Source organism: Hoplias malabaricus, chromosome 3 (genome assembly GCF_029633855.1).
Source record: "Hoplias malabaricus isolate fHopMal1 chromosome 3, fHopMal1.hap1, whole genome shotgun sequence".
Taxonomy (NCBI): domain Eukaryota; kingdom Metazoa; phylum Chordata; class Actinopteri; order Characiformes; family Erythrinidae; genus Hoplias; species Hoplias malabaricus.
Window position 1 is genome coordinate 14,216,529 of NC_089802.1, and position 71,806 is coordinate 14,288,334.

At 39.3% G+C, this 71,806-nt stretch overlaps 5 protein-coding genes and 1 long non-coding RNA gene across 14 annotated transcripts in view; 3 read left to right on the forward strand and 3 right to left on the reverse strand.

Annotated features, from left to right (window-relative positions):
• slc35f3a (solute carrier family 35 member F3a) overlaps positions 1-825 on the forward strand; it is a 15,303-nt gene extending 14,478 nt beyond the window's left edge. Inside the window, exons 7-8 of the mRNA XM_066663142.1 lie at positions 68-157; positions 578-825. Of these exons, the coding sequence (XP_066519239.1) occupies positions 68-157; positions 578-825 (338 nt within the window). The remainder of the gene's footprint in view (positions 1-67; positions 158-577) is intronic.
• Positions 826-4,057: 3,232 nt separating this feature from the next.
• entpd1 (ectonucleoside triphosphate diphosphohydrolase 1) lies at positions 4,058-36,604 on the reverse strand. Of its 7 annotated transcripts, none has more exons than XM_066665470.1 (10): positions 36,477-36,604; positions 10,875-11,002; positions 10,337-10,454; positions 9,979-10,129; positions 8,125-8,284; positions 7,045-7,254; positions 6,703-6,954; positions 5,960-6,067; positions 5,736-5,873; positions 4,058-5,246 (listed from the first exon to the last, which is right to left on the reverse strand). In XM_066665470.1, exons 1-10 carry the CDS (start codon positions 36,490-36,492, stop codon positions 5,037-5,039), a joined length of 1,491 nt encoding a protein of 496 aa, XP_066521567.1. In that variant the 5' UTR covers positions 36,493-36,604; the 3' UTR covers positions 4,058-5,036. The 7 variants fall into 7 exon arrangements, with proteins under 7 accessions (XP_066521567.1, XP_066521573.1, XP_066521568.1 ...); XM_066665476.1 differs by lacking the exon at positions 36,477-36,604 and adding an exon at positions 24,213-24,251; XM_066665471.1 differs by lacking the exon at positions 36,477-36,604 and adding an exon at positions 21,962-21,980.
• LOC136692244 (uncharacterized) lies at positions 23,840-24,733 on the forward strand. The gene is made up of 3 exons (XR_010801931.1): positions 23,840-23,973; positions 24,069-24,336; positions 24,447-24,733. It is a non-coding gene; the product is annotated as an uncharacterized lncRNA (long non-coding RNA).
• A 7,199-nt stretch (positions 36,605-43,803) lies between the features above and the next one.
• On the forward strand, positions 43,804-55,083 carry aldh18a1 (aldehyde dehydrogenase 18 family, member A1). 3 transcript variants are annotated; one of them, XM_066666075.1, is made up of 18 exons: positions 43,804-43,916; positions 44,960-45,062; positions 46,615-46,841; positions 47,034-47,183; positions 47,540-47,644; positions 48,151-48,309; positions 49,196-49,286; positions 49,454-49,578; positions 49,722-49,866; positions 50,025-50,098; positions 50,222-50,321; positions 50,400-50,620; positions 51,496-51,633; positions 51,724-51,919; positions 52,344-52,465; positions 52,610-52,796; positions 53,170-53,265; positions 53,561-55,083. In XM_066666075.1, exons 2-18 carry the CDS (start codon positions 44,972-44,974, stop codon positions 53,755-53,757), a joined length of 2,424 nt encoding a protein of 807 aa, XP_066522172.1. In that variant the 5' UTR covers positions 43,804-43,916; positions 44,960-44,971; the 3' UTR covers positions 53,758-55,083. The 3 variants fall into 3 exon arrangements, with proteins under 3 accessions (XP_066522172.1, XP_066522173.1, XP_066522174.1); XM_066666076.1 differs by having other exon boundaries at positions 48,151-48,303; XM_066666077.1 differs by having other exon boundaries at positions 46,690-46,841.
• A 2,366-nt stretch (positions 55,084-57,449) lies between these two features.
• Positions 57,450-60,507, reverse strand: crygmx (crystallin, gamma MX). Its single transcript, XM_066663143.1, has 3 exons — positions 60,499-60,507; positions 58,926-59,168; positions 57,450-57,853 (listed from the first exon to the last, which is right to left on the reverse strand). The coding sequence occupies exons 1-3, from the start codon at positions 60,505-60,507 to the stop codon at positions 57,578-57,580; spliced, it is 528 nt and encodes a 175-aa protein (XP_066519240.1). The 3' UTR covers positions 57,450-57,577.
• Positions 60,508-61,041: 534 nt separating this feature from the next.
• crygmxl2 (crystallin, gamma MX, like 2) lies at positions 61,042-62,557 on the reverse strand. The gene is made up of 3 exons (XM_066664547.1): positions 62,549-62,557; positions 61,722-61,964; positions 61,042-61,320 (listed from the first exon to the last, which is right to left on the reverse strand). The coding sequence occupies exons 1-3, from the start codon at positions 62,555-62,557 to the stop codon at positions 61,042-61,044; spliced, it is 531 nt and encodes a 176-aa protein (XP_066520644.1).
• Between the last annotated feature and the right edge of the window lie 9,249 nt (positions 62,558-71,806).

A 71,806-nucleotide genomic window follows, 5' to 3' on the forward strand; every position in this document is an offset into this window, starting at 1 on the left:
TGCATTTGACTGTGTAAATCATTAATGCGAATAACATTAGTCTACATTTTTTTTTGTTTTTTCCTAGTATTCAATTTCCTCTTAAACTTTGGTGTGTTAATCACACTCCCGACCTTAATTTCTCTGGGTGTTGTTCTGAGCGTGCCTGTGAATGCAGGTGAGTTGTCCACAAACTTTTTTACTTACAATTTATTAACAAAATGCTATTGGACAATAGTTTATTTTGCTGTGAGGCCGTTCTCAGTTCATTAGACTCACCAACATGATGACAGCAAGTTAGTGAATGTTATGCTGTTACATGCTCATTGTATGATACAAAGCAGTGTATCTGGGTTTTAAACCTGGTTTACACTCACATTTTAATTTATTTTTAAATTCTTGGTTTGATTTGCAGATTTCCTTTTCTCAGTAACCACTATTTGATAATCCCACATCCCTTAATAATATTGAGTGTCTTTTTACACGGGAAGACCTCTGTAAACCTTCCCTTATATTTGACACATCAGAGGTGTTTCTTGTCCAGTGGGTAATAGATTGTATGTTCTCTGAGCGGTTTCTTTTTTCCTCTTCTTTGCAGTAATAGACCGCTACATGTGTGAGGTCCAGTTCAACAGTGTTCGTGTGATTGCAGTGTCCATCATCTGCCTGGGCTTTCTGCTGTTGCTGCTGCCAGAGGACTGGGACCAGTGTCTGCTGCAGCTTCACACAATGCTGAATGACAGAGATAAACCGCAAGAGGGCACAAGAGACACACATGCAGAAACACTGCACATCCGAGCTACTGAGGCCAGAAACTGCAACTCCAAACAAGCTCCCTCACACTAAGATGTTGTTTGTTTCATAGCACAGGATAATCACTCCAGCCCAGTCCATTTTACCTGCTTCTGAAGGGAGGTGGGTGTTTGTTAAGTAATCACATTGCAGCAGCAGCATCCACATGGAAACCAAGGCACACCCTTTCACTGTGGTTAAATCTCTTTGTCCTACTGAGTGAAAAACATTGTTTGAGCCTTCATCCCTGGAAAAAGAGGACTGTGCAGTTGAAGTCAATATTTAGTTATGTCAGACATATATAAAGCATAAGATTAATGCTGAAATATTTTGTGCTGACTTGTTTTAGAGGCAGTTTATAAAGAACTGTTAAAGCAAACAAATGAATCAAAACCTAAAGACCACAATCAATTAAATTATATCGATTATGCCTTATGCAAGAAAACATGAAACTTAAAGTGAACAGAATTGATTTTCTCAGATTTTGTCAGTAGCACATGTCTAGTCCTGGGTTATACAAAAATATGTGTCCAAAAATTTGTAGATGCCCCTTATAAATAGGACTTCTCTAAGGTGATCCAATTGTAGACACTCGTGTTCAGTTGTCCATGTACAACATCGAGAAACAAAAATACCAATGACCAATAGAAGCAGATGCACATCAGCTGAAGGTCATTATGCCCAATAGGATGTGTGGGCTAAACACGTATAAAGTCTAAGTAGCAGTGAACCTGCTTTTTCTGGTTTAATTAAGTGCCATTCAGTGCTCTTTGTATGAGTTGAAGTAGTATTAATAATTCAGTACTGCCCATTCAACATCAGTGCATGATTTCACTAAAGTTCAGAGTCAGTGACCAGGCTAAACCTTGTCTAGTAGAGGTGGGCGATACCGGGAGTTTTGGTATCAATCCGATACCAAGTAAATACAGGGCCAGTATCGCCGATATTGATACAGATACTGATACTGCTAGTCTTCACCACGTGCAGGTGCTGAAGCAAAAGACAGGAGTGGGGGGGAGGTTCGCGTGCGCCTTCTCTGCGGTGACTCACCCATATGGCGTTATTTTTGAGCTACACATATATTTTGAGCTAGCAAGAAGGTTTCTGTGTGCCCGCGGATATTTTTGAGCGAGCAAGAGGGTTTCTGCACGGGTGATGTCTCTGACCTGCGTGCTCACTCCACACTTACAGCCATTACAAAGTGCCTCAGATTCAGACAATCAGAAACTTCAAATGACAAAGGTAATTTCTGATTGGATGGCTTGACCACCAAGTGGGAAGGACATACAGACCAGTAAATAGGCAGATACCGGCGAGTGGGAGGTTATGGTTAGGGGAAAATCTGACAGTGCCCTCTGAACAGCAACAGACCAGTGCACCACAGCCAGTGGTTTTATTTTATATTCTTTGAATTTGCAACACTGTAGAGTTTTTATCTGTTGTCTTTGGCCTTGTATTTACCTTGATTAACTGAGTCAGCAACGTAGCTGATGTGTTAAAAGCAATGTACATAGTGTAAATTAGTGCTAGCAACGACAGTAAATGGTACTGCAACTAGAAACTACTTTATTAGTAATAGAAAGTACTGTAAATGCTATCTAGATAGGTAGTTGTCAACATACAGGGCTAGCTGATTCTGTAATTCTTAAATCTATATAACTTCCTAAAGGAAGCTTAATACTGCAACAAAGTCAGCTTGCGGATAGCTATTCAGAATTCTGTTGGCTATAACTCTGTAATGTAGTAACATACACCTGCATATATAAGTGTGTATATGATTTAACTATGCTTCACAATTTAGGTATAGCAAAAGAGTATAGCAAGAGTATAAAAGAGCAATGCATGTAGCCTTAATAACATACAGGGGAATGAAAAACAGGGTCTGTGAAATTTTTCTGTAATTATTTTTTGGTCTTTTTCTGACAAACTCAATAGAGCTTTCCAGAGTTAAAACCTATTTGTTCAGTGTGGTTTTTTTTTGTGTGTATGTGTGTGTAAAACTCAGGAGGGTTGCTCAGGTGCGCTGATTTAAACCTGCCTTCCTCTCTCTACATGAACAGTCTTTGAACTGCAGTATTAAGCTTCCTTTAGAAAGTTATTTACTGGTTTCCGGCCTATATGTCCTTCCCACTTGGCGGTCAAGCCATCCAATCAGAAATTACCTTTGTCATTTGACGTTTCTGATTGGCTGAAACTGAGGCTCATTGTAATGGCTGTAAGTGTGGAGCGTGCGCAGCATAGGACAGGAGAGCAAGGAGTGTAGGTTGTAGCGTGCGTTCAAGAAACCTTCTTGCTCGCTGGAAATATCCGCGCGCATGCAGAATGGTGGCACAAAAATAACGACATACACCCACAGACTTTAGCGGGAGAGAAAAAAGGCTTCAGTATCGATCTTTTTCCACGAGTATTGATCAATACCTATACCAGCGTTGGTATCGATATTATCGATATTTGGATCGATCCGCCCACTTCTATTGTCTAGTGTCAAAATAATGTCCTGCAAGAATCAGAACTGGACCCTGACACAACGGGAGAATGTCTGGTCCAGTGTGCCCCAAGTTCTTTTAATCAGCTGGGTATGTGTGCCATTTATGTGGAGTCATGATGGTACCGGGGTGCCAGTGGAGGAACTGATACTATGGGCAATTGTCTGGGTACTGAAATTCATGCTGATGTCAGGCTGACACATGCCATCTGCTGAACAGCATAATAAGCCAGTTTTAATGTTTTGCTTCATCAGTTTATGTGTCAGTGAAGCAGCAGATTGTGTAATGTAGCATTTTTCATATCTGAAAGTGGGAGTCTAAGGTGAAAGTTATTTCCACACCTGCCGCCATTCTATTCTACAATGGAAGATTATGCCTTATGCAGGTGAATGTAACTTTATGGACTGAGTGCATAGATGGATTTGCTAAATAACATCCATTTTCAATACATTGCCACAGCCTTTGCAGACCTGCTCTTGTAATTGGCTGCACAACCACTATAGACTTTTAAAATACTTTTTTGCAATCCTGTAAAAGCATTATGCCCATGGGTTCATTAACTAAAATGACAGATATATTTCAATAGCAGTGGCAATGTACTCTTACTATATTCCTGTGGAATTGTGGCTAATGGTAAACCTTTGTAAGGAATGACATTTGTTTTATACTTTAACATGCTGAATACCTAACAATAAATTATTTAAAAGCACTTTGTTTTACAGACAATATTTGATGCATGTATTGTACATACTGTATATATAATGCATTTTCTTCATTATAATAGGCGTCCACAACCATGTAGAAAAAAAATCAATGGTCATTTATTGTTTACATTCAAACATAATACAAAAAAGACAAACACAAAAACATCAAATGTACATGTTTCTACAGTACCATAGTGTCACTGCCCAAAAACATGCATCTCTAAAATGGGAATTTGAGTGCGGAAGGCAGATAAAAATATATTAATATTAGGAAAGTTATGGTGGAATTATTTTATACAAATGTTTGTAGTATCTTGTTGATCCATTCATCATGTAATATTGCTATATTCAAATGAAAATGATATTTTCTAGACAGTGACACTACAGTTCTGTAGGCAGTTTAAATCAGTGGGCCACAAAAACAATTTCAGCAGACAACCAGTTTAAACATACATTATCCTGGGAAATTTTTTTTTGTTAAAATAAATTTTTGGGATAGAAATGTAACAGTGCACATACTTGTATTTCATTATTAACAAATGAATGCCCTCATGGAATTCTTTACTTAGACAAAACTACTATGAACAAACGGATTTGCATATGGCAGTAACACAGGGCTATAATATCTGGCTTTGTCCTTTCAGACAGTTGTATTGCTGAGAAATATTTTGTTATGCACAAGGTTCTTCAAGAGGACTAAAGGCACACAATCAGTGCATTTCCCTTTTAGCAGAAATCTACAATCTTCTATCAACTTACTCCTGAGATGTTTTGGAGGCAGCCTTAATTTCTGTCCCAACAAATAATCAGAATTATAGCTAATTTTACCATCAGTCTAATTTAATGTGTCTAGGTGCTCCATTGTCCCTCCACTTAAGCATGTTCCTCCATTAAAATAAATTCAATATCTCTTGAGTCTATGATTCCTTCAGATGAGGTATAATCTGTTTTCTGAAATGTAAGACTCTCTCAATAAAATGCTGAGTTTGTAATCCAGAAATGGTCATCTATCCTGTAGGCATCGTTCTTCAGAAACAAATGTGTGAGGATGGCCAGTGGACTAGCTTGCCCATATCTAAATGATTTCTTTCTGCGCTGAGCCAGTTGGTCTGCAGAAGTATCTGCAGGCAATAACACCAAGGACAGGAATCAGCAAACCGAGCAAGACCATGAGTGTGACGTAGCCTCCGTAAGGTAGGGGTGGAGTGTCTGGATCTTCTGCGGGAATCATGTTTGTCAGGTTCAGCATGTATCCCAGTGTCCAGCCAGCATCACTGTTTCCAATCTGCACAAACACATTAAGCCATTTATACAGTAAGCAAGGGCAAAATCTGTAGAGATTGAATAACACACACTTAGATTAATGGGCATGTGGTCATGAATATTCCAATTATTATAATTAGTATGTAAATTAATCAGTGAAGGTTTTAAGTTGTACTTACAGTTACACTACATAAAATAAAATGATTAAATAAGTCTTTTCTACAATTGAACACTGCACATTAGACCACTGAGTATGTTTGTTCTCAGTGATTATGTTTTGCAGAACTTTATAAATAACCATTTTTGTTGCATAGCAAATGATTGGCATGGAGAAAAATGCTGTTATCATCAGATACGACAACACAGACAGGCCTCTCCTGTCGGAAATAACTGTTACAATAAAATATTCAAATTCTGTTTAAGTAATCAAATATGTGAGTCACTGTATATTCAAACATTTACATGACATCTCAGTAATCATAAAACACATGTTTGCTGAAGGTGTGCATACCTTCTTAATAAATTCAATGTTCTTCCAGTTGACAGAAGTGAAGTCGTATCCATCTTCCAGCAAGGTCAGAATGTAGGTACCTGAGAAACAGTACTCGGAAAGATACTTCTCTTTCACGTCAAGATGATTTTGCTTTAGCTGCAAGTTGGATATGAGAGGACACATTAGCAAATGAGTATTAAATGTAGACTTGGATTATTCCAAGTGAATAGAAAAACTCTTACAGTATTCCATGGTGTGGCACAGTATTTTGCCAGCTCTTCCTTAGCTTCGTCCAAGGAGTAACTGGTTAGGTTCAAAAAGTCCATCACAAAGAAAAAAGCAGAAAAAGCCTAAAGACATAAAATGTATGTCAGTCACATTCAGTGATCAGTGCATTTCTCCATGAATTCCACAGATCTCACACACAACTGCAAGGTCACCAAGTCTCTAAAAGTTTGAAGACGCCCTTCATAAAATGAATTCAACTATTTTAGGGAAGCTTCACTTTAACATTTAAAATTGATTCTCTGCTTTTAACCCATGTTAACCCCTCCCCCTGCACATATATACATCATATATTACACCCCCCAGAATATGAACCCACTGCAAGAACAGGCATTCCACTGTAGATGCACAGCTTACAAAATATCTATAGAAAAGCCTGAAATTGAATGCAACACTCAGGAACTGTACATGAGCAAATGAGCCTCAAGTCACTATGCTCAATGCCAAGCACTGGCTAGAGGCAAACATCCTGAGCATATTGGGCTGTGGAGCAGTAGAACCTCCACTAAATATGGGCTTGTGAGCAGTGGAGCTCCGTCTGTTAGCTTTAGTTGGAATGTCTTTTATCATCAATTAATCTAGTGTAAACACAGTATAACAGAAGCTCTTAACCGTAATTTCTTTAGAAATAATGAGTGATTCAGAGTTCATAAAACATTTGGCCATATAATACCTTGTTTTTAATACTTTATTGCCTTACCCCAAATTTCCCTTCCACTGGGGGCTGGAAGACACCATTGAAGGAGCATGTGGAGTAACGACAGGAACTTTCATTAAAGACTTTTCTGACCACCTCATGGCATGCTGTCCAATTCCCTGTGCCGATATGCGTGAAGTATTTCTCAGGCAAATTCGAGCCTTTCACACAAGGGCTGTTAAACACACTCTGAAAGGTTTTGTTGACAATGTAGCCTGAATGGAAACAAGGGTCCTCCAGAGTAATGGTTTCTGCCTTAGAATTGAAAAGATAAAAAAGATGGAAATGTAAGATGCAACTACCATGGACAGCCTGAAAGAATGTCATTTTTATCAAATATCTCACCCCAGACACTGGTGGTATTTGTTTCTCTAAGGCAATCTTGAGGACCTGGTCCTTTCCATAGCAGAGGAAACTGTGAGTGTATACATTGTAATCCCTTCCATACAGCCTGAATCCAATAGCATTTTCTGGAGATTCAACACGCTTTTCAGAGACAAAGGTGATCTGAGTGGAGGCTCCACCAAGGTCCAGAGCTCCTAGCGTACCTGAGGCCTGCAACATACATAAAAACACACTTACTTTATTTCAAACACCCACACACTCCCAAAATAACTTACATTTTATCTTTTCATGAAGGTTAATATAAAGTTAATATAAATATGAATTTGACAATTACTATTGGTCCAAAAATCATGGAATTTTAATGGTGACACATGAGTATTTTTCCAACAGTTATATATCTATTACAAAAAAATGTTTTTCTCACTGGGGGGGGGGGGAATTCACAATATTCTCATGACCCCAAACATTAGCCAAGACATAACAAGCGTACTTTACATCTTGTTTGGATTAAACTCACAACTACAGTGGGTGACCAGGCCTGATTTTTCCCCCCACCCATTTTCAGAGGGTGACGCCACCAATCAGTGAGCTCCCACAGTGCTGCCTACCTATGGCTCTCTTAAATACACATGAAAGTTCTCATTTTGTCTTGTTGAGACAGAACAGAAATTTGACACACCACAGGTCATAATTTTGAAATAGCACCCTCATTTTAAAATACTGTACACATTATGAAATACCACAGTGTACAGTATTACAATTATACTGCCCAACAGTAATGTGTTTATGAAAATGTCCTTAAGTATTCAATATTCAAGTCAGTTTTTCTTTGAATTTATTCAATTATATTCTCATTATGCATCGATAAACATTAAATGCACGTTTCAATACAAGTATGTGACACAGTATGATGTTGTGCTGTTAATGAATACACTATGAATGCTTCTTTGTTTATATATAGTGACTGTAACACTTTACAAAGCTCACTCTTAAACAGTACAATCAGTCAAATGTAATGTTTTCCAGTGTTTCATTAAGTTAGTCTTGGTGAACAGGAATGGATGAAGATTTTCTTAATACCTTTCTAAAGTTATCACTCAGGTAGTTGACAGTGATCCATCCAAATGCTCCCTCTTCCTGTCCAGTAATAATTCGAGCTCCCTGATAGGAAAATGTGTAGGTCTGCAGGTATTTCTCCACAGACTCTAACACTTTGTCTGAAGCAGCATCATTCTCTTTCCTTCACAAAAAATGCATACTATAATTAGTGCAGTAGATCGTTAAAAAAGTGACCAATGTTGTTGCTTTGACTCTCAAGCGTAATAAAAGTAAAATGACACAATCCTCACAAACCCCAGAAAAGTTTAGAAACACTGTAAAATGTAAATAAACAGAAGTCTATATGCAAACAATTTAAACCTTGTATTTAATTTTTTTTTAATTTACAAAGACCGGAGAGCAAAGAGTAACACTACAGTCTTTTCATCTACAATGTGTTAAATGTGAGTCTTATTACATAAATGATAATAGGACAGAGCCATAATACACCATGGTACTTTTACTTTCGATACTTAAGTACATTTGAAGGTAAATACTTTGTACTTTTACTCAAGCGGAGATCTACACGAGGACTTTTTACCAGAGTAATTTTTTACCTTGAGTATCTGTACTTTTACTCAAGCACATGGTTTGCGTACCTTGTCTACTACTGGCAAACAGTAAAAAAAATTCAAGTATCATGCTTCTCAACCTAAAATAGTTAATACCTTGGGGATTTCATCGTCTACAGTACATAATCAATGTACAAGGTTCAGAGAATCTGAGGTAATCTCTATATGCAAGGACAAAGCCCAAAAGTATTGGCTGAATGTGATCTTCAGTCCCTCAGGTGGGAAAAGTGTCCTGTGATCTGACGAATCAAAATTTAACATTATTTTTGGACTAAAGAATATGGATCATCTAGCCTTGAGAAGTGAGATTGAGGCCGGAGGTTACAGGTTCAATTCCTGGGACTGGCAAGAAAAAATTAATTCATGGCTGAATTGCTCTTGAGCAAGGCACGTCACCCCCATACTGGTTGGTTGGTATGCCCCTGCTCCAGTTGTATGTGTTCACTGCCCCTGGTGTGTGTTAAGAATTGGTCTGAGACATGATGCAACACAGTGGTAAGAATACACCATCCCTGTATTTTGGAATGCGTTTCTGACATCAATTTTAAATGAGCAAATATTTAAAAATAAATGAATAAATAAAAATTCAGTTTCAACATCTGAAATGTTGTCTTTGTATTATTTTCAATTAAATATAAGGTTTCAATGATTTGCAGATCATCGGATTTTGTTAGTTCATCTATTTTTTTGCTCATATTTAAATTATTTAATTTTTTTCTTCTCCATTAAAATGATTTGTGGAGCCCAAATCTTAAATCATGCGGACACCAAAGGCAAGTGAAATGTTATATATTGTATCATAAATCAATACTGTAACTATTCTGACAGGACTTACGTCTACACCACAAGCATTTAGCCTGCATTAAGTCAGAATATAAATCAACTACTGACCAAACAGAAAACAGCTTGAGACTTTATCTAAAATGGGTGCTAATCCTAGATACATTGTTTGTCAGTGTGGCATGAGATATAAGTGATAGGGGATGTATCAAAAATGGCACACCACATTATGTTCTGAAGCTTTCAGTCTGTTTATACAGCTTCATTTTTGTTTTTTACACATTGTCACACGCTTGCACTTTGGACATGGAGCATGGTCTACACCTACAGTTCTGTTCATGATACTCTGTTGAAAAATTCTGTATTCTTATGACATTTTGAATAAAACAGAATACTTTATTAGCACCACTATTTATTAAATGAATACTTGCTTATTTATTTTACCTTACGTTATGATTTAAAATGACTGTTAAGCATCAATTACTTGAGTAGCCTCATGCCTGCTGTGGCTCCTAGGTATACAGGTGTCTCTCTGTGTCTGAAGTCAGGTATTGCCCTTTTAGCCTCATCCATGCATTTTTTCAGGGATTCACCAGCTTTCTGTGGTTCATCTGAGTAACCGGAGATGCCCTTTCCTGTTTTAAAAAAAAAAAAAAAAAAAAGTGCAAAGGAGGATTTTTTACTACAAAAAGTATAGGCATGTGCACTGGGTAAGAGTCAGCAGAAAGTTTATAATAAAATTGTAGCTTAACACTGACAGACTGGCATGCATAAATGTAATCACTGTAAAATTGTGGTTAGGTTTTCCTAATGGTACGTTTAAAGCATATGTGCTTATGTACCTTCCACATTGCATGACTCTGTCTGCTCAACCATGCCAGTGTTGTTCTCTTTCTCTGCAGGCCAACGGTAGATATAAACCGATGTATGTGAGGATCCTGCATCCAGAACTATCCCGTACTGCAGAGAAAAAAAATTACATACAACATAATGAAAAGAAGCATCTTGAGTTTGTACAGAGCTCACAAAAAACAGCATGACACATCACAACTATAAACTTGCTTGAACTGTCTAAACCTGTCATAGCAATTCCACCTAATTGACTTACTGTCTGGTATATAACTACTCTGCATAAAAGAGGGGTGTAAACATTTACTCTGGTGCGCACATGGAATTTTAATTGCTACATATATAGTAACAAAGTGTCAGCATGATTAAAAACCTACATCAGCAACTCACATCACCCAACAAGCAGAATGGGGGGCATTTTCTCAACAAATAGCAGACCTTATTAGACTTCATGTACATTCAAAATATTCTTTAATATAATAGGCTTCTGTACATAACCATTGTTTTGACATAACTTTTTAAAGACTTTACCTTGTACTTCTGATTTAGAATCTTGTTCTGTGCTACTGCAATGACGACCATAGAGATGATAACAATGGCAAACAGCCCAGTGATGCAGATAATCCTGGGCCTGTGCCATTGATTCTTGGCTTTCATCTCTAAAGTAAACATAGGGCAAGAAAGAGACTGAATTGTTAATGTTGAAATATTTTCTAAACTTAAAAACAGACTTAAGACAGTTTTAGATTTTGCATTCTGTAATGTTTCAAGGATACTCTGTTTTTTGTTACCACTCGGCTGGATTACTGAAACTCACTGTACATGGGAGTCAGTGGGTCCCCTCCTGCCCGGTTACAGACTGTACAAAATGCAGCATGGTTCTTAACGGGCACTTGGTCTTTTGTGAAAGTGTTAAAGTGCTATACAAAAACTTAGATTGGATACTCTATAGTTGTTGTTGTTATTTTTAAAGATAATAAAATGCTCCAGTGTGACTAACAGATTATCACAGCATCTAAATAGACAGACACCCTAATAAACATTAAACTACTTGTCATGTTGCAGAAATTCTCACCTTATACAAATCAGCAGATGAAATACACTATAAACTTCATGGAAATTCAAATATGGTTTGAGCAATCACAGTTTACACTCTCAGGTACTGCTGCTTTCCACTGTTTATACAAGGCAATGATCTGCTTTTGATCTAGTGTTTGATTTTGTTCCTTCAGTCAGAGTATACAATCTATCTATCTACTTGGATGGTAAACACTTAACACATACAAATGCTTTGAATATCAGTTAAAATTTAATGTTTTTTAAAAAATACAAAATACCACATACAAAACATACACATACCAAAATTTCATTTTTTTTAACTCCATCATACACACAAAACCAGCTTGTCAATATCTTCAAACTATGGCAACGCATGTATAAAAAATTAAGAAAACCATTCATTCATTGTCTGTAACTGCTTATCCAGTTCAGGGTCTCGGTGGGTCCGGAGCCTACCCGGAATCATTGGGCACAATGTGGGAACACACCCTGTAGGGAGCACAACTCCTTCACAGGGTGACACACATTCACTCACACCTATGGACACTTTTGGGTCACCACCGACTAACATGGGTTTTTTGTTTTTGGACAATGGGAGGAAACCAGAGCTCCGGAGGTAAACCCACACAGACACAAACTCCTCACAGATAGCGGGACTTGAATCCACAACCTCCGGGTCTCTGGAGCTTTGTGATTACGGCACTACCTGCTGCACCACCGTGCCGCCCTTGGTTAACTAAATAATATAGAATAAATGTTGCAAACTGCAAACCTGAAATGGGTTAAGCACAAAATATGTAATGATTACTAGGCACAAAACAAAAACTTTCTCCTTTTCTCTACACATATGAATGTATCACATCCTCTTGCTCTGGATGACTTTCTCTTTTCATTCATGGGTCCATAAACAGCCTAAATTCCATGATTCAAAATTTTCATGTTACACTTTTTCTCTGTGTATTTTTGTAAAAATAAATTGAACTTTAAAATTACTAAAAGTAATTTTAAAGTACGGATATATCTTTATGAGAGAGTAATTTATATATGAATGCTTCACAGTTTCGTCTCTTAGCACGGCCCTCTTGCAATAGCTAATTAGCAGCTGAGTTAAATTCTTGGAAATTTCTGACTAGTTGAAATGCATCTTTCCTCATACTGCTCTTCCACACATTCCGTGCAGCTCTTTTAATGTTCCTGCATTTTACTTTGCCGTTTGCTGTTGAAACTTCTCAGCAAGTGAAATAATTCCTCAGCTGGGTTCAGATCTGGGATTGAATTTAATAATAATAATAATAATAATGTTAGATTTATATAGTGCCTTTCTAATACCCAAGGTCGCTTTACACAAAGAGGAGGGGGAGAGGAAAAAAAATAAAATAAAAAAAATAAAGGAATACACTTATGCCTGCAGAGTGCAGAAGTACTGAGAGAAGAGATAGGGTCTTTAGCTGGATTTTAAAGGCAGAAAATGAAGAGCAGAGACAAAGACTTTGTGGTAATGAATTCCAGAGCTTGGGTGCCATCACGCTGAATGATCTACCACCAGCGGTAACCAATTTAAATTTTGGTACTGATAAAAGACTGCTCTCAGAGGACCTCAGTGATCTTGTAGTACAGTAGGAGTGTAAAAGTTCAGAAAGGTAGGCTGGCGCCAGACCATGCAGAGCTTTGCATGTGAGCAGGAGAAGTTTAAACTGAATACGGAGTGAGACAGGTAACCAGTGGAGCTGATGAAGAACAGGGGTGATATGAGCTGATTTTTTTTAGAATAAGAGAGGACCCGAGCAGAGGGTTCTGAACACACTGAAGGGAGTGCATGGTCGTGGAAGGAAGGCCAATGAAGAGAGAATTACAATAGTCTAAATGGGAGGAAATGAAAGCATGGACCAGAATTTCAGCGTCCTTAACAGAAAGCAGGGGACGAAGGCGAGCAATATTACGTAGATGGAAGAAGGATGTTTTGGTTAGGGCCTTAATATGGGTTTGAAGGACAGGGAGGAGTCAAGAAGTACACCAAAATTGCAAACAACTGGAGAGGTTTTTACAGCCACACCAAAGTTGTGTGATATCAGAAATGTTTGAAAGAGTGGACTTGGGGCCAGTGAGCAAGACTTCAGTTTCTGTGTTGAGTTTCAAAAAGTTGGCGTGCAACCAGTGTCTCAGATCCTGAACGCAGGAAATAAAGGCAGAGGGGGGCAGAGTGGAGGTATTTTTGGTGCTCACGTATATTTGTGTGTCATCTACATAATGATATTTAAGACCATGGCTGTGGATGATCTGACCAAGTGGCAGATGAATATATGATGTATAGTATAGTGCCTAGGACTGAACCTTGGGGAACACCTTGTGTAACAGTACAAGGGGAGGATCTGTGTGTACCAAGAGCAACAAAGTGAGATCTATTGGTAAAGTAAGCGATGAACCAGGAAAGTGCTGTGTCAGTTATGCCAATAGCTGAGAGACGAGAGATGAGTATGCTGTGATTAACAGTGTCGAATGCTGCACTCAAATCTAAGAGAAGGATACTGAGCGCACCAGAATCAGTAGCGAGTAGGATATTGTTTAAAACCCGCAAAAGGGCTGTCTCAGTACTGTGTTTTGTGCGGAAGCCAGACTGAAAAGGCTCAAAAAGATTATTGTCCATCAGGAATGACTCTAACTGAATGGCCACCACCCTTTCTAACAGTTTAGCTAAAAAGGGGAGGTTAGAAATAGGTCGGAAATTATCAAGGTTGTCTGTGTTCAGACCGGGTTTTTTGAGAATGGGTGTGATGGCAGATGTTTTAAGGCCTTTGGGGACATAACCTGAGGCAAGAGACATATTAATGAGATGGGAAATGGGGCTGGATATGATGGCGGAATATTTTTTAAGAAGTGGGGTAGGTGCAGCATCGAGGAGATGGGTACAAGCGTTGGAATTAACTATAAGCTCTGGATCAATGGGAGAGAAATTAGCCAGGGGTTTATGAGCTGGGCTCAAATGGAAACAATGCTCAGGTGAAGGAGATGGTAGATTTTAGCAATCTTGTCATTAAAAAAAATCTATGGAAAACTTCACATTGCTCAGCAGTGTTAAAGTTCTTGATTGTTTGTGGCTGAATGAGTTTACTAACAGTAGCGAAAAGTGTTTTGGGCTTGTTACCAGAATTATTAATAAGAGATGAAATGTGTGCAGAATGGGCAGATTTTAAAGCAGTATTATAAGAAATCATGTGGTCAGTATATGCCGTTAAGTGCACAGTAAGACCAGAATTCTTGAAGCGGTGCTCCAGACGCCTACCAGTGATTTTTAAAGCACGGAGTTCAGGAGTGAACCAAGGGGAGGAGTGACCAGCAGGGAGCTGTCTAGTCTTTAAGGGAGCCAATTGTATGTCATCGGGACAGGACAGCCGGGAAATAGAAGAGAGTGCAGAAGACTGAAGGGCGGAAAAAGATTGAGGTTCAATAGCTTTGATATTACGGAAGGAGACGGTAGATTTACTGCACTGGCGTGAAACAGATGTTAACAGATGCTTCAACAAGCTTGTGGTCAGAAACACCAACAACAGAGCCAGAGACAGAGGTAACAGATAGACCAGAAGAACAAATTAAATCCAATGTGTGGCCATGTGAGTGTGTGGGAAAATCAACATGTTGTGTCAAGCTAAAGCAGTCCAAAAGAAACTCAAATTCAGTTGTCAATGAACATATAGCATCAACATGGCTGTTAAAATCCCCTAGCATGACCAGAGCTGGACATGCAGAACTGGCCAAGGTGAGTATCTCACCGAGTTCTGTGAAGAAGTCAGAGGAGGTCTTTGGTGGGCAATAGATTAACAGAAACAGCACAGGGGTTGAGCTGACCAGTTTCAGAGCCATGTATTCAAATGATTTTACCTCATGAAACTCAGAGACATACATTAAGTGAATCATCAAGAATTACAGTAAGACCACCCCCCTTCCCCTGTGGCCTGGGCTTGGCTAAATATCTAAAACCACTAGGAGTCAACAAATTAAGGTGGAAATGATCACCAGGTTTTTGCCATGTCTCTGTGGAAAACGCACCAGACAACTCCCGCCATCCCGTCGTTTAGACAAAGTGGAAGTGAACTAACCTAGGTGCGCTCCCTTTTATCTTCCCCTAGAGATCGCATGCTCCCTACCTGGGTTCCACCCACTCTATAGTGGGTGTATCCCATAAGACCACTACTTGTCTTTAAAAGCTGCAAGAGTCCATGTTTTTCCTATAGGTATTAGGTACTTAGCCATACCACATTCACCCCCTCTTTCAAGGCTCACCGTCCCAGTGAAAATAAATCCACTAACCTAATGGTTATTGCCAAGGTCGAAAAGAAAAAGGAGCAGAATTTGATGTAACTGAGTTCAAGAACTGCAGCACGGGGAAGGTGGAGCGGATTTGAATGTTGTCCGGCCGTACTGCGAGAAGAGCGTCTAACCACTGGCGTAGGTTGCTCGACTTGCTTTTCTGGGCTACCACCCGCAGCAGCAACCAGAGACAAACTCTCACTGTCTGTAGACTCCTGATCACTTAAGACCTCACCCAAACTCTGCCCCAGAGGAGTCTCGACACCGGCTGTACCTTGACCCACGCCAGCCCTAGGTTTCACACAAACCACTACTCCAACAGGACCAGTCTCCTCCTCAAGCTCTTCATTGACCCTCTCCTGAGGTGACATAGCTACAGGTATCTGAGCCCCTTCTCCATCTGAGACTGGCTTCATCTCTGACCTATGGATGGTTTTACAGCACCCCTCTCTTCCTACTTGTCTGATCTTATACAATGTTCCCACTGTATCCAAGCATTCCAAAACTTCAAAGGTAGTTGAACTCCACACATCCTGAATCTTAGATCTACCTGGAAAGTGATTTCTGCAGCGAACCAAAGTACCGGTAGCCAGTATCTGTAGTACCGTATTGTATTCTCGCCTACGGTAGGCTGCCGCTGACTCTTAAATGCTCCCTTGTAGCATAAACTTCAGACAGATGTTTTCTATGCTGACCCACCCATTCGGAAGGATCTAGATTCCCTACCCCATCCTCCACCATGCTTCCCAACAACCGATCAATTGGTAACTGAGGTTTTTGTCCAAACAACAGCTCATAAGGGGAATAATGTGTGGACTGATGTATTGTAGTGTTATAAGCAAACAAAAGAGGTAAAAACTGAGGTCATTTGCATTTCTTCTCAGGTGGCAGTGTGCGAAGAAGATCATGCAATGTTCGATTAAAACGCTCACACTGTCCATTGCCTTCAGGATGATAGGGTGTAGTCCGGCTCTTCTCAATACCATAAATCCTACGAAGACATTTCAAAAGTTCCCCCTCAAAGTTACGCCCCTGATCAGAATTAATTCTTTTTGGTACGCCATACACAAAAAACACTTCTCTGTAAGGACTTGTGCCACAGTACTGGCTTTCTGGTTGGGCACTGCGTAGGCCTGGGTAAATTTTGAGAACACAGTGAGAACTAACACATTTTCCTGTCCATTACTTGCCTTCTGTAACACAGTGAAATCTATAGCAAGAATTTCCAGTGGCCTAGTGGCTAACAAACTACCCATGAAGGTCCGTACTTTGGGTTGCGTCGCTTTAGAGACTGTACACCGTGCACACTCTGTACACCATTTTTTTTAATGTCCCGCCACATCTTTGGCCAGTAACACCACTGTCTCATGAGATCTGTAGTGGTGGCCGTGATGGTCATGAAGAGCCATCAACACTTCAGTCCACAATGCCTTAGGTAAAATCAGCTGAAACACCGTATGTCTGGTTGGAGGCAACTGTACTGCTCTGTAGAAAACTCCTTTTCCACAATTCTTGGCCACTGCCTAACCAGTTCCCTAACCCCTTCTTTCTCACCCTTCAACTCTTTTGTCGTAGGTATCTGCCCTCTCCTCCAATAGCGCACAAACGCTGCCACAGTAGGGTCAGCAGTTTGCAAGACCTGCAGGTCTGCCAGGCTACATGATGGAATAGCATCCACTGCCGAGTATAAGGCCACCTGGGGCCCTAATGTTGTCCTATTTATAGCCAAAGAAACGTCAGAGGGAACCGTAATCCCCCCTACACCTACTGAAGGCTGATTATCAGTGGTAGGCAACCGAGAAAGGGCGTCAGCATTACCATTAACAGTACCAGGCCGATACTTGATCTCATAATTAAACAGTGCCAACTGAGATGCCCAACGCTGCTCCACCACACCTAACTTCGCAGATTGCAGATAGCTTAAGGAATTGTCAGTGTACACAGTAAACTTAGCACCTAGCAAATACTCCCTGAACTTCTCTGTCAAGGCCCATTTAAGGGCTAACAGTTCAAGCTTCATTGCACTGCAATTCGACATTACGCTCACTAGGACACAATCCTCGCCAAATGCAATAGGACATCGCTGTCCCCCCTGGTCTTGGGACAGCACTGCTCCCAACCCTGCATGGCTAGCATCAATCTCCACCACAAAAGGGCTTGTAAAATCAGCATATGCTAATACAGGTGCACTCACCAGACGATCTTTTAGGGTCTGAAAGCCTACCTCACATGCCTCATCCCAGTGTGAAGTTACTGTGCCAAGCAACCTTGGCTTGGGCTGTCTCTTGGAGCCCTGAAGAGCTCCCACCAGTCTATGAAGGGGTGCAGCCAACTTGGCAAAGCCCTCCACAAAACGCCTATAGTAGGAGGCAAACCCTAAAAAGGATCTCAACTCTTTAACAGACGTGGGACGTTTCCAATCAGCAACCACTCGAATTTTCTCTGGGTAAGTCTCAACTCCTGACGCTGATATTACATGTCCCAGATAATTAACCCTAGTTGAAAAAAAATTACATTTTTTCAATTTGAGCTTCAAATTGTGTTTTTTAAAACAGCCCAGCACCATATCTAGTCGCTGAAGATGTTGTCGGAAATCTTGTGAAAAGATAACAAATGTCATCTAAATACAACAAGAGCGTGTGAAAGCTCTGGTCTCCAAATATTCGCTCCATCAGGCGTTGGAAAGTACTAGGATTACATAGACCGAATGGCATCCGATTAAACTCGAACAATCCAAAAGGTGTACAAAAAGCAGTCTTTTCCCTATCCTCCTCTACTACAGGTACCTGATTATACCCACTCACCAAGTCTAAAGTGCTAAACCACTTAGATGCTCTGAGAGGGGCTAAGGACTCTTCTATTCTGGGCAAAGGAAAGGCATCTTTGCGAGTCTTGGCATTGAGTTGGCGGTAGTCGAGACATAGGCGAATTGACCCATCCTTTTTCTGCACCATTACTATTGGGGAAGCATAAGGGCTAGAACTAGGACGTACCACTTGGTTTTCTACAAGCTCTTGAATGTGAGCTGTCACCAAGTCATATTGTGAAGGAGGTAGGCGCCGATATCTCAGTTCTCACTGGAACTGAATCCAGTAAGGGGATTGTATGCTGAACCAATGTAGTGCAACCCAGATCTCCCTCATATTCAGTAAAAACACTCTGATACTCTCTCAGCAATACTTGAGCCTCTTCCTGTTCTTGAGCAGAAAAGGATGGCCAGGCAAGTTGAGAGAAGTCAATGCCAGAATCATATTCTGCTTGGATAGACTGGACAGTAGCTAGCAAATAGCCATTTGCAAAAGACACAGGCTCTAGCAATCCAGCTGAGACCACAGAACCGTAGCCATCATGGTATGAGGCTGAAATAAGCGTCATGGCACCTGCCGGCACCCGAACTGCAGGACCCTGTCAGACCCAAACCAAACCAACCCTACCATCTTGCTCAATACGCTTTAACTTTTGACATTCAACAAAAGCTTGCTGCCAGACTTTACCTGCCTGCTGGATATCTGGAACCTTAAAAAGAGCCTGCCCATGTTGTAAAAACAATTCCTTATAGCATGGCCCAATAATGTTCATGCCTACCAGACCTGGAATTTCCCTTTTGGAAAGATTTGTGGGCTTCCGGGACATTCTTGGTGACTAAAATACCCATTTTCGGTAAAACTTTGCCCAAAAGATGAACATCAACCTCCACATATCCCACATAACGTATATCTAAGCCATTTGCAGCCTTTAACTGAAGCCATGAGCAGGACTGTAAAGATGATTGAAATCGCTGGGATAAATGTTCTTCAAAAAATTCTTGAGTTATAGTACTCACCATGGAGCCAGTGTCCAACCAGCAGGTTATTGTCACACCCCCAACAATAATCTCTACTGTGGGGCACTTCCCAATCAACTGTGTAACATTAGATAGGTTCGAGCCCACAACCCCCCCCTCCTGACATTTGGGCTGTATAAGTACAACCAGAATGAGCCCAGGCTCGAATGCTAGAGGACTCACCTTCCTCTACCCAACGAAGTGCTTCACTACGGATTGCAAAAAAAGAGAGGTTAGGGTCGGACTTGACGTCGTAGCTCCCGCCTCAAGACAACATCCCTAACGTGTTCAATAAACTGATCACGTAACATGTCTGGGCTAGAAAAACTAGAAGGGTCTCGACGCTTAACTACTTCCATTAAAGACAGTAGAGCATGAGAATAAGCTTTTAGAGACTCCCCTTCACGCTGTCACTGCTGAAAGAACTGATTCTGTAAACTAATACAAGACTGAGCACAGCCATAAACGCTGGTAAGAATGCTAAAAATTCTCTGGATCATTCCTTTCACCTATTGGACGGAATTTAACCTCTGTACGAGCTTCACCATCTAATAGGTCAAATACAGTCAAGGCATGTTCTGAGCGAGAATCAGGACGTAATGCCAAAAACCTGCACACCTCTTCTATCCAATCTTCAACGGCAAGAGAATTACTAGACACCTCTCCTGAAAACCTAGGACATTTCCTTTCTCTCGGCACATATATCAATCTCTCAATTACGCCACTAGCAGTGACTGGATCCTCCGGAGCATCACCTTGAATGGAAGGCTGTGCAGATGAACTTTCTCCTGCTGGAGTAGCAACTGCCCTCTGTGTCATCTCTTCTCTAAGCCTAGTATTTTCTACACGAAGCTGCTGCATCAAATCAGTAAGAGCCCTCAACTGCTCTGCCACATCAGCCATTTTAATAATTAAGGAAGAAAAAATAATAATAATATATATATATATATATATATATATATATATATATATATATATATATATATATATACTATCCACAAATCAAAAGAGCAATAATTATACTTGTTCCAATCTTGTCCAGCAGAATCACTGAAATATTACAATGGTCCGGATGATGATTTCAGCAGCAGTATCCCACTGCTGACCACGGTCTTCTCTCCACCCCTATACCATACACACTGAGCCACTGTAATAAAATTATCACTTACATCCAATTAGATACACGGTGAAATTGACATACGGCACAACTAATTGTTATCCTGCAGACTACGCCAAATGTGCCAGGGTCGGCTCTTCTGGGGTACGTCATGATGGGTGGTGGACCACACCCCAGACGCCCAAGGCTAACACTGTACACAACCACGGTATTCAATAAATCGACTACGCCACCCCTATATTATGGGAAAGGGGACCCCTTGCTAGGCCACTCAACCGAATGAGTGTGAGGGCCAGACAATAACACACGTGTATCACTTAGGATGCCAAGTCTCAATACAAAATTTTATTTCAGTTAATTAAAACATGCACTAAATACTGTAGATACTCTTAAAAGGCTGTATGGGGTTTAAGCTGATATACATATAGACAAGTAACATATCATAGACCAATAGAATGTGGCCAAGGAAGTGCCCAACCCACAGAGCCCTTTGGATTGCACACTAGTCATGCAGTCAATAACACTACCACACAAAACCAATATCATACCACGGTCACCAAAAGCAAGATGACAGCACCACAGTAAACCACCTCCAAAAAGAGCACCACCAGAGCACCTGGGGTGACCCACCCCTTGACCACAAAACAAAGAAAGAAAACTAAAAACAACAAGAAGCGCCTTCCTGGGTGCAACTACATAAAAACAGCCTATGATATGTTATCACAAAACGTTACAGCTAACAGCATTAAGGCCTAAACCCCAAAACAGTATTAATAAAATCTTTTAATGTGTAAAACGGTAACAAGTGGCTCAGCTAAAACAATGTCCACATATGTAAAGAAAAACACAAAACACAGGGGAGAAAAGAACAATGTCCCGCAGCACTTCTGGCTGCAGCCCCACTCCGAGTAAAAAGACACTGCTGTTGTCAATATGATTGATATACCAACGTTCTGTAGACACAAAATGTATCAGTAGGCGGCAGTCAAGCAACACGAACGCCTCCGAACCTTGATTCAGCTACCTGCGCTTCCCTAGTTCTCAAGCGATTGGCTCCAGGCACCCGCACCCGCACCCGCACAGTTCTCCTAGTAGCGGCCGCAACGCACCAGACAACTCCCGCCGTCCCGTCGCTTAGACAAAGTCTAAGTGAACTAACCTAGGTGCGCTCCCTTTTATCTTCCCCTAGGGATCACATGCTCCCTACCTGGGTTCCACCCACTCTATAGTGGGTGTATCCTTATAAGACCGCTACTTGTCTTAAAAAGCTGCAAGAGTCCATGTTTTTCCTATACCGAACTATTAGGCACTTACCCATACCACAGAGCAGTTCATCGATGGCAGTGGGGTGGCTCGTGGGAAAGACCAGAGAACGTTAGCGTTGATCCCTCGAGAGCTGTACGGAGATGCGAAGCGCTGATTCCGCCCACTAGACCATATGACAGGAATAGCAGAGTCCGAAGAACGATGCGCCGTAAGTCGAGGTCTGGAGGAGCGATTAATGTAGCGTGGGCGCCGGGTTATTCCAAGTGACTGACATAATTTGTACGTGGAACTGTCAAGCCGAGAATGAAAGCAAAAAGTGTGGAGTTGGGCTGGCGTGTACCCGAACGCCATGATCAATGTAGAGGGTGCGCAAAAAAAAAGGGGTGGTGACAACTCCCGTGCGAAACGCCTGAGGCCTCGCCAGGTTTGCCACCCCGTAGCACCAGCCTGCCACCAGGATAACTCCGGAGATGGGGAAGAAAAAAAAAAGCGGCAGCAGCAAACGCGCACAGCAAACTCTCACCCGCATACAGCACGATGCAGCTCAGCGCGTCGATGTAAACAAACTCGCAAACGGAGTCCAGAGAATCCACCGGAGAGACGTCAGACGTAGGAGTTAAACAGTTGAAAAAGTAAACAAATAACCAGGGACGAGGGAGGGGGGAAGAATAAAAATAAAAATAAATAATAATAATAATTCCAGCGAGAAGCGGCAGCAACAAACGCGCGCAGCGTACTCTCACCCGGAAGCTGAATATTCACGTAAATGCCACTTTTTGCCTTGCCTAGCCAGTAACAATATATTTGGGGTCATATCCTATAACAACTTTTATGTTTTTTGTTGAACCTGATCATATAAAGATGTTTCTGTACAATTCAGAATTCATTAGGTGTAGCTGGAAGTAACATCATCAACAAGGACATGGCCAACATATTTCACAAATCAGGCTTTCCTACACCCTTATTTTTCCGTCATTCTTGTGCAGGGCAAATGGCATCTCAAATAAACTTTGTTCCACATTGACCTCTTCAGTATGCCTTAAAGCTGGAGTAGTTGATTTTGTAGGAACCAGTAATGTTTATAAAAAAATCCAACTGAAAAATTCCTAACTTGTATATTCTGTTGTCCTTTCAAAGCCACACCTCTAAAGCACAGGCTTTAAAGGTCACACGGAGGTGTGAAACAAGGTGCCTTCAAACACCACCTACATAATTCATGTCTGCCCTCTGGCTTGAGCCTCATCCTCTCTTGGAAGCCCATGTGTGCAGCATTCAAGCCGAGGATGTGGGATATATATATATATATATATATATCTCACATACATCAGTTTTTAACCTTTTGACTCGTACAAGAGATATTTGTCTTTGATAAACATTCTGAACTCATGTCCTGAACCACAATCTTATTGATTCAAGGAATGATTTTTCCACTCACTATTGTAAATTCAATGACTCACGTGGAGATGCCATGCTCTACAAATATTGGCGTTCTCCTGATTCTAACATGCTTGGCTCAGGCCATGAAGAGCTTGATAAATTACTGCCTTGAATCAAGTGCAAAGTATGAGAAATATGGAGCATATGGGCTCCCCGGGACAGAGATTGTGAATGCCTGCACTTGGGGATGATGTATGTATCTATGTACTAGGAGACAAATTCTCTGGGTATCAAGAGAGTCCTTAAAATATTGGACTTGCTTCCCTGCAGTGATGTTCCAGTGTTAATGTTTTCCTCATTCAAGGCAGAACCATACCATCATGTTAATGTCCTCCTGGAATAGATCATCAATACAACATTGAGAAATACTTTATTTTTCCTGAAGCAAGCTTAAATAAAATGCAGCTGTGTGCAACAGATTTGGCAGCTTTTAAAATACATACATATATCCAACTCGTTTTGAAAGTTTTCAGCAGGTTCACAGTCAGGTCACTAGTGATAGATAACATTACAGTGTGTTTACTCTATCTGCTACAGCGACTAAAACAAGCCTAACGTCAACGTTAGCGAAGACTGTCGAGTGTTTACGCTTCCGACAACTGTTTGTGAGACTTTCTTCATCCGTAAGTACATTTGCCTAGCCCTAACTTTGCCCCTAAATTTAAAAGCAGTATTCGCCTTAAAATGTGATTATTTTCGTTGTGTGGACCTGCTTTAGGTAACCCCAAACGAAAGGTCCCCGAAATGTTAATGTTTGAAACAACAGGTTTTGGTCCGCAAAACGGAAAGTATTCCTGGTGACATACACTCGGAGGGAGACTACAACTACGGGACTGAGGACTTAGTAGCACTGCGAATTTACCCAAACTCTGGCCACAATCCCGTCGGAGGTAAAAGCAGTATGAACACCGTGGTGGTTTCAGAGGAAGGAAGAGCGGTGCAGTCACTTCCACCCCGAGGGTCTCCATGGAGACGGGGTCTCAGCAGTGAGTGAACTGTTAAATGTTAACACTGAATGCTTGGACAGAGCCCTTGTCAAACTGAAAAAATATGAATTATGCTTTATTGTTGTTGTTTTTTTAATGTAAATTTCCAGTTTCTACAGTTTGAGAAAGACAGTGAGAACAGTGATGAAGAAGACAGAAGTGTTCAGTGTCAGTTCAATAACAAATGCAGCATTAGATTTATTACTGCCTGGGTCACTTCCTGCAGATCACTTCTGCTCATTATTCAATATGTGTTAATAACCAGACAGATATCCTTTTGTTCCAAAGCATCCTGTCTTTGGATTTTTTGCAAAAATACAGCCTCCACCAAGTGAGTTACGTTTGAACAATGAGAAACAAAGTAAACAATTATAAAAATCAATTATATATGCAAACAAATGTGTGAATAGCTTCTGCATGGTAAAAATAAAGAAAATAAAAAGTTGTTATTTTAATTGACATTAGTTTGATTTTATTTCCCTGGCATCAGTTTTTTCACTTTGTTGTCAACATTGAATATCTATATGGAACTGTTTACAGGTGATGAATGCTAACAGTAATTTATTTTGTTATCATCTGTAGCAGAGGTGATCAGTCTTGCTCAAATACTTTTAAAATTATTCAACATTCAGCCTTGCATTTAGTCTTGCTCTCCCCTATATCATGGCAGAAACACTCTGATGATAAAGAGAGCATCCATGGTTAATTAATTTTTGTATTTTTATGTTTTTAGCTTGGTAAAAGTTAATACAGAGTATTTCTTCAAGTACAGTAACAAAGCTTGGGACTGCTTGTTTCAAGGAATAGTAATTCTGTACCACGTGATGGGTGGATGCCGCATCTCACAGTTATCCCACCATTGCGTAACAGTTCAGTTTGAGCAGGGGTATGTCACTGATTTCAGCATGTTCCTCTGAAACCAAATTCAGTCATTTCAAATTATTTGCCAATGATCTAAACAAGAAGACCCACTCACAGCTCTCGGCACTGTGTGGCGTGTATAGTTAAGCTTTGTAATCTTGTCCCTGACTTGTCACATCAGCCAAAGTGTTTTAAGGGAATTCTTGTCTGGCCAAGGACAAGGTCTCCACAACATTCCTACAAACACCAGTACCAGATCAAACACACCATATCTAAGCCTGCTACACCTAATTATTTGTGCCTCCCTTTGAACATTACACAGGAAATGTAAGTCATTACTACAGCAACAGTGGAAAGAAACAAACCCGTTCCAAATTAAGTGACCCATGGCTTGGTTGTGAACAGCCAAAAATCTGCTTTCAGATTTCAGGCCTCTGATGAAAACTGTAAATACACAATAAGTCAATGTGTGTGACTCTGTTTGAAAATACAGCAGACACTCACCCTCTTTGGCTAATAAATTCTCACTTCTGGTCTGGCTCCACTTTGAGTATCTCCCATGAATTTCTCCTTAAATGTGTCATTCCTCTAATAAGCAATAACTTAGCAAGAAACTTATCACCATGTGAGCATCTATACAATGTTGCACCCGAAAGAAGAAAATAATACTAGTCTAGTGTGAAGCTGGGCATTACTGGAACTCAGCAAGGTACAGCAGAATTAATGCATCATCTGTAGGCTTGTCTGTGCTGATCCTGCTTCATTTGCCTGAGGAGATATAAGCCAAGGGATTTGTTGCATGAATGGTAAATAGCAGTTGATACAGCAGAGCAGAGATCACAGTTAGTGGTGTTATTAAACAAAAAAATAAATGAATAAAATTACATAATGTAACGTTCTATTCCAACCCACTTGTTCCCTACGTAGAACCTAAGCTGGAAAACAGGCAATTTTGACTGAATGAATTTTGTGATGTCACAGAACCTACATAATTTATGTATGCACATCTATTAGGTCTCAATTAGTTTAGCCCTGACAATTTATAACTTTATTTATAAGGTATTTTTAAACAAAGGCTACTTTGTTTTTGAAGCTCAATGCTGTACAGCCAATCAGAATAGAGCTCATGTACATACATCAATCTTAAATTCAGAGTTACAGACACAGTCTATTTAAATGTAAGCAAGAAAAACTTTGTAAATTTGGGTACATTGGGAAATTTCAAAGCTCTGAATTAGACTGAGATCTGAGCAAACAGGAACAGGAAATTGAATTATATTTTTCACTTTAGTGCACCAATACGAATTAAATACCACAATCCACATCAAAAGAATTACAACAGCAGGATGAGGTGTATCTGGCTATGGGAGTCTGCATTAGTAGAGATCAGAGGACTGAAACCATGTCTTAATGACAGTGTGGAAGGTATTGTCCTGATGACAGGTGTGTGATCACTTGTGCACATTTAGCTTAGTGTAAGGCCTGCAACTTACTTATTACAGTAATCCTGATGTCTGCCTAACAAACACATTACCACAGATGAATAATGTCTGAGTGCTGTCAGATGTGCATTGTTTAAGATCGTCTGTGCCTCATTCACTGAGGTAAAATTTCCTGTTCAGTCAAGTGCTTATTTTGAGATTTAGTAAATGGAGAGAAAATATTTTTGAACTGTTTTGAAATCACTGAAATTGTCTTAAAACCAATCCATTCATTCATTGTCTGTAACAACTTGTCCAATTCAGGGTCGCGTTGGGTCCAGAGCTTACCCGGAAGTGGGCGCAAGGCTAGGGTGACCAGACGCCCTCTTTTACCCGGACATGTCCTCTTTTACCCGGACATGTCCTCTTTTTTAGACTTAAAAAAATGTGCGGTGGGAATTTCACAAACATCTGGGATTTTGTTTTTCTAGATCTTACATGACGCGTTTTTCGTTCACAAACTGGTCCCGCCCTCCTCTATTCTGTTTGTTTCGCTTGAGTGAGAAGGGGGCGTGGTGAAGTAACCTAAAATCTTCGGATTGGACGGTCTGACCTTAGAGCTACCGTTATTGGTCGATAACCTTCTCTGTAAACATTTAATTGGTCAGTGTGCACGTCAGTAGTCCTTGTTTACATCAGGCAAAGCTCATGTACCTACCCTCATCTCGAGCAGCCATGCTGAAACGTAAATGTAAGTTCTCGGATGAATTAAAGAAATTCCCATGTTTTGTGTAGCAAAAAAAGGTGTAAAGGACCCCCCCCCCCGAACTTGAACCCACAACCTCTAAGTCCCTGAAGTTGTGTGACTGCAACACTGCCTGCTGCGCCACCATGCACCACTAATACCAAATTATTCAAACACTATTTATGCAAGCAATTATTTAATATGTTTGAATTTTTTGAATTTTTGAACAAGGCATAAAGTGCAACTCACATGAGATCAATTGATTAGTTTCTACTCAACAGGGCAGGTCCGCAGATGGCGATGGCCAAATAGGTTTAGTACAGTGTGTGCTTAATAATTATAACATTAAGAAAAAACATTGGAGTACACTGACTGATTTCTCTTATAAAACTAGAAGGTATCATTTAAATAGACATATCAATTAATCCTGAAGCTTGTATTATTATTAAGTTATTTTGTGCATGAAAGCCTGTCACTAAGTGGAAAAAAATAGGCTTGCACATAATTGCCATTTGGGAAATCAAGCTCTTGTAACCAATCAGGAGAAGAGTAGAAAATAGTTGGCCTCAGATCAGGCACACAATGATATCATTATTTGGGCAACTCCAGACTGACTCTGTAGACGAAAATGAAAAGAAACCGCACACACACCATCCCACAAGGCCAAGAGTTACTTATTATGAAAAGAATGTTCTGAACTGATAAAGGCAGGAGGTGTGCTTGTAGTCAAATGTATGAAAGACCTACAGCTGTTCTGGGTTTGTGGCCTCCCAGGTGAATTCAGACAAGAAAATGTTGACCATATGTGACTATAAATGATTACACTTATGATATTAGGCTTCATAAACTTTTTTTCCAACATTTCCAAACAACACCCTTGAACCATATAAGATGTACATCTGAACATAATTAAACTGGGATGACTCTAATTATTCTCACTGTAATTACAGGAAATACTTTGTTTCTGGTGGCTTGTGGCAGTGTTTTAGAGTTTATTGTTTGAGCTCTGATTGCCAGATGATGCTAGTGACTTCAGAGGTCTAGTTACTATATTACTAATAAACCTTTAGTTAGGTTGAATATCATCTTTTTTGGGTAATTTGTAATTATGTCATAAATAGCAGATTGGACCACAGATAGCTCTTGTTGTTTGATGAGAACAGAAGTCAGAAGTCTGGTAGTACGGTTTTAAGTTGTGAAATGACTAATGAGTGTAGACAGAGTGAGACACGCAACCTCCATTCCTTTTTCCATGATGTCATGTTTTAACACTGCAATTTTTGTGTTACACTGACTTATAGAAGAAAATGTGATCCATTTGTAAGAATGGATCTGGCAAAGTTGGCAAAAATATACTGCTATAATAGAGTTAGGCTGTAAGACATAATCATAACATCTTACAGTTTCCAAGAACCACCATGGTATATGACAATAGGGCAACATTATTCAATGTCACTGTGTGAACATTCAATTCAATGTTCTACCCTCAGAATTACAATCACAGTGCCCAACACCAAATATTCTACATACCAAAAATAAAACGTAATATTTGCATTTTCCACTCCCTATATATCTCTTATAAACCAGCTGTTTTTGTAACTGCGCTTTTAAGGATGATCTCTGTAAATGACATCTGTTCTGATCTGATGCCTTTTATTGTGTGTTGAATAAAATTAAAGGTCAGTTCTACTTCATTTTTTAAGTCATGCAGACATAGCTTCTCCTTATGAAAGGAAATTGCTTAAAGGTTAAATGGTTCTTCATGCACAAAAAGAGTACAATGTTAGTAAGTAGATAAAGAATCTGTAGTGAGATCAACTAACTAGTTCTCAGAGGACAAGAGCTCATTACTTCAATTCCAGCAGATGTCTCAGTTGGTCAAAAGGATGTTCTCTTTGCTCCAGACTGGGTACTGTGTTATGAGTAGTGTGTATGTGGGAACTGGCAATGAATCACACTATCACAGAATGCCCACAGCCTTCTCACTTTGTTAAGCCTCTGAGTAAGCTCAGTTTAAACTGTTTTGTTGACCTAACCGGATATGCATTGCTTATATATAATAAGAACTAAATAATTCATAGAGCATCCAAAACAACAAGAGACATGAAACATAATGCATAATTCGTTTCAACCGAAATGAAATGTGGTTCACCCTCCATATTTGGCTTATCAGCAAACAACAAGACCATGGCACTCACTCTCTCACTTTTAATCATTAACACTTCCTTTGGAAACCCTGGGGGGAGGAGTAGACGCTGAATCATATAGTTTTATCAGCCATCACATTTTTATTTATCCATTCCACTGAAAATATTTTAATGATGAGAATAGAACAGTTGTTGATGACTGCACTCATCTTCTTTGTTTTTGTTTCCTGGCAGTTTTAACACTTTATTGCTCTTGTTGGAAGGTTTTATAGTCCATGCTCTCTCCATAGTTATTAATTATTAATAATTATTTTGTTAGTTTAGACTATGCTTTCTGTGTGGTGGTAGAAGGAGACAATTTGCTAATGTAGATAAGTCTAAGAACTTGAGCTGGATTTCTGGACGACTTCAACTTAGAGCTAGCAGGCATCTTGGTCTCAGGAAACATAAAGAAGGAAAAGAAACTTTATAGGATTTTATTTGGAAGCAGGAGTTACTTTGAAACCCCCCCCCCCCCCCCCCACACACACACACACAGAACTTCAGTTAATTTATGGTTTTGGCTCTGTGTGAGCAAACGATGAGAAGTAGATTGAATAGGCTGGGGGGAGTTGGGGCTAGAATGAGACTGGGGAATCTTTCATGTTGTCTTTAGGTGACCTATACCTTTGACCCCTCCACATGTTACTGTTAAGTCCACCTCAGCAGCAAGAAGATTTCCAAACTGGAAAGTGGAAGTTATGGGAATCAGCGACTTGTTTGGTGGATATGATTGTATAAAATGTGTAGAAATCCATTCTGGGGTATGGGGGATGTGCTGTGTTCTGGTTTCCTAAGCAAATGTATATGATGATTGTGAGAATAAATAAAACATGAAACTGAAAAGCAAAATTGCATTGGACCATTCAAGGTGAGTTAAGTCCGTTAGTGCGAGTGCAAAAGAACTGCTCAAAAACGTTCTGGAGGCAGAAGAAAGTAATTTATTTACCAGCCAACAGGCAGTGATGAATGTGATTGGTTAAAACAGATACCGTCACATAAACCTGTAAAGATTTGTCTTTACAAAGAATAAATGTACAGTACAACTTTTTTATTTGTTAGAATTAGTGAAAAAATCTCAGTATTTTGTTTTACATAAATAGAGGGTAATGTAACTCAGAGGAAGCTGCAGAATGTTATAAAGCTCTGCTGCCTCTGAGGCAGATTTTGAAGAATTATATTCCTGGACTTAATTTATAATTGCTGCCTCTACAGAATATTATAAAATAAGGCCCTGCAGCCTCTGAGGAAGCAGAACATTATTGTATGTCATTCTGGAGCAGACAGACAGAATCTGCCTCATGAGCAGACAAATTTTATTGCATAATAGTCTGCAGCTTCTTTTGAGGCAGCAGTCATAACTGAAATAAGTTCTTCAGAATCTGCCTCAGAGTCAGCTGAGCATTCTGCAGCTTCCTCGGAGGCACTGAGTTACAATATACTCCATTTAAGCAAAACAAAACACTGAGATTTTTGCAACAGTTCAAATTATGAAAGAGAACAAAGTGTACAGTATTGAACACTTATTTCTTCCAATGTCATTTCTAACAGTCAGAGCAGTCAAACTAGGAGGGTCTAGCTGAGCTTTACTGATTTATGGTCTGGTATTTGGAAATCTCCACCCAATCCTTTTAACCAATTACGTTCAGCCCTGCTTGTTGGCTGGCAACAAATTACGTTCCTTCTGCCTCAATGGCTGCACTGCCTCTTTGACTTGACTTGAGAACATTCTGACTTGTGGTTTTGCACACACTCTCAGCAAATTGCCCATTTAAGTTGGAAGAGAATGACTGTATGAAAAGCTAATGTCAGCCTCACGCATCCATTTAAGGAAGAATGGATAATGTAAATAAAAGCTTAAGTGAGCCTTGTGATGCTGTACTTTCAAACAGAATGAAAATTTAACATCCACATGGAACTGCTTGTTTCAAATGGAAACAAAAAATTAAAACAAAAGCTTATTTTTTGATTGGTGATGTTCCATTGGAAGCTTATTTTTGCTCTGTATTGTGGTCAAACTGTATTGTTTCCTGCTTACACCAGTGCACCATGCCCCACAAGAGAACATGCAAGCAAAAGAGGCTTGTTTGGCCATAGCTCTCCAAGCCTCACAAGCAAGCTTGACTCAAATCACTCCATCTATTACTTTCAGCATTCTATAGTTCAGGACTAAGGCACACCCCCACTATTGTTACTCAGATAAACAGCTCTTGGACCCAGATTGCATTTTTAGAGTTTGTTTTATGATTATTTAAGGCTTTTTTTTTTGTCTCAGTACTGCAACTTTTCTCAATTGTAACAAACAAATCTTATGTAGTGTAGCTGTATTTCAGATTATTTAATAAGATGACGTATAATTCACTGCTGTTAGGCTTTCAAGTAGGAGAAAATGTCTTATTACTGCCAGATGCTCATCTCTTGCAATGTCTGGGCCATATGTTAGAGTGATTAAGCACAGGTCATAAAAAAATTATACATAGAACATAGAAAGGTTGGAAATCTGTTAATTTGTCAGAAAAATATATTGTATTTTTATAAATAAAAAAATATCCTAAAAAAACATTATGCAAAGTATTCTGACTATAGTTACAACTCTCAGTTTTTCGGTTTTAACAGGAAATGAGAAGTTAAGTTCAACAAAACAATAAACATACATGTAATTTCTGCTGTGTGCAACAGCTTCAACCCACATTTTTGCCCACAGTCTAAGCATGTCTGATGCAGTTTGCATGTGATCTGTAGCTGTGGTAAGCTACATGTGACTCATTCAGGTGTAGATGTACATATGATCAAAAAAGCGTGAAACAAAAGTGTGAAATAAGGCTACATGGCAAATACATAAGCTCATGGTGACAACTGACATGAATTTACAAACATTTATAAAGGCTTGTTTCAATTTTGTGTCATCTGTCTTTGTGCTTTTGCCAATTTGTGATGTTGATGTGTTGTTTTGACACTTTAGGGTCATTATTACAACAGAGCCCTTCCAGCAAAAAACATATGTCAGCTATTTCCCTTTTTAGTAGTTTCACATGCAACACCCTGGCAGTGTTTTTTTTTTTTATACAATTGACTGAAAATAATGACTTAGTGGCCACTTTATTGTAAACTGAGGAGAACAAACAATGGGTTTTAGGACTTACATCACAGTGACTTAATGCTGTGATATTTTACAATCGTAAAGAAAGCAATGGGGATCTCCAGAGTAAATGTTCACGTTTGTTCCACCAGTCTGACTCTGCCATGTATTTCACAGGTGCAAACATTTGTAGTTAAAGACAAATTAACTTCTTTAAGTTGCACTCAATATGAATACAGATGTACGAGTCCCGTGTCTCAGAAAGCACTGTATTTTGAACATCTGTATTCATAGGTAAAATAGTCTATGACTTATGACATTTAGTACTTTATCTTGTGTGTTTTGAAGTGGTTAAAAACTAATGGTTATGTTAAAATAAGTTAAACTCTAATAGGGAAATCTAATGGTTAAGAAACTGTGCTGTCTCTTTAAGAAAGGTACATGATTCACGGGCTTGCTCTCTCTCCTTCAGTCTGCAATGAAAGCTGAAAGGAGAGGTATGTAGAGTGAAACTGAGCAGGATAAAAAGCATTGCGCTTGTGGTAAATGTTCATAAAAAGGTCATAAAAATCTCATGCTTGTTAAAACTATAAAGCTCACTTTAGAATTATCCTTGTGGTTGTAAAAGTCTGTCTTCTTGTCGAGTGAGAGGCCATGTTACTAGCTAATATGCATGCTATATGTAGATTCAGCACAGTGTATTTACTGAGATAATGAAAATTTTCAGTTTTTGTGGAATTTTCCATTATGGGTTCAATGCTCCAGGTGACTGTCTGTGATGATTTTGGTGGGTTTTCCCAGTGTCTGCGTGGGTTTCCTCGAGGTCTAAAAACACAAGTTGGTAGTTGGATTGGTGACTCAAAAGTGTCTGTAGGTGTGAGTGAATGTGTGTGTGTGTGTCACCCTGTGAAGGACTGGAGCCCCCTCCAGGGTGTGTTTCTGCCAAGTAAGGATAAGTCATGGTTCATAATCTACAATTCATGGGAAATCTTGGTGCGAAGCCAAGGGCAGAAAAAGCTACTGAATGTTCATGAACACTGAGCATAAAACTGTCATGTTACCTTGATGAACATAGCCACATGGGCTCATTGAGATTTAACCCAGTCCGCCGCTGCATGAGGAAATGCAACACGAATCAGTATTATGCAAAGACAAAGCCATATATTCATGTGGCACAGGAAGCAACACTGAAGTTCCCAGGACCAAAATCACCTAAGATGGACTGGAAAATAGTGGAAACGTGTTATATGGTCAGACAAGTCCAGGTTTCAGTATATTTTTGGGGAAAATGATTGTCAGGTACTATGTGCCATGGAAAACCACCCAACAGAATTTTACCAGTGAAAAGTGTAAAAAAAAAAAACAGCATCTAGGAAGGCAAAGGGGTGCATCAGTGCCCATGGCATATGCAATCTGCATATATGTGAATATACTATGCTGATATAGAGGGTTATGTTGGTATATTGGGGAGGCATACGAAGTCATCAACACAATGATATTTTCCCAGGAACTTAATTTTTATTTCAGCAAGACACAGAATTTCAGCATGCTACTCTGCATGGGTTACAACATCATGGGTTACAACACCATGGCTTTGAAGACATAGATTATTTATGTGTGACTGATCTGCCTGCAGTTCACATCTGTCTCATAATTGAAAATGTATGGCGTATTATGCAGAGGAGTCTCAAACAATGTTGACCAGACTGTAGAGCAGCTAAAGATATTAATAAACAAATAGAATAAAGCTTGTCATTGAGAACATTGGAAATATTTAGTTGAAATTTGGTCTTAATAAAAAGTTAAAGTGAACTTACAAATTACATACATTTGTAAAATGTATACATTTGATTTTATTACATTTTAATTTTAGGAAGTTTATATCTGAACCTGTCAGTGCAACAGAATGCCAAGTTAATAGATGACCCCCAGTTATATGTAAGGCATTATGAAAAAAATTGTATTATATATTTTCTCTATGTACAATTTCTTTAATATAACAGAGCTTTTGGTGGCAATTTTTGTGTCTTTTTAGGAATTGTGCTTGAAAAGGTTTTCTGTTAATTGCCACGACCAGCAGTGAAATGAAATATTTAGCTATGTATCCAACAGAGCAACATGAAACGGTGATGACAGGATAATAACAATGATCACAAAAGTCTAGAGCTGGCCCCAGCACCCCATGTTTCACTCACACCTCTATTAACGAGTGATCACAGACTCTGCCAATTATGGACACAGCACTGTTTATCCAGCTTGTAAGAGTCTTAAACAGAATATGATTCACGTAATAACATTGTCCCTCTATTTGACAGACCTTAACAATTATTTCACCCAGTCCTAGATGTTTTGATGTATTAATAACGCAGATAGTGCTGCTTTGAACTGTCGTCAGTTTGCACGTCTAATCGTTTTTCCTTCCTTGCAGAGAGGCCTTTTAAAAAAAATAAGGGAATCACCAAGGCCCCACTTCTATAATAGTCTCTTGGGGGACTTCCTCAAAAGACACATGACTTGAATAATAAGGAACCTCCACATGGACCTTGTTGTGTCAGCAACAGGAAATTTGGTTTCCCCTGGTGCAGTAAAAAGAGGGGCTTGTTGATGAGGGGAGTGGGCGGTGTATGGCACTTAGTAAGTGACCAGCTCTGTCCTGTAGCATAAGAATGAGCTATCGGAGTTGTCTGCTGAAGAAAAAGCTACAAAATATATGGGTCTCTTTGTTTAAGGCAGAGTTTTAAGTGAAACAGACATTTAAGGCTCAGTAGTAAACCTTTCTTTAAAAAAAACCAAACTGCACTTTCATAGCGACATTGTTTAGGAAACACTGCCAGGCCTTTGTTTTGTAATGTTGGCTGTCTTGGTTCCCAGATGGCCTGTATGTACTCACAGAGCAGTCTTCAGGGTTACGTAACGGTCTTTCCTTGCTTTTTCCTCTCAGGCTGTCCCTGTAGCATTCAGAGCACAAAGGCAATACCTCCCTGCCCTCAGAGAATGTACATCAGCTGTAATCACTTGGACAGAGACCAAAAGCCAAGTATGGACATATTATTGCATCAGTCAGTACATCATGCTCGGTTACAGAGGATCCAGTAACTTCCATTAGTTGCACTTTGCCTATAATGGAAATTCAATATGAAATGGGGTCAAGTAGCTTTTAGCACTTTGTGGATTATCAGCTTCCTAAACCAGGTGCAAGTCATCTCATTCATTTTCAACAGATCTGGTGATAGAACCGTTCCCAAACTACAGCAGATACAGCATGAAAAATTATATGCTGATGAAGGTTTGTTTGACAGTTAGCTTGGATTTTTTTTTTTTTTTTTTTTTTTGGTTCAGTTGTGCATAATTTTAAATCTCTTTCCAGCTCAATTCAAGGTCGATTTGGGTTATGGTCTTTATGGCATTTTCTGGATATTTCTGAGGTCCATGGTCACTCACACAGTTTAAAACTGCTTAGTCAAATGTCAAAAGCACTTGCTGCTTAAGTACATGGATTTTGTGCATTCCAAAACAAGTCGATGAATCACCCAAGGCAGGAAACTCACTAATCCACTAAACCACGCAATAAAGTGTCCCAATAAGACAAATCAGGCTACGGCATGATCAGTGATGTATATAACCACTGTACTGTCCACAACAGTAGTTCATGAGGAAATCATCTGAAAGCCTTCTGGACCCAAGTAATTTGACTCCAAAGACCCCCAGCCTTCTGCTTTATATGCAGCTCATTTCCCGCCATTCATGAGTACAGAATACAGTTTGTCTTGTGGTTACAACTCAGCAGTGTACCTACATGAAAAAAAAAAAAAAACAACAACAGAAAGAAAAGCTTGCGCTTGACCTACCTGGCCGATCATCCATCTGTGCAGCTTTTTTTATTTCCTTTCTCTCTCCACCTCTCTCTCTTTTCTTCTCTGTCACCCTTGTGTCTGGGTCTCCCTCTGTCTGGTGTTCTTGCTTGTTGGCTTGTGTTTCTCAGCCAGCAGGTCTTTCCCATTCTTGAGGTCCCTTATAAGGTGGGGGGCTTAGAAGTGGGCGGGATTGCCGCCAGCAGCCTTGTCTCTCTCTCTCTCTCTCTCTCTCTCTCTCTCTCTCTCTCTCTCACTCTCTCACACACACACACACACACAAACCGCTACTCACTCACTCTGACACATTACTCGTCTGGTCTTCCTCTGAGAGCAGAAGGAACTTTGAAATTCATGATGTGAAAGCAAAAGCCAAAAACATTCACAATAAAGTAAGTTAATAAACCTGGATTGGAGTCAGAACGCGAAAGCATGAGGGTGTTTGACCTACCAAAAAATAAAAGGTGGCTACAGCTTCAATTCATAATCCAGGCTCTCTCACACTGGCAGCTATTGTCCTGCCACTGTTCCCTTCGTAAAGGGAACTGCCTTCCGGCCAAGATTCATCCGACACAAAAGCATGCTTGTTTTTTTTTTCCTCTCCAGTGGTGACAACAGCCTTTCACTACCTTGTCTCAAAAATATACTAGAATTGTTTATTAACCCTAAAATGCTAAGCTATTGAATGGTGTTTTGTAGGTTAGATTCTTGTGGTTTACATTACAGCCTTTGTGCCTGTGTATTGGGTTGTGCTTCTGTGTTTTATTTCCAGAGGGAGAATACAAAAGATGCAGTGGGAGCTGATATAAGATATTAAATGCTGCTAACACACAAGCCTGAATATGTTCAATAAGTATAGAGTTACACCTAAAGAATGGAAGAAAACTAGAAGCATAGACCATCGTTCTACTTATCACTGTAGTTATGTGAAATGTGGGGAAATGCAGAGCAGAATGTAACACATTTTTGTGCAGGTAAATACACTAAAATATAACTTTCTGATGTAAACAATGGAACATCATTTTTACATTTTCACAGCAATCAGATAAAACTTTACAATCTATACCCTGAAGACTCTGGACACCTTGTCATTGGTTAAGATTATGCTAATTGCCCAGATCTGGATGACTGGCATGACTAGGGACTCAATTATGTGAACATTAATTAGTTCTATTGTACCATATTAAAACTGATACCGATCTGACAGTATTACACTTGAGACTCACAGAATATGGGAGTCTCAGACTTTGTCCAGATGTCCTAAACTTTACTTTGGTTTTGTTCTGATACTCCTCATCCCCTCTGTGGCCCAGATATAGGTTTTGTTATGCCATCCTGCCCTGTGTCAAAATACTGGAGAAGAAAGAAAACACATCGGACCTCCAGTGAAGCAGCTTTCATTGTAAAATACACAGCAGCCTAAACTTTCCAGGAAAACTACAAATCTCAGAGTGAAATCACTGTTTATTATTCATCATATACAATGAATATAGATTAATAATTAAACTGTGCTTTACATTCTTTATTTTTTGCATTTTATTCATTCTCAGTTTTTTCTTGTGTGTATTTTTGTATATTGTTCTTGGTAAACATATGCAGTTTTCATAAGCACGTATATGAGTAAACTGCCCCAGAGTAATGACTGTGATGGAATAAATGAGAATTAGGGATTTAATTTCAGAAGAATGTAGTGATTAGGTTTCACAATAAAAGTTGAGCAGCTGTTCAAGTTCAGTTCATGATAAAGTCACTGCTTATTTCCTCTCCTCAGTTTCTTCATAGACACCCAGGAAAATATATCACCAGTAAGAAATGGAGAAGGAGCAGTAGTAAAAGTTTCTGTATGCACACTTAGTGTTGTAATGATTCACAGCAAAGCAAATTGTACACATTTGGACCCTCAGCTCCACCATATGAGAATGTAACTTCACTCATAATGCAAACTTGTTTGAGCAACTGGTACTTACTGAAAATTATTTGTAGCTCCTATTTAAAATAACTGGGTTATACACTGTGGTGAGTTACTGAAGAGACATTTCTGGTGTTGTGTATTCACAGCTATTATATAGCTATTCTATTGTACAGCCATTTTAGTTAAAAGCCACAACTAGGTCATTCGCCTGCCATGCTCACAAACTGTAGGTTGGGGCAGAGATGTGTAGTTACTTGTATGAAATATGAATTTTGCTCTAACAATTTTAAAAATATTATTTAACAAAAAATGAAATTATCCATGCTTTCGATAAAACTAGAGGTAGTTTAGAATACAGACATTCCCAGAAAGAGATAAAACTAAACAGACAAGGAAATAATTTTAGTCATAAACAGATGCAGAGTGCATTTTGAGAGAGAGAAAGAGAGAGAGAGAGAAACAAAATGAGAGAGTCTCAAGGGAAAGAAGAGATATGAAGACAGATAAAGAAGAGGAGATGCTTAGTGCTGAAGACACCCTTATAACCTTTCTGTCAGCATTTTCAGTTCTCGTTAAAAAAAAAAGAAGAAACTGGGTTCAGACTAAACCTGGGGGGGTTTAGGAAAGAATAGAGAACACTTCCACTCTTCAGAACTCTCTGAGATATAAACGAAGGGCGGCATTTCACTAGTGAGGCCTAGACCTATCTTCTTATCACAGCAATAGATATGAGCTTATCTTGGAGGTGGTAGATAATCTTGTTCTGAGGTCGCTTCCGCTGTGCGAATTTAAAGTCAGAGCAATTAAGAGATTGTGTAAAATTATAGCTTATAGTTATTTATATCAGACTTCATTACTGGGAAGCTATAAAAAGGAATTCATTACATTCTTTGATAGAAAACACTTTATTTCTGAACATGAGTGGAAAGCTGCCTAATGCTTCAGATATTTACTTGAAATCTGCTTAGATACAGCATTGTAATGTGTACTTTTAGTTTGTAATAAATCAAAAAGAGACCTTTTGACATTAGGAGAATGTAAGCATTCATGAATTCATGGAAATTATTTTGAAAGAAATGGTTTCTTTAAAAAGAGAACGATTGACTCAGTATATTTAGAAAGTATTTTTCTGTGAGGCACTAAATGCATAATTCATCATATGAAGATCTCTCCAACTTCCTCTTGAAGGGGAACACATGGCCCCCAAAAGGAGCATACACATACCACTTTAGTTAAGGTTTCAGAAGGCTGTATCCAAGGAATTGTTTATTAGAACATGGAAACACACATAGATGTGAGACTATTTTTTTCTCCAGACAACTGAAACCATGATCTAAACACCAGACTGGCCTAAGTCCAACTGAACATTATTCTGCACATCTTATTTGAGGTCTAATTTACATTTGAAACACTGCTCCTCATTATGACCATGCTAAGACCACTTAGAGCACAGTGCAATGCCTTCACTGAAATATGAACCAGGAAACATACCTCTTCCAGGCACTCATTCTATTCTATTCAAGCATAAAGCAGCTTCCAAGTTTTGTCAGTTTTTCCTAGAACCTTGTATGAGATCAGAAGTATCACTATTATTTTTACTTCTCCAAATTCCTCCATGCTTTAATTGCATTTTTCAAATAGTCATATATTCTAAAGAATATTTAGTTTCAGTATGCACACACAGTGTTGTAATGTTTTTCAGGAAAGCGAATATATATTTGCTTTGCTGTGAAACATTACAACACTAAGTGTGCATACAGAAACTTTTACTACTGCTCCTGTTCTCCATTTCTTACTGGTGATATATTTTCCTGGATGACTGTAAAAGAACTGAGGAGAGGAAACAAGCAGTGACTTTATTGTGAACTGAACTCGAACAGTTGGTCCAGTTTCATCGTGAAACCTAATCACTACATTCTTCTGAAATCAAACCCTTAATTCTCATTTATTCTATCACAGTCATTACACTGGGGCAGTTCACTCATATATGTGCATATGTAAACTGCTTATTTTGTATGTTTACCAAGAACAATATACAATTGTTTTGTGACAACAACAACATTTTAGGTGCATAGTTCAACAAATTACTGGACTCATTACAAGATACAAAGTCATGAACACAATGCTTTCTGTAGAAATAAACAGTGAACTTCTCCAAAACTAGTTCTGTATAAGTTTGTACACCTCTCTTTTATCATTGTTAAACAATGACCCTGAACCCCACAGCAACCCTCATCCCATACATACACAACCCTTATCAAACATGGAGTAGTAGAATAGTAACCATTACCCTAGCAACCAACAGTGATACTACAACAATTATCTAACAATATACTAGTAACCACCTGAAACAAAACTGCACCCCTAAGCAACTAACAAACCTATCATAGTGGAAACATCAATCCTTAGTATCCACCAAATCACATCCTAGCAACTATCTAAGATACCATAGCAACTGTCTAGCAAAACAATAGCAATACCAGTGAACATCTGTGTTGCTGCACCAGAACACACCAATGTGGTTTCCTAAATCGATTAAGAGAGAAAATGGCATTTTTGCTATTTTTGTGCTATCTTTCAGATAAAGATTACAGCGGCTTGAAAACTGCAAATTGATTTGATTTGAATTTTGACACATGCTGCTAGAATAGGGTAATGAAGGAGAATACATTAGTGTTTGTTGCGAATCTAAGGGATGATGCTTGGATGTATTAGAATCAAACTTTCAAACTGTCTAGACTATTCTAAAAGAAGCTTGAAAATGTCACATTTAGACATTAGAGGAGCTGTCCAGAGCAGTGCATCTGCTGCAGTGCTTTCACACACAATTCCATACATACCACCCTCTTTTATGGCAAGTATGATGAGAATAACAGGCTGAAGAAGCTCTGTGCTGACCCTGAGTTTACACAGGGCTTTGATGCCTCTTTTCTCCTCTGTGAACTCATTTCTCACATAGAGTTTTTTAAGTGCGTGACTACACTGGGGAAAAAGACTGAAATCTGTGGGAACATCTGGATGGAGTTCACTAGAACAAGCTCACCGTATAATGATCTGGGAATTGCCATATGTTTGTTGTCTGTTATGGTGATTTTTATGATGAATAGGTGTAGTATGAAATGAACGAGATGGACAAAGATACAATACAGAAGTACAATTCTAACAGAGGAGACCTGTATTGCTGAAGAACTCCAACCATAATTTATTTTCATATACAGCTTTCATTTTTAAGTCAGTGTAATATCCTTAGTTTACTTTCCGAAACCTTAATTCATTCATTGTCTGTAACCACTTATCCAGTTCAGGGTCACGGTGGGTCCAGAGCCCACCTGGAATCACTGGGCACAAGGCAGGGACACACACACACACACACACACACACACACACACCCCTAGGGACAATTTTTGAGTCACCAATCCACCTACCAACGCGTTTGTTTGGACGGTGGTAGGAAACCGGAGCACCCAGAGGAATCCCATGTGGACACGGGGAGAACACACCAAACTCCGGAGCGGGACTTGAACCCACAACCTCCAGGTCCCTGGAGCTGTGTGACTGCGACACTGCGCCACCCTGCCGCCCCTTCCTGGAACATCTTTTGTCATTTAGAAATATATTGACATGAGCTGCTCTTAACGACTCCTGTACTGCTTTTAAACTTAATAATTTATGAGTTAGATATGAATAATAAATAACATTACTGTGTAGTTTCTGTGTTCATTATATAGTCAAAAAGGTTTATGGACTCATACTTTTCCAATATTTTTTTCTAAAATGAAGAGCATTAAATTGAATGTTGTTGCCAATTTTCAGCAGTAACAGCATTTTAGAACATTTCTTTGAGGATTTGATGACAGTTAGCTGAACATAAGTGAAATCAGTACTGATGCTGGATGATAACTTCAATTCATCACAGTAGCTCCATCACTTCAGAGAACATAATTTCACTGCTGCACACTCATTGCTTAGGGGCTTTTATACTCCTCAAGTCCACACTTGGCATTAGATAGTGTGACAAATGAGCATCCCAAACCATTGGTCTGTGCTTTTCTTTGGAGGTCACACAAGCTGTGCACACAACGGATTATCGGTGTCCATTTTAACATACAGAGGTTAATTTATAGAAAGAGCTTGAATTTTTGCAGCAAAGCAACTGATTTATTTGCTGACAAGATAATAGCTCCCCCTGCTGAATAATTTACAGCAACAACGTTAAGTTGTTAATTAATCTGAGCCCATTTTCACGTCTTTACTGTATAGACTGTTGTCTTATGACTTACTGTTATAATCCTTATTTTTGTCTCCTTACCATCATCATGTTTATCATTATTATTAACCTTACGTGTGAAGATCATACTAGAATTATAGTTCATTTATATCATTACAAATTGAATCCCTATACTGGAAATTACTTGGAATTGTTACTACTAGTTATTACTAACATGAATAAAAACAGTAGAATCACTATAGAAACATATCTGATTATGGAGTCTTCTGTATTTGTAATTATTTGCTACGTAAACAGATATGTGAATTGCAAGACTCGACGGCGCATGCGCAGTCTGAGGTTTCCACGTCAACTGGGCTCAGTGAGTCAAAACAATCGACACAGTTCATAAAACGAGTCGACTCCCTAGCAGTTTTTTTTTTTTGATTCAGCACCATTTTCAGATTTTTAATTTCCAGAATTAGCCAAGCTAAATAATTTATTATTTAGGCTCATGTGTAAATCGATTATTCCATGTAAATAAAATATACCATTAATTTCACAAATATATGTAAATGTATCAAACGATGCTTATAATAATTAAAAAATATATTTGAAATGTACATGACATACCCACATGTGTCTCCGCATGGGTTAAAGTCATCAGATGTATTTGAAAAAAAAAACGTCATGGTCTGGTGTGAAAACATTAATCGAATCCGTCGACCCCAAATACCGTGTTTCCCCGATAGTAAGACACCCCCGATAGTAAGACACAGTGTGGGTTTTAGGGGGGTCGGCTAATGTAAGACGTACCCCGAAAGTAAGACATAGTAAACTGTACGTTGGGAAAATATAAGCCATAGTGCTTATCTGTTTTATCTTCCAGTATAACATATTCAAACTGTTCGTTCTTACCGTTTTTCATTGTTTTACATGTTATACATGGAAATACCGTCATGATACGGTTGTAACAAGACATTCTTGGCACTTGCTTTTATAAAACTGTTTTATGGTGAATACCATACTGTTCAGGTTGTTAATAAATGTTAATTTTATGGTTAAAACAAAAATCGACATTTTTTACAAATATAAGACATACCCCGAAAGTAAGACATAGTGGGACTTTTGGGGGTAAAAAGAATGTAAGACACTGTCTTACTTTCGGGGAAACACGGTATTTGTTGTTGAAATGAATTAAGAGTCGACTCTGCCATATGAACATGGTCGCGGAGAGCAGCGGAGTCGCCAGGAGTTAATGTGGCTGTGAGACCTCCCTGAACTTGAACTTCAGGTTTAACAGTGTGTATTGAACAGGGTATGTACAAGTGCAATGTGTGTATGTGCAGGAATTTGACGTGATATTAAATTGTTAGCTAGCTCCTGAATTCATGTCTTAAATGAAATGTGTTAGCAAAAACGCTTGTTTGCTAGCAAGTTGGAATTGGCCACGCATAACTGGAGCGTTAGCTAGCTCTCTGTGATAATGAGAAGATGCTATACACACTCACTTTTATCCTACAAGCCTAATTCATTGTTTATTTAATAAATTAACATGTAGATGGCGATAAATTTAGAGTTTTTAAGTGGTTCGGTTTGGAATAGCAACAGTGTGGTTAACGTCATGTTAATGTCAGTTAGCTAACTTTGCTTGATGTTGGGTTGCAAGTTATTTTTTACTTTCACAGATTCATTGTTTATGTAGATAATCCGGAGGCAATGGTGCATATATAGAAACATGCGTATTATACATTCACATACATGCCTAACTCTTTATTTTGCTGTCTTAACAGCATTTTAATTGTGTATATAAAGATTAATTTTAGTAAATGATGCAATGTCTGCTTTTCAAGCACCAAATGTTTTGATATGACTAATTCCCATGCATGAGAGATGTAAATACGTTCATCGTATTTATTCAGATTTTGTTGAATCACTGGGGCATTGCATTAATCAGCAGAGATTACATCCAGACAGATGTTACTTTATATTGAAACCTCCAAGTAAACTGCAACGCACTAAAATTCTTCCAACATAAGCACATTGTGGCGTCTGTTACCAAACTTCTGTAATAACTCGGCTCCAAGTCCAATTTACCTTTCTTCAAAAAGCCGTCTACAATCCCTTCCAGCTCTAAGCATGTTGAAGTCTCCATGATGTTTCTCAGAGTTTCAAATGTTTCTTATTGAATGGCAGGCCTTCCATATTAGCTGTATGATAGGCATACTACATTAGATTGGCTTAAAGAAAAAAAGCATATTTAAGAATCTGTTTAGGTTGGTCTGTGTCAGTTTAAAAGAATCTGCAAAATTTTGATTTCAATCTGCCTTAACTAACTCTTGAAATTGTGTTGCGGTTTAGAGTGTGGCCACCATGTTGCTGCAGAGACTGTCTCTTTGCTCCAGGCGCTCTATGGGCACAAAAACTCTTCAGACTTTCACAAGATCTGTTTCACAGGGCAAGAGTAAGTTTTGTTTCATTTATATTATTTTAAATTTGAAGCATTGTCTGTCATAAAATTGCCCCGTTTCCTAGCCCTAATTCTGGGAACTCCACTAAAGTTCATAGAAATGAATGATTTATTATTTATTGACTATTTTCTTTATCTCAAGCCTCTTTCCTACAACCTTTTTCTGCACATGTCGGCCACTCTCATTCACTGGGTTTCATGCTGTTCTGTGTTCAACAGTTCTGTGTTGTCAGCACTGGGGCTTGATGGCTGCCTGGCTTTGCTGATGTGGCACTTTTTACACCGTCATTTGCTTTCAGCGAGCAGAGAGTGGGATGAGCATGTGTGTTTTGCGAATCGACTTTGTTTAGGTAGCTTAGACATTGACTTCTTTTGTTCTAGGCTTGTTTTGTTTATATTGAGGCTTGTGAGTATGGCCCTGTTTACCCTGGGCATTAACGTGTTTTGTTTCCATATTTATTTATATCTTGATATGCTTTAACTGGATTCTGTTTACACGTGATTTAAATGCCTCCCCACTCTGACCAGATGAGATCAGATTTTACTTTTCCACTTAAAAAGCACACAAATGCACACATCACTTACTTTTTTTCTTCTTCTAACCAGCTGTAAACATGGTTTCTCACATGATTCTACCAGTGTATTATAAGATCTCAAATCTTGTGAACATTTAAACAAGCGGTGACGTGTCTACATTGGTGAAGAAAATGGTTGTGTCTTGCAACTGTTGTGATATCTTCAGTGGTCAGCGCCATGACTCTTCAGAAATTAGAGTTTTTTTGGGACATCACAGGGAAGTCAAAACTGGTGGGAAACAATTGTCTGGCTATGGACACAGAATTTTTGTCATTCCTTCGCATACAATGACAGATATTCAAGTTAATCTGTGAAAACTCCAGCCAGTGATCTTCAGAAAAACAACACACCTTCATTGTCCTTCATTGTTTTTTGGGGGGGATATATGTGGCTATTGATATAGCTGTTGTTCCACTCCATCTGTATTTAGGCTATGCAGCAGTAAAATAAATTAAAAAAAAAAACAAAAAAAAACCACCCCATATACAACATAATTCCTGTTCTATGTCCTCTTCATATTGTATCCATTATAATAATCTCAGAATATAAAGTGTGTTTGAAATGGGTGTTAGAAACACATGATGCCTTATCAATGTTCTGAAATGTAGATTTTTCATGAAGCTTATTTCACAAGGTTGACGTGCTTGCAACAGCTGCAACTGAGTTTCAAATGAGTTGCAGTATGTTTTACTTAATGCAACTCTTGTGAAACTTTGTGTCAAAATTTGTGTTGAAGGATTTATTAACTACACCCTAAATCTAATTCTTATTTTTAGTCTTTATTTATTATTAGCATGCTGGGCATTCAGCTCAAACTTTCCTCATATTTCTCATTACCTTACTTGATATCCTACCCACCACCACTGTGTAGATTGCTGCAAGGCTCACCATTCACTCCTCTCTTGCCTCTTTCCTGCATGGCATGGCATGGCTTCTCATTGGCTCCTTTCCTGGCTCTTTCTTCCACCAGATCCCACTACCTCTCCATTTGTCAAACTCCATGCACTTCATGTACGTCAGTGGAGTAACGTGCCTTTTCTTACAGTGCCGCTGGCTCGTGCCCATGGTAAGTCGTTTGCACACCGTAGTGAGCTTCGCCAGGCTAAAAGGATTGTGGTGAAACTGGGCAGTGCTGTGGTAACTCGAGGTGATGAGTGCGGCCTTGCACTTGGGAGGCTCGCCTCTATTGTTGAACAGGTAAGAGAGGTTTAGTTTATATTGGGAGATTTATTTTGCTTACCCACCATAGCACAAACTAACATTTACAGGCCAGTTCTGTTCAAGTGTTACATAACAAACTGTAAGAATAATTCAGATATTATATAACTTTGTTTGGATTTTAAAAATTGCAGCCCATAATGGTTATCCATTTATTTATGGTGATTTAAGGTGGCAATGCTGCAGAATCAGGGAAGAGAAATGATGATTGTCACAAGCGGAGCTGTTGCATTTGGGAAGCAGAGACTGAGGCATGAGATTCTCCTCTCTCAGAGTGTCAGACAGGCACTACATTCTGGACAGAACCAGCTAAAAGATATGGTAAGTTAGACTGCAATATTTATGAAGCACATGTTAAACAAGTAAATGCATTGAGAATGTAGTTGAGAGTAAAAGTTAATACCTTTTGGACTTCACCGATGTTTGTTGGATATAATTTGGATATCATATGTCCTCCTTTAAACTGATTTTACCAGAAATCTTGCCTACTTCAGGTTCAAGAAAAATTGAGAAACGGCTTTAATATTTAACAGGTCAAGTCTAACAACTTATAGCAGAACAGCATGTTATGGGAAGCTCATCAAGACTGCAAAAAGAAATATGAATAACTTTGCTATATAGAATTTCAGTCCACATTAAAACTCTATCTAAATGACATTTTCTAATTTATTTTATAGACTCTACCTGTTTTGGAGGCGAGGGCATGTGCCGCCGCTGGCCAAAGTGGACTGATGGCGTTGTATGAGGCCATGTTTACTCAGTACAGCACTTGCACAGCACAGGTAAACAAAACAGGCCCTGTTTACACTTGCAATAACATTAACGTTTCAGGTCATTGTTTTTCTCTCTTCATTTAAATATAGACCATTCAATGTTTCTAGGGGTGTGTATATTATGTTTCTTTAATTAAAAACTCATGGAAGTGTTTTGTGACATTTATGTTTAATCCCACCTGCAGAACCACGCCGCCGCCAGGCTCCTGCTCCAGGGGGATTAAATACTTGCATAACTCTATACATTTTTTGTCATAACATAAGAAACACGCCACCAGAAATGAATTTGAATATATTTTGTTGTTGACACTACAAAAGCAGTGTGGTCGCAATGAGTCACCGATTACACATTGTATCCTGTTCGCCCCTGTACTTAGTGCGGACTACTAAGGATTGGTTCACTTAAGACACATGTTAAAGCCAGGTGTGAATGGGGTCTTGGTTTTTGCATCACTCAGCTGTCCAGTCTATAATAATGAATATTTCAAATAATGAATATTTCGATTTCTTTTTAGATTTTAGTTACCAACTTGGACTTCCATGATGACCAGAAGAGACGAAACCTGAACAGCACCTTGCACGAGTTGTTGCGTATGAACATTGTGCCCATCATCAACACCAATGATGCAGTAGTGCCTCCTCCAGAGCCCAACAGTGATCTACAGGGGGTAAACGTGGGTACAGATCTGAGGGGATGGGGAAGAAGGGCTGGCAAGCCAGCCTGATTTCCCTGTGACCCATGAGAGCTGCATGCATGGAGGAAGCTTTTAACACATGCATGCTGGAAGCCAGAGCTTAGAGGAGGCCAGAGCTAAGTGGAAGAAACATTGGCGCAGCTTGACTCTGCTCTCATTTCTGCACTTACATGGGAAACACTAACATCACTCCATTTTCTATACAATACACTTGCTTACATACTACAGTTCTCTCTGCATGCTTTTATGCACTGACCTGTCATCAAACATGGTGGTATCTGTGTTTTACTCACCTACAATGGTAGGGTTGGGTGGTATGATTTCTGTGTGAGCTGATAATTAAAACCTGGTACCAGTAGTTCTTGACCATAGTAAGCCAGTATGACAAAATGTAATGCCATCCAACCTTGTGCCATGATGGTCTATGGGTTAGTCCACAAAGAATCATTCATCACTTTATTTGGTACATCTACAGTAGCTTCCCTTAGTTTACAGTTGCTGACTGTGCTCCATCTGTTTGTTGCATCATTTGTCTTTTGCCTATACCCAAGGTCTCCAATGACCAAATGTTATTTTGGTGAATTCTCAGAACAGCATTGATACCACCACCTCAGTATCACTGGGTTATTTCAAATTATAAGCAGAATTTGGCCACTGAGGGAGGCAATGAGACAAATTATGCTTGGATAAAGTGGAACTGAGGGTATGCACTGAACTAACTCTTCATGGGACATGGAATTTGGGAGACATTTATTAAAACATCTGGAAGTATTGCTGAGCAGCAAAAGGCTAGAAATCAACATCCTCTATATCTTTATCAGGGACTATGGATATAACTAATGTTTTCCTTTTTGTGACAACACAGGTCATAAGCATAAAGGACAATGACAGTTTGGCAGCTCGTCTTGCTGTGGAGATGAGAGCGGACCTCCTCATTGCTCTCTCTGATGTAGAGGGTAAGATATGAACACCCACAATAATTTTGTGTACACTTAATTCTCTTGTATCCAGTTGTTAAAACAAATCGTAAAAAGATACATGAATCCTATTTTTCCTCTGTAGCCAGTTTGTCTCCTTGAAAATGATTAGCTAATAGATTTATTCTTTCACTTCTTTCTCACAGGGCTTTATGACAGCCCTCCTGGAACAGATGATGCCAAATTAATTGACACTTTCTACCCTGGCGACCAGCAGTCTATAACCTATGGTACAAAATCCAGGGTTGGCATAGGAGGAATGGAAGCTAAGGTTTGAATGCAGCAGAACTATGTCAACTTGCAGTGTGTAAAAGTTTGCAACTCATGTTTCCAATATCAGGATGACAAACGTCGACCTGTTCTTACTGTAAATGAAGTTTGATTTGTTTGTTTGTGTGTTTTGACCCTCCACAGGTTAAAGCTGCACTTTGGGCTCTCCAGGGTGGCACTTCTGTAGTCATTGCTAATGGCACACATCCAAAAGTCACAGGTCATGTCATTACTGACATTGTGGAGGGCAAGAAGGTTGGAACCTTTTTTTCAGAGGTCAAACCTGCTGGTAAGTGAGAGGTGATTTTACTTTTTGACTTGGGGTAATGTGTTGTGAGTTTTAATTGGTTGTTCCTCTGTCTCACTGATGTTCTGTTCCTTGTAAAAACATAATGTAGGTCTTTGTCTTAGAAACATCTCCAGAACATTGTCTTTCTGATACTACAGGACCCACAGTGGAGCAGCAGACAGACATGGCTCGCACTGCAGGGCGTGCGCTGGCTTCTCTGCTCCCAGAGCAGGCAAGAGCACAACATCCTCTCATTTTGCTTAATGCAGTTGTTTGTTATATTCACTAGCCATATATATGGCTTTATGTAAAAATGTGTGGCACGTTTAATTAAATACTATGTTCCTTGTGGCAGAGAAGTGAGATTATATATGCTTTGGCTGACCTTCTGACAGAAAAGAAAGAAGAAATTCTCTCAGCTAATAAGAAAGACATGGAGCTCGCCATCAACTCAGGTAAATTTTACTTGAGCCAGATTAATCTTATTACACATCGAAGTTTTGCATTAAGCTGTAGATGCTCTCATATGACAGGACGTATGCCTACTTCGATGCTGAAGCGTCTGAGCTTGTCCTCCGCTAAACTGAACAGTCTGGCCATTGGCCTGCGGCAGATTGCAGTGTCTTCACAGGACAGTGTGGGAAGAGTTCTACGAAGGACCCGTGTGGCCAACAACCTGGAGCTAGAGCAGATTACTGTCCCCATCGGAGTACTGCTTGTCATCTTCGAATCCCGCCCAGACTGCCTGCCTCAGGTCCTTTTATTTACACCCAGCACATACATGACATGTTCTTAAAAACATGGATGCATCACAAAATGTGCCATGAAAAAAATGTTTTGTTTTTTTTTTTTTTTTTTTAAACCGTTTTTGCATGACCCTGCATATATGCATAATTAATGGTGCTTTTTCACTACATGGAATCAGCTTGATTTGGCTCGAGTCACTTTTAGCTTGTTCACTAGCAGAGCTGCCCGGCGAAATGGGGAAGGTGACATCACAAAAACCTGTCTGTAACAGGAATCACATGCTGTGTAAACCCCAACAAAGCCGGCGGTAACATTAGGTGTTGTTTATTTGTGTTTTTGCGTGTTGTTTTTGGTTTTTGGACTGCATATAGCTCAGCGCCCTAGTTCTAACAGATCAGTTTTCCCTGTTGCACGTTCGGCTAGAGATTTTGCCACTGATACATGGAGCTTTTAAACCTCTTTAAAACACCATGTGGTAATGTTAAACGCTGCTGTTGTGAATCGTATAAAAACCAATGTTACCGCTGCAGTAACTTGTGAGATTACAAGCAGCTAATTTGTGCAGCAGCTCTGCATTGCATGGTGATTAACAGGTCTCTCTGACCAATACTTGGCTCGCTTTGTACCAGGCCTGAGCAGGGACTAAAAAGAATACCCAGTTCCAGGGAACTGGTACCAGATTTGGCAAGTGGAAAAGCAAAAGAGCCGAGCTGAGACGAGTCAAGTTGTGTAGGTACCCTGCAGTGGAAAAGCACCATTAGAGCAGCAGATTTTGTTTCATTAAATGAACACAGCAGAAGAGGCTTATACATTAGGGCAAAAGAATCTCTGTTCATTTTGATTTTGAGTGTGTTTTATGTTGTTTTCTATTACCATCAACAGGTGTCTGCTTTAGCTATTGCTAGTGGGAATGCTCTGCTTTTGAAGGGTGGAAAAGAAGCAGCTAACACCAATCGTATCTTGCATGAGTTAGCTCAGGAGGCTTTGTCTGTGCATGGTGTCAAAGATGCTATCCAGCTGGTAAGATGCTAAAATGATATACATATATTTTATATTTTTTTGTTTCCTGTTCCATGACTATGCTCTTGGCCTGGTTTGTTATCCTTGTAGGTGAGCACACGAGAGGAGGTGGAGGATCTGTGTCGCTTGGAGAAAATGATTGATTTGATCATTCCTCGTGGCTCGTCTCAACTGGTCAGAGATATTCAGCGTGCTGCTAAGGGCATTCCTGTGCTGGGCCACAGTGAGGGCATCTGCCATGTCTACATCGACCATGAGGCCAGCATTGATAAAGTCGTCAAAATTGGTGATATATGAATCTTAGATATTCAATAACACAATTTCCACTGACCTGAAAGTCAAATTGCAAGACAAATGAACTAGTATTTCTCAGTCTATTCATCCTAAATAAGCAATCAATTTAAACAGTCAATGATTTGTAGAACAATTTAGATTGTTGGCTCTGTATATTTGCTGAAAAGAATACAAGACAATTACAAGAGGGCAAACTAACTGCCTCTTTAGTGATATGAGTGTTAATGGAATTGTTATACAGACTAAAAAATTATATTTTGTATTGGACATATTGCAAGGAGATTTTGTTTCTTCCCTTATCATATTTTGTATTACATATGTTGTAAATTCCGTGTAGACCCAGACCCACTTTTGTATAGTACATTCTTAATATTTTACTAGCCAGAAAGACTTAAACTTTGATTTTGTCCCTGCAGTCAGAGACTCAAAATGTGACTACCCTGCAGCCTGCAATGCAATGGAAACCCTCCTGGTTCACAGAGATGTTCTTCGAACTCCACTATTTGACCAGATAATAGATATGCTGAGAACAGAACAAGTAAGATGATGTGCAAAACAAAAAAAAACTATCTGAAACTCTGGTTACCAACTTGGTTAAGGGACCATGTTGCTGTAAATAAATTGAGTTGTCATTGTGTTTGAGATCAGCGATTCTGATTATTTCAATTTTGGCTCTGCACAGGTGAAGATACATGCTGGCCCCAGGTTTGCATCTTACCTGACATTCAGCCCTTCAGAGGTAAAATCTCTCCGTACAGAGTATGGAGATCTGGAGTGCTGCATAGAGGTGGTGGACAGCATGCAGGAGGCTGTGGATCACATTCATAAGTATGGGAGTTCACACACTGACGTCATCGTCACTGAGAATGGTAAAACACCTTTTTCAATCATCTTGCCTAATGTAACATTATCCTGATGTAGATTTGACACCATCCTGGAAATTATGAATCTGCATTTGCATAGACTTAAAGATTAATTTCAGTATTAACTGCTGGAAAATGTAGGATCAGTTTTTTCAGTCTCTACTTGAAAAAATGCAGAATGTGTCCTTCATTGACTTTCATAGTGTAATATTTTAGCTGCAGCAGTGCCATCTTGTGGTAAAGATGGTTTTAACACTTTTAAGCAAAGAGGCAGAACAATCATGATTCTGTTTTATTAATGATGATAGACAATTATAGCTATAGCCTTCTTAAATAAACACGTGAATATGACAGATTTCCTAAATTTGACTGATTTCAGAGGAGACAGCAGAGCAGTTTCTGCAGCTGGTGGACAGTGCCTGTGTGTTCTGGAATGCTAGCTCACGGTTTGCTGATGGATATCGGTTTGGTCTTGGTAAGATCACTAGTTCTTTTAATAACTGCATCTTCTTAAATATACCCTTTTTTAAATTAATAATTATGATGTGTGTGTGTGTGTGTGTGTATATATATATATATATATATATATATATATATATATATATATGAGAAGTTATTTGTTAATTTAAAATGTTAATGTGGCTGTCAGTCAACAATGTTATCACCCCATTTCTATTTTTGTCAGTTTTTCTTGTGTTATTAAAAAGGAAGACATTGTTTCAAATAATATATTACAAGTCTTTAACCAGCATTGTCCTTGTCTGCTTTAGGTGCAGAGGTGGGCATCAGCACGGCTCGCATTCATGCCCGTGGTCCTGTGGGACTGGAGGGGCTTCTCACCACTAAGTGGGTTCTGCGGGGAGACGGTCACACAGCTGCAGATTTTTCAGAGCAGGGCAGCATGACGTACCTGCACGAGAACCTCCCTGTTGCACAGCCCTTGACTGGACAAAGAACATCCAACTAGAGTACTCAAAAAAAATGTAAAAAGGAAGAGAGATATAGTGTTTTCACTCTCAGATGCACAGCTTGAACACTTAAAAACCCTCTGGGACCTGAGTAATTCATTGAAATCTAGTCTCTGCAAATCGTAGTATGATTTACAGATTCAAATACATTGGCATTAAATATAGAAAATAATTTACTTATCAGATTAAGTCTGTTAAATCTGACTTCCCTTCTACCTCACCTTGTTAGTTGGCCTGTTTTGATTAAGATGGCTTTGTATGAAGTTGTATACGTATAGGATCTGCTCAGTGGATACTCTGGCCCCCTGTATACATAAACCTTATTAATGGTTTATTTAATTTAATGTAATGCTATATACAGCTAGAAGCAGTTTCCTTCAGGATATTTTCTGTGATTTATTTCATCTGAACGTTCAAATATTTAAAGCATTGCGCCCAATAACAATGACCCCAGATTTCTGTTCTCAAACTTAATTCTGCACTATAACAATGGACCTATGACTCAAAACTGTATTGAATGGTTATTTTTTAGATAGAATCATCAGACCTGTGGGTTTTTTTTTTTTTTGTTTTTTTGTTTTTTTTTAGTTGCAGCAGTCACTCCAAAGTGAAATACATGGACTGTGCAACATGACACTTTTTTAAACTACATTTTTCCTTCTTTGGTTTCTTTTTTTAGGAAGCGCTGTATTGTGAACAGCCTAAAGCAGAGAAGCCTATAATGAGCTTTATATGGTAAATCTAACACCTGAGACTATCTGTTCCTCTCAATAAGAGCATAATAAAAGGAACCTGGTCCTAGATCAGCAGTCCTACGCTAAAGGTTTATGAATATAGGTCCTAGGTACAAAATGCACTGTACGCACAGCATGAGTTACTGTTGCAAATTAGTGAGAGTGAACAATTGCCAAAACAGTTCTTTTAAAACTTGTATGTTTACTTATTACTTATGACCATGTCAAGTTTCATAGAAAACAGAAATCCTGTCCTTGAAAAAGATGTAGTGAGCTTTTTGCTTTGCATACATTATCTGCATTGAGGATGATCATAACTAGCAAAAAAACTTTTTTAGATGAACTGTAGAAAAAATAAAAAGGAAAATAAACGCCTTCTGTTCTCATGGAATTAGTATATTGCACAAATGTTGGTCTCCAGTTATTTCAGCCACTGTCATCACAGCTTTCTCATCTGCTGGAGAGTTAATCATCTTCATGTAAAAGTGCTGTAACATTCCAAAAATGTTTTTGTGATAAGCAAAGTTCATTGACGATGTACAGAGTTTTTGTATTATATTTGCATTGTACAATAAATGTTTTGCAGAATAATGTATTTTTGTTCTGTAGTTTCTACAGTCTGCACTGGTTTTAAACGAGTGTGCGCTTACACTTTCATAGTTGGGATTTTACTTTTGCAGATATTTTAGTGCATAGAAAACTCAGGACGCTAGGGCAATTCTATATTAATTCATTAATCTTTATGTATTTCTCAGCTGCGTGTCAGTGAGTTAGACTTCAAAAAGCTTTCTTAAGGGAAAGGCTCTACAGTGAGTGCAGAATGGAAGAGTGAATACAATACTACAGAGGATTAATTATGTAGCTATTACGAGAGAAGAAGCAGCTGAGAGAGAACTGAGTCTTGCCATGAAAGTGCCAGTGCCTTTTGACATGTGAATCCTTTTCATTCTCCAAAATGTACTGTTTACCCTCAATGAGCTTTTTCATCAAACAGTAAAAGATCTGGAGATGAAGAGAAGCATGGTCTTCTTCATGTATTCTTGTGTTCCAACTTGGTGTGACTAAGATCTATGATCAGTGTCTATATCAGATGAAAGAAAATTTCTGAATCTCACTGCTCAAAAAAGAGACAAATTTAGTGTAAATTTACCTTAGTGTCTTACCTTGCAGCAGTACGTTAAAGTCAGTCTTGTAGGCAAAACCCAGTTCACATTTTTGTTGTGGAAAGCTGTAATTTGATCATGGACCGCATTTAACTGCCCACAATTATCCACTAAAGCCATGCCCTGTTCTTAAAGGTGACATTTGTGATTATAATCAAAAAGCACTTTTTATAATATTCAGAAAAATTCTCCTCACCATTTACTAGCTCTCTAGCCTCTTCAAATGCTGGAGTCAGTAAATGAGTAAAAAAAACAAAAACAAAGTGGTTCAGTCAGACATGCTAGGCTTCCTCTCGCTCTGCTCATGGCAGAAAAACATTGAAAAGAATATTGGATTATTCCTGCTTTATAGGTGGGTAAAACAGACCTATTTTCCTGTTTCAGATTACTTAGGCAGGGACCCACTCTAAATCCAGGGGACTGCTAACTGCATGAAAGCAACAGACTGAAAAACTAAACACACTGAGTTACAAATAAATTTATGTGGAAATTCAAAAAGTGAATAAAAACTTAAGCCCCATTTTGAGGCGTATATTTGAATTAATATCATTTATAATAAAGGTACTTTTTACAGATCCTAAAGATAATCTGCAGTACTTATGTATAGTACTTTGTAGAACATTTTAAAAATGGGGTATTTAGCTGTTATATATTTTTCTTTTAGGTCCAATCTAGGCATGAACACACTGTGGATTTATAAATAAATAATTACTTACGTATAATTATCATTATATGACATCAAAATCATTTGATTGATTATTCATGATTGTTAGATTAATTTGACCCTTAATGTTCATCAGCCCACATAGCAGCCATGGCTTTGTATTTTGACCTAAGATTATAACATAAGTAGCACATTATGTTGAAGGTCTGAAAGAGTCCAGGGCTGAGGATGTGTAGATGCAGAAGTTTAGTGGGCTGTTCTCAGAGCAAGCTGTCAAAATGTTCACAGCAAATTTACCATAGCTTTAATTGAACATTACTCAAGGCCAAAACTCATATTTCTTGTTGTACTTGATCTTGAGAGACTCTCAAACGTGTTCCCTGTAGAGCTCGTATTTCCTTCAAATCAATAATTAATCGTCAAAGTTATTTATTCATTTGTATCTTCACCAATTACGGGAGCCTAATTAACAATATCAATAATTGATATTTATCTCTAAAAGGGCTTGGTATCCTTAGCCCATGAAAAATACATGAGCTGGGATATGGACTTGGTTTTGTTTTGTGTTCTGAGAGAACCGCATGCTTGCGGCTAGTACCAGGCCACTTTGACTCTTCCTCTTTTGAGTCTGCACTGCCCTGTGATGTGCAGCTAATATGGGCTTCTTTCATGGGCCCAAAGCGCCTTCTTCGTACCATGTGATCTTATAAAGGCTCTGACATTCCCGTCCTCAGATACTGCCCTTTTTGTTCTTCAATAACTGAGCTCAAAGAACCAGGCTGTTCCTTGATAATTTTTCTTTGTCTTTCAGCCATGCTGATGTCACACCAGACCTCATCTAAACGTGTATGAAACAGTGAATAGTGTATGGCACTTAATGTGGAAGTGAAACTTTGGGATGCATACCTTATTACACACTATAATATAGGCTGTATAAAAGTCTTTTATTTGACTTCAGTAAAATTTTCATGACTTTTCACTTCTAGCTGTGGTGAAAAGGTGTTGGGAGGGTACTGGGAAAGCTTACAATTTACTTTTTCATCACAAAAGGCAAAGGAGACAGTGAGCAACTTTGAACAGAGGCACTTAGGTACGGTGCCAAGTCGTGGCAAAAAGCATAAATTCAAATAGCACACAGTTCCAAAGGCCTGGTGGAGCCCGGCTTCATTTTAACTGTTGCAACAAAAGCTCATTCTGGTAACATTAAACACAATAGACGAAAGGTAAGGTTGGTTTGCTAAGCTATGAGGAAAAGTTTTCAGTTGAGCTCAGTGATGCGCCTCAAGGAGCCAATGGTGGGATTGGGGCTGCCCCACTCGCTGAACCTCCTGTACTCTCCAGGACGCAGGAAGTATTGGCGGCCACTGTAGTTGGGGTGCTCGTGAAAGATCCAGTAACCCTCCATCACATTAGCAGAGGACACATCGCCATTGTGGAAACGCTCACGCAGATCAGGGCAGTCCTCCATCAGCTCCAGGCCCTGGCCAGCAAAATCAGAACGCTCGAAGATCTTCATCCTATAGTTGCCGTGGTACTGGAAGGAAATTTTGTAAATAGGGATTAGGGAGACAGTCCATAAGCTAAAGAGAAAATCTGGTGAGATTATTAGTTCTGTTTCCTACAGAACATTTGGAATGACAATGCTGGACAATTTTGAGACATTTTGTAAAAGCAGCTAAATTCATTCATACATTCATTCATTGTCTGTAACCACTTATCCAGTTCAGGGTCGCGGTGGGTCCAGCACCTGCCTGGAATCACTGGGCGCAAGGCAGGAACACACCCTGGTGGGGGCACCAGTCCTTCGCATGGTGACACACTCACACACTGACTCATACAGTCACACCTATGGACACTTTTAAGTCATCAATCCAATTAATAAATTAATTTGGATTTATTTGATTTTGCATTTTTTAGAAAATTTCTAAAAAATTAATTAATCCATTTTCTGTAACAACTTTTTTCCTGTTCAGGGTCAGAATGAAACCACTTTATAACAGCTCCATGGTCTTGGATGTTATTACTTTCCAAGTAATACTAAAAGCATTTCAAATGGTCCTTTTATCATGAAATGAAGGAGAGCAGCTGTGTTCAAATTATGTGGAAAACTAAAAATGGACAGAAATGGTGATGCTTATGTTTAATTGGAGAGCAACAATATACTATTTGAAAAGATATCTGTCCTGTGACATGATTTTAAAGCTGCAAGATCAGAATACTTTAATATAATGATCCTGTGGTTCCTGTGTTACTGGAAAGAAACCATGAGAATCAGCCAACTATGTGAATAGCAGAAATCATAACTTTACATTTTCAACAAAAAGAACTTCAGCAGAAACCTCTAAAACTTCAGCTTCAGTTCTTGAGTTCATTTTTATATTGTCTTGACTTGGAAGTGGGCCAACTGAACCTTTGCCCTTAGAGTGGTGTACTCTACACTGAGCATTTTACTAGCAGTGAAATTCATAACATTCAACAAAACAATTATCATGTAGTGTTTGTGGTGCTGGAAATAAATCGTGGAGATGATTTATATTAATGTGAATAGACATCATTGTAATTATATTTAAAATAACTCTATTCAAAGTCATATGAACGACACTTACAGGAGGCACTATGCGGCAGGAGCGGATGCAGTCGTTGAAACCAGCCCAGTGATGGTAGTCAGGGTACTCTCCCTTGGGGAGCATGTACTGATATCCAGAGTAGTTGGACTTCTCATAGGCCATCCAGCATCCACCGTCTACACGGATGGAGTTACACCGAGAGATGTGAGACTGCATCTCAGCACAGTCACCAGAGCACTCATAGTGACGACCCTGAAAGTTCCTGTCCTCGAAGAAGGTAATCTACCAGAAAGAAAAGTGGAGAGATGGGGAAGGTTTTATACTCAGTCCAATATAAAAAAGTGTGACCAACATGTTTAAAAACTCCAGCAGCACTGCTGTGTCTGATCCACTCATACCAGAGCAACACACATGATAACACCAACACCAAAACAGTGTTACTGCAATGTTGTTAATAATCCACCACCCCTTCCTTTAATACATGCTCTGTGGGGGTCCTGAACATTGAAAAACTGAGTGAAAGGGTGCTGACAAACTGCAAACTACATATTATATTTGTATATCTTCAAAATAAACATAGATATTGCCATGGCTGACCAGTGAGGTACTCCACATAGAGTCAGTATCCAGCTGAGCCTGCTGCTTTAATTTAAAGGAACACTAAGTTACATTATGGTTGTTTTTTTTTATTAACTCCTCGGGCTCCCCCCAGTGTAATTATTTTTTACAGCACTATACTGAACTCAATTGGGATAGGGCAGGTGTTGGTTTCTGTAGTCCTGAGCCCAGAGTAGCAATGACAGCGGTTCTGTTCTCCCTATTACAGATCAGTGAAGCATCACAATGTTTTTTAAGCTTTAATTTAAGGTAAAAATATTACGTATTGTTCCTTTAACAGCAGTTGAACCACGTGATCAACTGACGACTACGCTCTAAAGTGAGATTTTCTGCCACACGTGTGTAAAGGTAAGCCCAGTAGAAACGTACAGTACTTTAAATCATACATAATTTTTTTTATGCGTCTTTAAATAAGGTTTGTCAATGTAAAATGAGTTATTATTTATCTGCCACCCTAAGATAACTTGTAGTTTTGCTGACACACAGAGCATTTAACGTTATATCTGAATGCAGAATGTGCTGGTTCGCATTCGGTAGCTATAACTTACAAAAACCTTGACCTCTAAAGGCTCATGAACATTCGGCTGCTTTTCCGAGCTTTTAGTGAGAAAAGCGATTAATTGTGGATGTAACGATAACGTTAGGATGAAACCGCGAGTGGTGACGTCAACAATTCTAAGGCGGGAAGACTGAAAAAAAACTAGAAAACTATGAACAGTCACCAAATACAATACTTTTTCATACAATACTTTTTCATACATAAAATAAATAATAAAAAATCAATTCTACAATGGGCTCCGCTGGTCTAAGCTGGCCATGTTTACCAGCATTTGAAACACTATACATATTGCCTGTTTTGTTTGTCCTATGGCCTTTGAACGAACGAGATCCTCTCTGGAAACTGGCACATGTCTTGCATTTGAAAACACATATAGATTATAATGTGCCATATTCTTCGTTTTCTTACAAATGTGTAGTGTTATGGGATGCCTACCTTGCCCATAGTGACTGTGTTCAGACCGGACCAGGCCCCTTCAATGGGCCAGTACCATTTTATATACTGGGCATGGCTTAGGGCTTATTGTATGTGGCTCACAAAGCTTTGCCATGTCAGCAGATTGTGTTCTATAGACTGCGTGCCATTATACGTCTGGCTAGTGCATGCCCCTTCTTTGTCTCTATCAGAGCCCTTTTTATTGCATGCGAAACACAGAACCACTGCACTTTTGAGCACCTGACAATAAGAGTGCAAACTCTGCCTTTACTTAAAAGAGGGTTTTAAACATGATCTGTAAAAAGGCATATGCAAAGTCTGCTGTAAAACAGTTAAACTTCCACTTTATTTAAATGTTTTTATATTGATGAGTTTTAGCAGTGAGACCATTTGAACAGTACTGAGTGGAATTATCTGATGCATTTCACTTGAACATTTATTTTATGGGATTGGGCAGGAGGGAGGGGGAAAAAAGACAATTTGGAGACGTTCTCTTAAACCCAACCTTTAATGGTACCCTAACTCCACAAGTCAAAGATCAGTTTACATGAAACCACCTCTCATTCTTCTGAAAGAGCCAATCATGGGGTTGGAGCAGCCCCAGTCTGAGCAGGCTCTGTACTCTCCGGGCCTCAGGAAGTACTGGCGGCCTCTGTAGTGTGGGTGCTCATAGAAGACCCAATAGCCTTCCATGACATGGGCAGAGTAGATGTCATGGAAGCGGAAACGGTCATAGACGTTGGGACAGTCTTCTGAGAACTCCATCATGTGTCCAGCCATTTCAGGTCGGCTGTAGATTCTCATCTTGTAGCCTCCTCTGTACTGTATTAATAGAAGAGGCAGAAAACAACACTCACAATGTTAGACACAAGCTTTGAATTCTGGATGTTGCACTTGAAACTAAGCCTTTGATCAAGACGCCCTGCTGTAAATGTGGTGTTTGAAGTAGAACTTTAGTCATTTTCGTTGAGCAAACTTTAGTGACAGTGCAAGGTATTTTCCACTCTTCCCCCAAACCAGAGGGATGAATAGAATTATAATGAGGGAATGTAGTCTTTAGAGCGTGTCTTCTGCTCCATTCTGTGACTGAATCTCCTGGTGGACCCTCATAGCCTTTTTTTTACGACGCATCTATAAATTACTTCAAAGGCTTCTCTGATTGACATTGATTTGTTAAGTTGGTTTAAAGTGGGGAATAAAACCCATCAGTTTGATTGACTTACCGGGGGATACATCTGACAAGATCTGATGCAATTGTTGAAGCCCATCCAGTGGTGAAAGTCAGGGTACTCCCCACGGCTCAGAACGTACTGATAACCCATGTAGTTGGGCTTCTCATAGGCCACCCAGTGACCCCCCATCACTCGAATGGAGTTGCAGCAGCTAAAGTGCCTGAAGGTGTCAGAACAGTCCTCAGAGCACTCGTAAAGGCGCCCCTGGAAGTTGCGGCCTTCGTAAAACACGATCTGTCAGAAGAGTGAGGTGAAAGGAACATATTAAATATTAGTTTTTGGGTAGAAAGTACAGAATAAGGTAGTATTTTATGAGTCAATAAACATGGTAACCGCCACATAAGAGGAATGTAGATTATCAAGAAGACACAAATAGAGCCATTTAGTGATTCACTTCATGCAATTTTTAGTAAATCCTTAGTAAAAAAAGTGCTAATTTCCTGCCAGACTGAGAGGTAAGATGATGTTTGATACGGATGTCAGCTTAGCTGATAACACCGCCCTGGGAGGATACACTTCTAACAGAAAAGAGAAATGGCATCATTTTTGCATGGCAGCAAACTGAGTAGGCCTCCTAGGAAAGATCTCTGCACTGCTCAGTTTATAAAATGTCACTGGTATGTTTGATTTACACAGTTGTAAGGAATACAGTGTAATGTTTTTAGTGGCAGAAAGCATTCATTCCATAGATTTGTCATTATTTAAAAATTTACCAATGAAAAATGCTACCACTGCGAAGTACTAATTTTTACTTAAGCTCAGTTGATATTCTCATAGCCCGTAATGATCTTAGACATTATTTACGAGTAATTTCCTACCTTTCCCATGATTGTAGGGCAGGATGCACACCGTCGCGTTGATGTAGCCCTACAGACCTTTTATATACTCTTCTTTAGAAAAGGGCCATGTATATCCACTCTGGTGCCAGAGGCACGTCAGAGAGCCTAGAGTTTACCTTTTGAAACGTCACAGGCCTTTCCTATTATTCGCGCCTCCAAAGGCAACTAAACCCACTGCTCCTATTATCCCCAGTGCCAGAGTTTACCTTTACAAATGCCCCTCAGGCTGAGGGCCTTATTACTACAGCAGGCCTTGTTCAGCCATGACATGATGTGGCCCTTTCACTGCTTCCCACAAAAGGGTCAGGAACGTTAAAACAACAAGCTTTTTTGTTACTTTTTGCTTTATGTGCTACAATACGTAGGTGTGATGTAAACAATTTTGGCTTGAACTTTTTGTTTCTGGTTTCATGTCTTTTTTATCTCTTCTAGAGTGTACTGTGTGTCTTGGATATCAGGATGGTGTTTATAGAGTGTCAATAGAGCAACAATATGTCAGCATGTAAATATGAATATAGGTATCAAGAGAAAGAGCATTGGGATTTAACATTTTATATTTTGCTAAATAATCGGAGTAAAAATAGTTTTCACACAAGCGACATGCACATCCCAGAAACAATTTTGTGTTTCTGTCAGCTATATTTTGTGAACACTTGCTTTTTTGGGCATACAGGATTTTGTTCTGGCAGCCAAGTCCAGTTCTAACGAACCTGAAGAGAAAACTGTTCTGAATGTATATAGAGGAACACAGATGTTTACATTATGTAGCTCATTTGTTTGGGATTGATGACTGATCTGGAATGTCTTTGTTTAGTTTGTAAATATTCAGTAACAATTGCAATCCCATTCTGCTTAGAACCTGTCCAGTTCTATATGTCTTAAGCTTTAAAAAACAAGGAAATGATGAAGCTATGTTATCATTGTCTTTGTAGCACTGCAAAGTATTTTTCTTTCAGAGCAGTTGCACATTTAAGTGATTCTGACACTATTGATTGTTCTAGTGTGTGTTGACATAACCTCCATCAATATGTTGCCTCTTTTTGCTTCCATCGCCTGAAGAGCCGCTCTGATGCAAGGCCATGCCAGTGTTGGTGGTGGGGCGATCACAGGTTGTCTTTGTGTGTGATTTTTGTGATGGCTGTTTAAACTCTAGGACAGTTGACTTTGGCATATAAGAATAATCCCTCAGCTCACAGGCAAAAGGCTAAAAAGAACTGCCCTTGTATGTGATTTTCAAAGTCAATCTTTAGTCTCCTCTCCTTTCAGTAGTGCTCTGTTTTCTGTTTTGTTTTTTACAGATTTCACTCAGAAGAAAGACAATGCTAAAATAACACAATAGCCATGCTGTTCTTTGACTGCCATCCTGGCATTGCATTAAAAGCAGATCAATCTCACTCTGAGAGAGAGTGAAAGTTGGAGTTAGATTTCATTTCCCAGTCAATTACTTCAGCTGACAGTCATAGGGGCTTTGAATGTGTCATTTTAAGGCACACTTTTGTTTTTTTAAATGGCAAAGATTGATCCTCAAAGCTCATTTGTGTCCATTTCATCACAGTAATTGTGGCATATTAGCCCAGCCAGATGGTGTTAAATCAGGCTTGGAGCATGACTCTGTGAGTTTGCAGAGAACAGGGCCCAAAGAGGCCATTGCGCACTGGTGCTTAGGAACGGTTTATCTTTTCTGTCCTCATCAATATTACATGCTTGTCATATCTTCGGCGTGGACTTATCAGCCTTATTTTTTTTTGCTGTTACTTCGTAGCTTAATAATTACTGTGTTACTGGTGCTCGGCACGCTGCAGGAACGGTTCTCCTTCTTCACACACTCTCAAATAATAATCTTAAAAGCACTACAAGCCATCTCCTCCCCACATGGAGAGAAGAACATCAAATAAGCCCCAGCATGCTCGCTCGCTTCCCCCGAGAGAACAAAAAGCCAACACTCAGGATCTTTTGCTTCATCTCCAAATGAGATAGCGCAAGAAGGAGGCTGCTGAGAGTTGGGCTGGGGTACAGCAATAGTGCAACCACTGTTTATTTCTGTGCAATATGGCAGATCACTTCGCTAATGACTACTGTGCATTGTTTAGATGCGACCAGATAGGACTTGGAGACCTCTGTGGACATATGTGAGAGAAGAGTGTGTTGTCGTTTCAGTCCTGGGTTGGGGGGCATTTGGGCTTCAGCCTAGATTGAGGGTTTGTTTTTCGTGCTAGACTGCGAATGTTTAGGTTTAAACACAATTTTCGTTGTTCTTGCCTTAGCTGTATATTTCTAGGAAATGGAGCCGGCAAGATACGTAACTCTTCTTTTCCAATCCATTACTGAAGACTTCAGAAGTGTCCAGTGCTAATTAAATATTGCTTTATTTCTAAAGTTTATTTTAAATTGCTCAGACCATATACTGTCTCCCAGTAAGAAATATACAGCATGACATCATGCAGTATAAGTATATGCTATTTCAGAGTAGATTTGCAGTAGGGCTGAAATTGACCCATTGACAAATCCTGGTATTGAGTTTTTATTAACACTACACTCACAGCCCTGACATCTTATTACCTCCTTCTTGTTCATAATGCAGCTCATCTGTGGCACATTTTTAAAAATGAATCCATAACCACTTGCATCATGTTCATTAATTCATCGTCTGTAACTGCTTAGAAGAAACCTACGCGGACACAGGGAGAACACATCACAACTCCTCTCAGACAGTCACCTGGAGCAGGACTTGAACCCACAACCTCCAGGTCCCTGGAGCTGTATGACCGTGACACCTACCTGCTGCACCACCGTGCCGCCCTTGCATCATGTTGATATTCATTATTCATATTTTTAAAGTCTTACATGTTAAACATTGAGTTTAACATTAGATGTGAGCAGGTGCCTCAAGAGTTACATAAATATTGTAAGAAAAACATTCAAATTACATGACAGGTGATGGGGCATTTATTTGGTTTTGCATTGGTGACCGTAAGATCCTAGTTACTCCATTGTCTCATAGTTCATCTAAGCAAAGTGTTGCAGAAAAGTGCTACTCAAATGTTTAGCCTAGTTCTTATAGAGCATTCAGCTAGTTCTGATTAATGACCTACTATTGCAGTCTTAAAATGAAAGATGTAAACTTTATATTCCAGGCAAAATTTCTCATTTAGAACCAAAACACCATTTGTCATACCCTATCAGAGGATGGCAGGGTACACTGAGGGATGTGCCAGCACAGATGATGAGTATTTAAAGAAGCCTTCAGTTTGGTTCTGAAGAAGAAAAACAGTCATTTAAAGTGCATTATGAAGCTGAGGGAAATAGCGTAGGGCCTGTTGAATGGCAGCTGCCATGGCAGCTTTCTGTCTCCAATTAGCCGTGGGTCTGCACAAGCGGGGCCTAATCTGTTGTTGAAAACATCGTATGATGTGCCGGAGCTCTGTGCGTTTGTGTGTGTGTGTGTGTGTGTGTGTCTGTGTGCCCGTGTGTGTGCTCGCGTTGGAAGACGAGGACCTTTCCACTGAGAGATCATGGTGCTGCTGTTGTGTAGAGCTGCAGGCTGTCTCTCTCTGCGTGGTTGGCAGAGCGAGAGAGCCACTCTATCGGCCACAGCAGACGGAGCGTCCACCCTGCCGCCGCTCTGAGAGCCTGCCAGCCATGGATTTACACAGATGCGTCTGATGTGGTCCATCTTTTCTGTTGCGGGATAATTAAAAGAGGAAATGGTGGCATTATACACACTGAAGGATGAGGAAATGGTGTTTGGAGGAGGAGCAGTGGTGTGTGTGTGTGTGTGTGTATGTGTAAGAGGGGAGATGGTGGGGGTGCCCACAAATAATGGATACATCTGTTATTTATTTTAAAGTTTGTCTCCTTTTCTGACTTTTGAGGGAAAAAAACATAAACTTTTACAAGAACTTATAGTCTGTGCCCTGATCCAACAGCAGCATATGTGTTCTTTTGAACAAAGTTATGAGAGCGCTAACTTTCATCTGCATATATGCTGATGAGCTTGGTTTTTAAATGCAGGTGTTCACGTTGTCACATTGATAATATGGACAGAAAGGGTGCTACATAGTTCTGACAAACATCTAGTTTATCTAGTGCGACCGTTTATGGTGCCATATAATAACATAAAAAAAATCTATTGTTGAGTGTTGATGGTTTTCTATTGGATCACCACCTTACTAAAGTAAAACTGAAGAACCATTTTAAGGGTGTCTCAAATCTTTCCTGCGTTTCTCTCTAACTTTTAGCACCTGGAGAGCAGAGTCATGGTCTGTATCTAAAGTGACGGATGAGCATGTATTTTCATGCTGCTCTAAGTTTCCTCCCTGATTTTACGAAGAGCCTGAAAGGTCCAGGGAATGAAAAAGCTGGCACTGACGTGATGTATCCCCCACTGCTCCGTAGCTCAGAGTTTAAAGAGTAGGTTTTTCTCGCCTGTGATCAGTCCTCCTTTAAAACTAGTCATGGTGTTTACTGACACATGACACACGCACCATAAAGAGAGAGAGAAAAGGTTCGGATCTGTTTTTATCTGCTCCCTCAGAAGGGGAGATCACCTTACAATGCGGCTGTGTCTAAGGCAAGGCTTGGCAACAACAGACACGCAAACTTCAATGGAGCCCCTTGAACATGCAGGGAATAGTGCTCCGGCGCTGCCGAGGCAGCCTTTCAGCTGCCCTAAATATATAATCACATGTGATGCCATTTTTTGCTTCTTCAAATTTGCCATCAAAGTAAATGTGTTCTGACAACAGTTAGTGACAAGAGTGTCAAAGGAAAAGGCGCAAAGTTGGCTATATCAATTATTGATTGCGCCGCCCCCGACCAGAGCACAGGCAGCTTCTGATAATGAAATACATGATTTTTAAGAAAATAAATAATAGAAAAAGGTCCTCCCCGTTGTTGTGTAGGCTTATGAGTTTGATTGACTGCCTGCACATTCTCTTCGCTCCCTGCTAAAGGAGATCAAAGGCGGACTCTTCTTTTTGCCCAAGGCCACTCGCAATTTATTTAGAGGCCCTGTACTGCTGTCCCAGCAGGTACTAGTATTGGGCTCAGCCACTCAGGGTAATCAGAGCTTTGAGGTGTCTTTCTGTCATCGCCCTCCCTCTACCCCCTTTCCTTTTTCCTTGCCTCCTCCCTCGCATAACCTGTCAAATGACCATGATGGAGAGAGTAGTTCATTCACCTCACCCACCAGCCTCTCATTTTAGTGACAGAACACATCATCTGCAAACTGAGAAACATTTGCACACTTTTGTTGAAATTTACTGTACACCTCACTGTCAGAAAAAGGTCTAGGTCAATTTAAGTCCCTAGTTTACAAACAGTGCCCTCAACATCCAATTTTGTAGCATCAGTGAATTTTAAAGATACAGTATGTGCATTTTTTTTTTTAGAAGAAAGGTACATTTTGGAGGTTTTTGATTTGAGTCTGAAGTGCAGAGCACAACCGTAGCAACATTTGGTGTAATTTTGTTCCCTAACAGGATGGGACAACCTCAGTGACATCATTTGTAATCTTAAACACTTTTATACGATATGTTTTTATTTTAATTGTGTAGCAATAAATGTTCAGGTCCAGTATGATTTTTCATTGAGGTCAGAATTACAGTTGTAAAACTGTAAAAAAAAAAAAGTGAAATTGTTACACCCATATTATTCAGGAAGTGATTTATCATATGCTTTTAATAATGTAGCCTTCTTTTTTACTTTTCCTGTTTATTGATATCAGATCTGTGAAATTTTACTGTTAACTGCGGTATAAAAAATAGGGAGTATAAATAAATAAGTCCCCAAATAGCTTGCATACTTTTTAACTGTTGATTGTATCCCCCGCTAAAGTCAGATACAGCTCAAATAAACAACCATTACTTACAGCTGCCTTGCTGCAGGAACTACTTAGAAATTACAGCTATCATTTCTTTGATTTAAATTCCATCATTTTCATTTAACACAGCACAGAAGATGAAAAAAACTTGTCATTTTAAAATAAATATTTGCTTAAAACAGGTGAATGTGAAATTACTGTAACAGGCTGTATCCTGATTAACAGGATTGAGATGTCATTGTCACCAAAACAGTAAAATTTACAGTTGTATGTTGTTTGCTGCTCTAAAGTAGTGCTCCCTGAGAAATGCAGGGGAAAGAAAGAAGGAGAAATATGCGGTGTGCTGTAAGTTTCAATAAATGTATTGGTTAATTTCAAAGGTACACACTGATTTATGCATGCACTGCCAGGGCAAACACCCGGGAGCAGCTGTAACTTTAAAGGAAGGAGAAAGGGAAATTGCTATAAAGCGTGACGAAATTTGTTTTTAAATTAAGTAATGCTTGAGATTAAATGTTTTTGTTCATCTCCCGATCACCTTTCCCCGAGATGGATTTTAAAAACTCACTATGTGTACTGGGTAGATAATAGACCTGTGAGGGAATGTTTAATGGAGTGTGTGGCCTGCTCCTGTCTGTATGATGAAACTCTATCTCTCCATTAAAGAGCCATCTGCACTGTAGTTATGGTATTAGTTTTCAACAGTCTGGATGCTTGAGTACTTTTATGCATGCAAAAATGTTTCACCATACCACAGTGTAATGTGTAATCACATAGCATCAGGTAATAATAGCACATATAATGTAGTGGTATAAATGGAATACAGATTTCGAGGTCATATGTTTTTATTTATTTATTTATTTGTTGCTCTTGTTACATGATTAGGATGATTAAAATGTTGGGCGACACTTTGCTGTGGGTCATTGTTTATAAAGCTCCATGAGATCTACATAAGCATTTGTATGACAACTGACACAATGCCTGAGACTTTTTTTTCTTTGAAATAAAATGAGACAATTGACCCTTGTTGGGATGCTTTTGAGAGATTGACTTACAGTAAAGTGTTATCATTGTTTGCACTGTAAATATTAAAGAGATCATATAGTAAAATATTAAATTGAAAACATAGCTTGGCCACTTTTCATTTATGTATCTTCCCAGTTGGGATTGTAATGATGCAAAGCCCATGGGGAAGTGAGGCTTTGGTGACATTTTAGTGAGACACATCAGTCCACCAGAGGGCAGTAGAGCTTTAAACGTCTCTCTCTCTCTCTCTCTCTCTCTCTCTCTCTCTCTCTCTCTTATTTGTAAATATAAATGTTGGAAGTAGAAACACATTTACTGCCTGTTTCATCTTTCCCCTGCTTTAAATTCTAAATCCTATCAAACTCAGCAGCAGGCCTTGCTCTGGGCTCCAGATCCAGGTCATTTTACTTCCAGACACCAGTATTCACATTCATGCACACACTGTTGCGGTGGTCTTGTGGACACAAAGTGTATCCTGTTCATGGGACTCTTCCTACACTTCTATACTGGAAAAAATATTTCCTAAAGATTTCTGAGCAAAGGCATATCGTGTCATACCCAAAGAATATGAAATCTGAGCAGTGTTGTCCAATAGATGCATATGAATCTTATATATTAAATTTATTTATGTGTTACAGTGTGTGATGACCTGTGATGGACTGGTGCCTGTGTTCCTGGTCTTTGACCATGCCTTGGTAAGACCTAGACCCACCACGACCCTGATCAGGATGAAGCAGTTATAGAACCTGAATTAATGAAAGAACGTATGCAGGTCCTGGCGGTAGGTCAGAACCCTAAATATATAAATAGATGGGAGATATTTTGTGTGATAGATGAGGCAGTGTTGGAGTCTTACTAGGTGTGTGTTGTGGAACTGGTGCATTGGGCTGGCAATGTGTGTAATACAGAGGCCTACAGGAGGCTGTGTATCTAATCCCTGAACTGCTCACATGAGCTTGCAACAGCATCTCTGGAGAGGTTTACCAAATTAAAAAAAAAAAAAATCAAGGAAATAATACCAATTCCCACCATCACTGATAATTTTTTTTCTCTCTCCTATCCCTTGCTCCATTTCCCTCCCCTCTCACTGTTGTTTTCTTAGTTTGTTTTTCTCTCATACTCCCCTCTCTGTCGCTGAGTGCTGTAGCCACTTTCAAAGGCTCGGCAGTGACGCGCGGGCTTTGAGAGCTGCTTTAATTTTTAACGTACATGTTGTCAGGGCGCCGTCAGTAGTGATTGACAGGTTCGTCCCAGAGCAGCGCGGCTTGGCAGACTGGCGTCTTTTGTCAGAGCGAGCGAGGGGAGGCAACAAAGAAAGGAGCAGAGAAGGGAAAAAACACACATAAATAAAACAAAAAAATACACTTACACTTTCCAATAGAGATTCAATTAAATGAAACTTAACATGCAGCGTTTTCATGCTGAAAAATGGGCTTGATATTTTCCTTTCTTATTCTGGTGATGAGATCTAGTTCAGACTGTTCTCATCTTAAAAGATGAGTAAAGTGGAGAATAAAATACAGACATTAGGAAAGGTATGCTGTGCGTCAGTTATACTAGTTGTATTGTTCCTGTTGTTCTGATGTGTGGAAACAGAGAAGAAATCCAGACAGATATTTTTCAGCACCCTGAAACTCGAATAGTTACATTGTCTGCATAGATTCATCCAGATTCGCAGTGATTTTACATGCAAAACATGGCTTGTAACTCACTCATTCACACATACACTTATGTTTAACAAAAGGCTGCAAAATTATGTGAATCTGTACTTTACATAAATGAGTTCTTGTCCAAATTCATTGTTTTTTTATATTTTAATTGGCTGTAATTTTGTCTTTTCTTAATATTATACCTAATTCATTCAAACTTGCCTGGGCCATTGTGGTACCATATTTCCAAGAAGGGGGCACCTGAATTTCATAACAACCTGGATATTGTTTGCTTTGTGCACCCCCATCCATGGACAGGAAGTTAATGTTAGTATAGTCTTCCTAGCATGTTTTCATATTCACTGATGGTGCATCACTGCAGTTTAAAATGGTGCTGAACTAAATACAGAAATTGGAATCTGCCTGCATCAGCACTGCAAAGGAATATGTGTTGTTTTTCTCAGTGCAGTAAGACATTAAGCGTAATAGCTCCGCATGACTTAAATGTTCTGCTCTTCTGTGTTGCAATAAGTACATTGATTTTATGTATCTGTAAATCTAAATGTCTGTTCAGTGCTGATTATTAAAAAAATCATGTATTGTTTCTGATGATTCTAATACTAAAGACCATCCCTATAATAAACATTCTATTTATTTAATTTTAATTTATTTATGAAGTTTACGCTGTTTTTTAATGCCACACTGATAGTGATATACCAGTGTAGATGGTTTTATCACCCA

Coding starts and splice junctions, on each gene's coding strand:
- entpd1 (XM_066665470.1), bottom strand. Junction 7,255..8,124: donor TGAGTGATAACTTTAGAAAG/GTATTAAGAAAA, acceptor TGTATGTTGCAG/GCCTCAGGTACGCTAGGAGC. Junction 6,068..6,702: donor CAGTGGAAGGGAAATTTGGG/GTAAGGCAATAA, acceptor TTATGTCTTTAG/GCTTTTTCTGCTTTTTTCTT.
- aldh18a1 (XM_066666075.1), top strand. CDS start 44,972: ATGTTGCTGCAGAGACTGTCTCTTTGCTCCAGGCGCTCTATGGGCACA. Junction 49,579..49,721: donor TAGGAGGAATGGAAGCTAAG/GTTTGAATGCAG, acceptor GACCCTCCACAG/GTTAAAGCTGCACTTTGGGC. Junction 53,266..53,560: donor TGGATATCGGTTTGGTCTTG/GTAAGATCACTA, acceptor TGTCTGCTTTAG/GTGCAGAGGTGGGCATCAGC.
- crygmx (XM_066663143.1), bottom strand. Junction 57,854..58,925: donor CCTGCCGCATAGTGCCTCCT/GTAAGTGTCGTT, acceptor ATTTCCTTCCAG/TACCACGGCAACTATAGGAT.
- crygmxl2 (XM_066664547.1), bottom strand. Junction 61,321..61,721: donor CTTGTCAGATGTATCCCCCG/GTAAGTCAATCA, acceptor CTATTAATACAG/TACAGAGGAGGCTACAAGAT.